The sequence below is a fragment of the Natator depressus genome, chromosome 9, assembly GCF_965152275.1.
Source record: "Natator depressus isolate rNatDep1 chromosome 9, rNatDep2.hap1, whole genome shotgun sequence".
NCBI classification, from domain to species: domain Eukaryota; kingdom Metazoa; phylum Chordata; order Testudines; family Cheloniidae; genus Natator; species Natator depressus.
The window spans coordinates 25,239,100-25,306,075 of record NC_134242.1 but is presented as its reverse complement, the minus strand read 5'-3'; the positions used below and the strand labels follow the sequence as shown (position 1 = coordinate 25,306,075).

At 40.2% G+C, this 66,976-nt stretch overlaps 2 protein-coding genes across 2 annotated transcripts; both read right to left on the bottom strand.

Annotated features, from left to right (window-relative positions):
• Positions 1-13,602: 13,602 nt before the first annotated feature.
• LOC141993403 (disintegrin and metalloproteinase domain-containing protein 21-like) lies at positions 13,603-15,858 on the bottom strand. The gene has a single exon (XM_074962942.1). The coding sequence runs from the start codon at positions 15,856-15,858 to the stop codon at positions 13,603-13,605; it is 2,256 nt and encodes a 751-aa protein (XP_074819043.1).
• Positions 15,859-24,586: 8,728 nt separating this feature from the next.
• DHX36 (DEAH-box helicase 36) lies at positions 24,587-66,624 on the bottom strand. The gene is made up of 25 exons (XM_074963745.1): positions 66,333-66,624; positions 58,673-58,794; positions 55,992-56,184; positions 52,919-52,957; positions 51,317-51,487; positions 50,110-50,189; positions 48,776-48,850; positions 48,419-48,585; positions 47,653-47,734; positions 46,844-46,984; positions 44,799-44,901; positions 42,308-42,395; positions 39,239-39,294; positions 38,540-38,604; positions 37,089-37,232; positions 36,173-36,290; positions 35,197-35,295; positions 33,674-33,847; positions 33,264-33,350; positions 32,294-32,377; positions 32,079-32,178; positions 31,903-31,993; positions 30,249-30,369; positions 28,685-28,837; positions 24,587-25,796 (listed from the first exon to the last, which is right to left on the bottom strand). The coding sequence occupies exons 1-25, from the start codon at positions 66,522-66,524 to the stop codon at positions 25,611-25,613; spliced, it is 2,931 nt and encodes a 976-aa protein (XP_074819846.1). The 5' UTR covers positions 66,525-66,624; the 3' UTR covers positions 24,587-25,610.
• Positions 66,625-66,976: the final 352 nt, after the last annotated feature.

Sequence of the window (66,976 nt, the reverse complement as noted above, 5' to 3'; positions counted from 1 at the left end):
TGGAGGGGCTGCATGTTGTAATATATACTGTAATATGTTGAAGATTTGTAAATGAATGTAATGTTCATAAGGTATCCCTGTAACAATTACACTTAAAAATATATTAGAAAAGCAATAGTTTTGTATAAAGTAATTTGAAGATTCACAGCCTTGGAAGTTTGACATGTGGTTATATATACCCTTGTGAATTAATTTATAAGTGGACTGATGAAACAGTAATGAGCATTTTGTAAATTGAACAGTCTTATTTAACATAGGTAAAAAAAATGCTAATTTTTTAACAAATAATTAAAAAAACCCTACTGTATACAGCCAGATGTTTAACACAGTAACTGAATGTATAAATCCAGATATTTTATTCAGGTTTTTTAATACATTGTATATATTTTTCACACCTAGTTTTTTCCAAATGTTTTTATAAATGTTTCCATTTCTCCTTTTATCAGATACAATTCTGCAGGAATTAGACATCAGTGACCTTATAGGACAACAATCAATAAAATGTTTTTAAAAACTTTACTTAAAAAAAAAAAGCTTTGACTTTTACTAGGAAAATACCAAACATCACATAAAAATCCCTGCTGTCATCCTTTTTGTTGGAATTAGTTTGGATCTTTTTAACCTTTGTCTTTCTTGTTTAAGACAAAACCATAATTCAATTGGACCTTATGCACCTCGCTGCTAACATGGATGAAAGTCCAGGAGCCATAAATAGGGGAGAGCAATAGCTCTGTGGTATACTTCTGCCTCCACCCCAGATCCATGGGATTTGGACTCCCTGAACTTGAGGGAATGGCCAGGGCTGGCTCTACAGTTTTGCTGCCCCAAGCAGTGAAAAAAACTGCTGTCAGGGACAGCAAAAGGAAGAAGCTGCTGCCGATGTGCCGCCGCGGCGGGCGGAACAGAGAAGCTGCCGCCAAATAGCCGCCGTGGCCGGAGGAACTGCTACCCCTTTCTAACTGCTGCCCCAAGTACCTGCTTGGAACACTGGTGCCCGGAGCCGGCCCTGGGAATGGCATGTCATGGTGGGAGGGCCAGGGTCAAGGGGATAACTACTCTCTATAGGATCATGCTCCTACAACCCCACAGCAATGTGTCTGCAGGTGGTTGCACTGGATTGCATTGAAAGAGGCTTGGTACTGTTCAGCGGTACCTTTCCCTGCTTGGATGTCCCAAGAACCATCAAATTTCCCTGTGGCTCTTGGGACATCTGTAGATTTGATGAGTCTTGCACATACCTGTATTTAGAAGGTTAATTGTGGCATGGTGAGCCTCCTCCATGTTCTTTCTAATGCTTTGAAGCTGTAAAGCACGATAACTACGCTAATTATTTTTAAATGTCTCATGGGATTTTTTTTTTAATGGTTGTGAGAGTTATAGAACTGGAAAGTCTCTTGGTATGTCAATGGAAGTCCTGATACTTCTCTCTTCCAGTGCTAATATGCCAGATGCACAAACTGTATGATAAATGAAAGGCCTGATCAATGCATTTCTCTCCCTTACCCCCTTTTTTGGTGTTCAAGCAAGAGCAGAATAAAGCCCTTAACTTTTCTCAATTTAGGAGATATAGATTTTACTTAACTTAAAATTTTACAGATAATTTTCTTAAAAGAAGAACTGATTAAAATTTTTCCAAAAATAGATATTTAAAGCTTCCCTGTGAAATGAAAATTTATGGAAGCCAAGATATGGGAAATTCAGGAGACCAGTGTCTAAGATCCCTAATAAGTAGAACTGGGGAGTAACTTAATGAATGAGTTGGCACATTTGCATACATTCAGCTTTTGGAATGTTATTTCAAGAGATAGGGACTTGCTGTAGGTGTCATTTGTAAATGCAATGAGAGCATTCCTGCAGCAGTTTGTTGGGGTAGGATGTCATCAGTTATGCAGTCACATAATACAGATTCTTAGGCCTCAAATAGTATTCATGTGGATCCTAGAGTAGGATGAGGACCTCACATTTTAACAATCTTCTGAATGTGCACAGTACTCGTTTGCTGCCGGTGAAAAATATAGCACAGACTCTATACAATAACTGCCAGAAAACAAGAAACTTGCAGATAACCTTCCACTGTTGTTGCCTATACCTTGACCTAGGGCCAAGTTAGTCTCATAATAGATATTCTGAGCAGGGGAGAATAATTTCAAATTATGCCAGTTAGATGTTGCCTTGGAGATTTTGGTCAGATGCTGAAAATATCATTGTCCTGAAGGTTCACAGATTGTAAAATCAGATACCCCTTCTGAGAAGTAAACCTAGATACTTCCCTGAATTCCAGAAAGAAGTAGCAACCAAAATTTGAAATGTGCTGCTGCAAAGAAATGAGGAGCCAGTTCTGAGAAGACTCAAGATGGTGACCAATAAGCCAAACCAGGGGAGCTAGAGCTAATGACCCAAGAAGTACCAGACCTCAGCATTGGTGTGAATGCTGCGGTGAGGTGTACAATATTAAATACCAACAATTGTGGATTGCATAACAAATTTAATGTCCTACAGCCCTCTATAAACAGCCTTTCTTCCCATATAGACAACTTCAGTGAACAAATCTTCACAGCAGAGTACCACCTCTCTGTAAGAGAAGGAGGGCAAATCCCCAAACAATAAGGTAGTGCAACAGAAGGGGAAAAATAAAAGGTAGTAAAAAGTGTGACCAATTAATTTGTTTCTTAGCCTTTCCTAAGCAAAACTACAACCCTTGACTTGCTGCAGCTGTTAGCCTCTTTCCTATCAATCTCCAATTTAAGAGAAACTAAGCCAAAATTGTTACGGATAGCCAGGCAAAATACCTTTAAGAGGACAGCAAGAAAGCTGGATAATTACAGTAACCATGAGACAATCCTCACCCACCAACTATGACAGGAGAATGGGAGAAGTAGTGTTTCTTCAGGATGTCTTGACTCCATCTACACACTGACCAAAGCTCGTGAATGCTTCAGCCTACTTCTTGGTGCCTAAAGAGCATGGCATATATTTATTTCCCTTCATTTTCAGTCTCATTGATGGATGCATGACCCCACTATCTAGAAATATTCCCTTATTGATGTCTTGGTGACCCCATCTGCCTCCAAACTGATCATCTGTGACTTCTGCATGACCCTGACTTCCCCCAGTGTAGCTCCCACATGTGACCCCACAAACTGGATAATCTGCCTCATTGGCCCACTACCTGCAGACACTCTTTTCTGGACCCCTCCAAGACCCTGACTACTTCCAAAATTAGCAGTGGTTACCTCCTACTACAGTGGTTCTCAAATTAGGGGTGCCACTTGTTCAGTGAAAGCCCGTGGTGGGCCGGGCCAGTTTGTTTAGCTGCCGAGTCCGCCGGTTCGGCCAATCACGGCTCCCACTGGCCCTGGTTCACCACTCCATGCTAATGGGGGCTGTGGGAAGCGGGGCGGGCTGAGGGATGTGCTGGCTGCCCTTCCCGCAGCCCCCATTGGCCTGCAGTGGCGAACCGCAACCAGTGGGAGCCGCGATTGGCTGTACCTGGGGACGCGGCAGGTAAACAAACTAGTCCATCAGGGGCTTTCTGTGAACAAGCGGTGTCCCTAGTTTGAGAACCACTGTCCTACTATTATCCAGGCTTGCTCTCCATTACTCTCTGTGGCTTGATACTCATGACCCCCGACTCCACTACCTCCATACATTCACTTATTAACCCCTCCTCATCTGCTGCCAAAATACTCATCAGTAAGTGTTCATTTGTGACCCCACTGCCCTGATATGCAGCATCCTTGACCCCCCCACACACACTTCCTCCATTCACTCCTGTCTTGACACCCCATCAGTGACCCCATTTTGAACCTCACTATCTGCAATGCTGCTCCTCATGACCCCACTGCCTTGCTACTCTGCCTCATTGACCCCTGCATGATTCTCCCCCCCCCACCCAGACATTGCCTCATTGATCCATCTGTGACACCAGCTGCCTCCAAACTTATCAATGACCCCTTCATGAACCGCACTGTTCCCATTGTTGCTCCCTGGGACCGCCACAGACACTCCTCACTTAAAGTTGTCCCGGTTAATGTTGTTTTGTTATTACATTGCTGATCAGTTAGGGAACATGCTCGTTTAAAGTTGCACAATGTTCCCTTATAATGTTGTTTGGAAGCCACCTGCTTTGTCCACTGCTTGCAGGAGGAGCAGCCCGTTGCAGCTAGCTGGTAGGAGCTTGAAACCAGGGTGGACTGGCAGCCCCTCCCCCTGCAATCAGCTCCCCACTCCCCTAAGTAAGTTCCCTGTGCAGCAGCCATCCAGCAGGCTATCAATTACAGGCAGTTCAGCTGTCCCTCCCCTGACTGCCATGTGCTGCTCCTGCGCTCTGCCTTGGAGCTGCTCCCAGAGCCCCCTGCTTGCTGTGGGCGGGGGGTGGGGGGGCATCTAATGTCAGGGTGTCCTCCGCCCCTTTGCTCCTGCACCCTGCTTACCCCATCTCCATAGAGCAGGGGGACACATGACAGGGCTCAGGATGGAGGGAGCTTCCTGGCAGCAGCTGTGGTCTCAGCTTGCTGATTAACTTAACAAGGCAGTGTACTTAACAGTGGGTAAGCATACTTAAAGGGGAAATGCACATCTCTCTCTCTCTCACACACATAGTCTGCCGTGCTGTCTCCCCTCCCTCCATTCCTCCTGTCTTGTAGCGTGTGAGGCTACATGAACAATGAGTTAACTCTTGAGGGCTCAGCCAATTGCTAGTTCATCATTTAGCAGTAAGGCATTCCCTGGGAAATATCCCACCCTTTGACTCCTCCACCTCACTCAAGCTTCACAAGCATCATTGCTGTGTACAGTATTAAATTGTTTGTTTAAAACCTATAGAGAGAGAGAGAGTGTGTGTGTGAAATATAGTCTTTTGTCTGGCAAAAAAAAAAATTTCCCTGGAACCTACACCCACCCCGCATTTACATTAATTCTGATGGGGAAATTGGATTCGCTTATCATTTCGCTTAAAGTCACATTTTACAGGAACATAACTACGTTAAGTGAGGAGTTACTATATTACTCAACCTTAGTGACCCTCCCCCAAGACCCCACTACCACCAGATACTGATTTATTGAGCTCCTGACTATCTCCAAAATTATCATCAATCCACCTCCCCCCCACCCCGATGCACCAGGTTTGCGCTCCAAGGCTGTGTGACTCTACAAATTTGATACTCATTGACCCCCCCCACACACACACACACACGTAACCCACGTCTGTCATACATTCACTTATTCACACACACCCTCAGCTGATGCCAAGTCATCAGTGACAGCTTGACCCTTGAGCCACACTGCCTTGACACTCAGCCACCTTGTCCCCGCCATTATAACCAGACACTGACACCCCCTCCCCCCCCCGTGACCACGTCTGCTGCTAAAAGCATCATCAGTGACCGCCCCCCCCCAGCAAGTGTGCATGCCTGTGACCCCCCCCCCCCTCCACTACCACTAGCCCCTCAATCTTGAGTCCACTGAGATGCCAACTACCTCCAAAATTGTCATCAATGACCCTGCCCTGTCCCTTACGGCTTGCCTTCCAGGGCCTTGTGTGCCCCCCCCCCCCCCGCCTGACTTAATACTCCACCTCTATGACCCCATTTCCACCAGACATTGGCTTCATGACCCTGTTTCCAAACTTGACCTCAGCGTAACGCCTTATGCCCCCTCAGCATTGCTCCATGTGCCTGCGTCTGACCCCCCCACTCCACATTGCCTTGCTACTGGCCTCATGAACCCCACTTCCTCCTGGCAGGTCCTTATGGTCCCCTCTCCCCACCCACCTGCCCCCCAAACACCATCTGTGACCCCCCCTTAGTACTCTCAGTGTTGCGCTCCTGACTTTGTTACCTCATTGCCTTGATACTCAGCCTCATTGACCCCCTCCCCCCCCCGCCCCGCCTGAGCCCCATTACCTTTAGCCTTGCTCGCAATGACCTCCCCCCCCCCGACATGATACGCAGCATTGGTGATGCAACTGCCTCCAGACTTACCTTCATTGATCCTTCCCCATACAATCTTCCATGTGGCCCACTGCCTCATCCTCCCCTGCCTGACACTTACTGCCACCTGCTACCTCTCGTGGGCGAGCATTTGCGCTAATTGTCCTGCTGTGTGACAGGCCCTGATCCATTCATGTCATGCCACAGGCTGCATAGTTCCAATGGGAGCCTGGTGCGCCTTCCAAAATGGGTCGCAGGCGGTGTGGGAGGGCTGGCCAAACATACTCAGAACATCAAGGGCATTTGCTCCATATGCTGGCCATTCTGTAGCTAACCAGAGGGTGGGTATGCTCTTTTGTCTGCCTGCTACAGGAAGGGCAAGCTGGCTGGCTGATCAGCCAACAAGGACCAGAGACGTACCTGGAGACCAAGGAGCGAAATCCTATTACCTCGCCCCTGTAAAGCAAGTGCACTACCACGTGAGCTAATTCCCACTCCCAAGGTAGGGACAGAGGAACTAAAAATCCCATTAATCATCATTGCATTGTAGGCTCTTATGTGCCTAAATCCCTTTTGGAAATGAGATTTAGGCCCCCTAAATTAGTTCGGTGTTGCAATGCTGAGTGTAGCACTGCCTCAACACCTTTAAAAAATTGCTTCAGATTACAGCCTTTAACGATGCAGACTCGCCATTGACTTTGAAAGCTCGGGTGGGCATGTCCAAGCCATTAATCGTTAGCAATAAACTGAAGGATGAGAGCGCCCATAAAAAAACACACCAGCATAATGAGCACTGCTTTGAAGACTAGCCATTTTATTCATGTAGCACAAGTATCCCCTCTTTTTATTCCCTACCCACGGCAATTAGCATAATATCAGTAACAGAGTTTTTGAAAAAAAAATTCTCTTAATTCAGGCTAAATTTAGCAACATAAATGTTGCCATAGCAGAAGAAATCAGTGGCCAATCTAGTCTAGTATCTGGTCCCTGACAGTAGCCAGTAGCAGCTGCTTCATAGACAGAAACCCCACACCAGATAGTTATGGAATAATCGGCCCATTAGGGAAAAATTTTTCCTGCTCCCAGACCATTAGTGTTTGTTTTACATGCTGACGGTTTATTACATTATTACATAATTGTGGATATAATTATCAATAGAAATGCCTCATCATTTTAGAATCCCACCAAACACTTGAACTTTTAGCTTGTGGCAATGAGTTCCATATTTACAGCATGTGTTGTGACAAAACAGACAGCGAGAGAGTGAGGTGGAGTGATTTTCCCGCAGTTCATTTTAAAAAGTGGATACCTCTCACTTTTATTAAATGTTACCTTGGTCTTGTTCTATGAGAGTGTAAATAAGAGTCCCTGACTTTAATTATTTGCCTCCATCATATCCCTTTGTATATGTCTTCTAGCTAAGCTAAACAGTTCTATCCTTTTCAGTCGCTCCTGATAATAAATTTACCCAGACTACTAATCATTTTTGTTGCTCATTTCTGGACCCTTCTGTTTCTGCTCTTTATTTTTTTTAAGATGGGAATTTGAACATGTCTATCCCGGGAATCTAGCTTTTCAAATCTCCTGCTTTGACCTCTAATCCTTCTATTGAGCTAAATTAGACAAGCATTATTAATGAAGAATAAACAGGCTTTATTTTTGTGAAAATAGAATGGAGACCTACATGGAAATGATCCACATATAGTTGAATAAGAGCACCCATGAGACACAGCAATATTATTCTGAACATATTATTAAAAATTTACGATTGAGACATTATACTTTGATCTTCAGGAGGGATGAGATTTTTCACCCCTGCTCCAGCTCCTGTATGCTGAGTAAAAGGGCTGGAGCAGCATGAAACCTGAATCCAGTTGAGAAAAGATTCCACTGATGCCGGCACTGCAAACGACAGCCATAAGACTGTCCTCTGATGACCTTCTTGCAAATCCTAGTCTACAAGGATGTGCCATGAGCAGGGCTATGGCACTATGAAGGCTGTTGGACTGGTTGCAGTAACTTAGACTGACCTACAGAGCTAGGAGCAGCCCAACATTGGAAGGCTTAAAGATAGATTTAAGTCACCTTAGGCACCCAGCCCTCTACACTTGTGAATTCTGTGCTTCACTTCTAAGGCCAAGTCAACAGAGCTAGGTTGCTTAGGGGGTATGAAAAATCCACACTCCTGAGCGACGTAGTTACTCTGATCTATCCCCCAGTGTAGACAGTGCTAGGTTATTCCAGCAACCTAGCTGCCACCTCTTGGGAAAATGGATTAACTACAGTGACAGGAGAACTCCTCCCATTGCTGCAGCAAATGGCTATGCTGACGTGCTTAAGTGTAGACATAAGAGGCAGAAGCACACAATTTCACCTCTGGCCTTTATAATGAGATAGGCTCTCATTTTTCAATGCACAGACTGCAACCTCACACAACAGACAGAGCTAGGTGAAGCCTGTGCTTGTTAGCCAGATTGTGGCAGTTAGTCAAACAGCGATACGCACTGGTCAAAGTGTGATCGTGTGCTACATCCATTGTGAAACATGGCAAGATGCAGGAGCCATTCCTATTGCTCACGCACAGCTATTTAGCAGCTGTGGAAGTATAGCATTGTATAAGTATAACGTTGTATAAGGGGACATGCTGGATACATTGTATATGAGAGGGCATGCCAAAACATGTTACAGAGTATCTGAGGGAGCACACGTAGGGACAGTTAGCTTTTGAATGGAGAAGCAATTAAGATAGAGCCAGCACGTCTAAGAAGCAGACATCAGAATGGAAGGTGTGAAGGGCAATTAGTTAAGTTAACTGGAAGCTGTTAAAGGAGATTGTTAAGGGTGGCAGGTAATTGAAGATACCTGACTGGTCTCAGGGATCTCAAAGGGTGGTGACTAAAAATCTTTTTCTTCTTTTGTCTGTAACTTCTCTGTAACTTGTTCTCCAAAAAACTGTATAAATTAAGAGACACAAGCCCCACTCGGGGGGCTCACTTCTAAATGTATTAGCAGAGCAGCTTTGCTAATAAAACAGAGTGGTCTGATAAATTGTGAGTCTGAGTCAAACTTTGACACAGCACTCCAAATATTTTCCATAGAGTTAATACTGTGCCTTTAAACAAGATCTACAGCACTTTAAGATACTTATATGTGCAGTGTTCAATAGTTACATCCAGATTTACTTCTAAGTTCCTTGTACAGCTCTAGTCCTTGGAAAGTTTGAGTTAGATGAAGAAGAAGAAGAAGAAGAAGAAACTAGAAGAACTGCATACGTACAGCATGGCTAAATGACAACTCAGGGTGCCATCATAACCATCTACAAGTATTTAAAGGCTGTAAACACCACGGAGGAATTGTTAGGGCACTAGTTCCCAAGCAGACTGGGCACATTTTCTAGAGAATAAGAGGTAGAAGACATTTTTGAGTAAACAAGTAGGTAAACACGTTATCTTTCATAATTACAATGGTCTGAATCTGAAAAAAATACCTACCAAGCTGAATTTTGGATATTTGACTTTTAAATTGGTGTTCAACCTTTAAGTTAAATTTGAAAAACTATTAAATTTCCAGTTTTTATTCACTACAAGCAGTTACTATATATCCTGCACACTGTTTAGACAAGCATAATTGAACAGTTCCTACAAGTGCCAACGCACCCCATGTATTTACAGGCCACAGTGCATGCAAATGTGGCATTTCTGCAGCTACAGTGTTGTTATATGCACCCTTTGACACATCCACAGGTAACAATTTTTGCACAACTGTCAGAGATTGGCTTCACTGACAACAGCTTGGATCCAGTTCTCCATTGTGTTTGGTCCAAACCATATTCTCTAGTGTTGGATTGTTGCAATTTGCCTGCCTCCACAGTGCCTGAAGATGTTTTCAGAGAACTATCCACAATGACTCCAAGATCTCTTTCTTGAGTGGTAACAGGTAATATAGACCCCATCATTTTATATGTACAGTTGGGATTATGTTTTCCAATGTGCATTACTTTGCATTTATCAACATTGTATTTCATCTGCCATTTTGTTGCCCAGTCACCCAGTTTTGTGAGAGCCCTTTGTAACTCTTCCTAATCTGTTTTGGACTTTATCTGGAGCAGTTTTGTATCATCTGCAAATTTTGCCACCTCACTGTTTCTCTCTCTCTCTCTTTTTTTCTATTACTGTACAAATAAAAACAACAGCTAATAACAATGCTTTTTGTATTTTTATGCTATCAGGACAAAAAGCACAAACAAGTGTGCTGACATTTTTAAAGTAATGATTAGAATGCAATATTGGGGGCCTTCACTCTCATTTCCATGATTTAATCCCCACTGTATGTGGTTGACTTGCTGAAAGATCACAAAACATGCCTTTGCAGAAAAGTCTTTCAAATTTGCTTCCAGATAAGATCATGAACAGTACAGTGTTGAACATTTCCCTTAGTTGATATCTTTATAGTCCATCATGAGGACTGCATAGTCTTCTGAAATGCATACTCTCCCAGTACTGTATTTTATTTATATGTACACACAAAAAATAGGTATACACTGTATCTCACACTCACCACATAAACCTTTACATTGTTGATCCTAATTTTAAAGTAAATTACTAGAACAGTTTGTGATGTTAAGACCGTGTCTTTAGTGTGATGTTTTGCAAACGCCAGTGGTAATTTTGCTTTATAATGGAAGCTCATGTGAAATACACCTCTATTTGCCTTTAAAAATTCAGCTGAGTTAAAAGCTTTCTGTTGCATTTTAAATTTGCTTTTGTTTAAATAATAAGTAAAGATCTATTTTATGAGATGCAATAGAGGATAACTGTACTCTGCCTTTTAAAAACTGTCCCCTAAAAGAAGCAGTGTTTTTTAAAATGTGTCAGGAAATTTACTTCATGGAAGAAACAAAGAACAGAGATGCAATTTCTTAACTGTATGAGTCTCAGTTTTTTAAAAACTATCAGAACTTTTAAGAATTATTTCATTCTAAAACTTTTTTCTCTGCATTGTAACAGAACTTTGTATTATATGTATATTAGGGCTGTCAAGTGATTAAAAATATTAATCGCAACTAATCACATGATTAAAAAATTAATCATGATTAATCATGTTATTAATTGCACTGCTAAACAATAGAATACCATTTATTTAAATATTTTTGGATGTTTTCTACATTTTCAAATACACTGATTTCAGTTACAACGCAGAATAAAAAGTGTACAGCACACACTTTATATTTAGTTTTAATACAAATATTTGCACTGTAAAAAACAAAAGAAATAGTATATTTCAATTCACCTAATACAAGTACTGTAGTGCAATCTCTACAATCTCTATCATGAAAGTTGAATTTACAAATGTAGACTTTCGTACAAAAAAATAAACTGCATTCAAAAATAAAACAATGTAAAACTTTAGAGCCTACAAGTCCACCCAGTCCTACTTCAGCCAGACGAACAAGTTTGGTTACATTTGCAGGAGATAATGGTGCCCGCTTTTTGTTTACAATGTCATCTGAAAGTCAGAACAGTCGTTCGTGTGGCACTGTTGTAACTGGCATCACAAGATATTTACATGCCAGATGTGCTAAAGATTCATATGTCCCTTCATGGTTCAACCACTATTCCAGAGGATGTTTGTCCATGCTGATGATGGGTTCTGCCAGATAACGATCCAAAGCAGAGCGGACCAACGCATGTTCATTTTCATCATCTGAGTCAGATGCCACTAGCAGAAAGTTGATTTTCTTTTTTGGTGGTTTGGATTCTGTAGTTTCCGCATCAGAGTGTTGCTCTTTTAAGACTTCTGAAAGCAAGCTCCGCACCTCGTTTCTCTCAGATTTTGGAAGGCACTTCAGATTCTTAAATGTTGGGTCGAGTGCTGTAGCTATTTTTAGAAATCTCACATTGATACCTTCTTTGCATTTTGTCAAATCTGCTGTGAAAGGATTCTTAAAATGTACATGTGCTGGGTTATCATCCGAGACTGCTATATCATGAAATATATGGCAGAATGTGGGCAAAACAGAACAGGAGACATACAATTCTCCCCCAAGGTGTTCAGTCACAAATTTAATTAATGAATTTTTTTTAGTGAGCGTCATCAGCATGGAAGCGTGTCTTCCAGGATGGTGGTTGAAGCATGAAGGGGCATATGAATGTTTAGCATGTCTAGCACATAAATACCTTGCAATGCCAGCTACAAAGTGCCAGGCGAATGCCTGTTCTCAATTTCAGGTCACATTGTAAAAAAGAAGCCGGCAGCATTATCTCCCCTAAATATAAACAAACTTTTTTGTCTTAGCAATTGTCTGAATAAGAAGTAGGACTGAGTGGACTTGTAGGCGCTAAAGTTTTACTTCGTTTTGTTTTTGCATGCAGTTACGTAACAAACAAACCAAAAATCTACATTTGTAAATTACACTTCCACAATAAAGGTTTCAGAGTAACAGCCGTGTTAGTCTGTATTCGCAAAAAGAAAAGGAGTACTTGTGGCACCTTAGAGACTAACTCATGAAAGCTTACTTCCACAATAAAGAGATTGCACTACAGTACTTGTATGAGGTGAACTGAAAAATACTATTTCTTATGTTTATCATTTTTACAGTGAAAATATTTGTCATAAAAATAATATAAAGTGAGCACTGTATACTTTGTATTCTGTGCTGTAGCATAAATCAATATATTTGAAAATGTAGAAAAACATCCACAAATATTTATTAAATTTAAATTGGTATTCTATTGTTTAACAAACAGCCCTAATGCTTATACAATTTTTTGAGTAATTTGTCATTTAAAATCTGGTTTTAATATGTCTATGCACCAATGTGGGTACAAGAAAAAGCTGATTTCAACTATTTATTGAAAATATTGTAATTTAAAATCATTCACAACAACTGGAAGTTACACATCACCAGCACAGAGGAAGGGTATGCTGCTAGTTTGGGGGCACATGTCATAGAGTGGCAGCAGGGTGGAAGAAGGCAGGCTTGGTTTTTCATAGGGGTGCTCTTCTTTCTTCATTGGCTGGTTTTCAGCAGCTCTATTCCCCCTTCTTAAAGGAATCCTGTTGTCTCTTTTAGGCCCCAGTACATTCTACAACTTTCCAAGGAGAATTAATGATTTACAATGGAGTCTAGGCCACTACAAAATCCCAGAGAGCCCCAAATTACATCAGTACCTCCAAGATGAAGGATGACTCAACCTCCACTAAGTGCACAATACAACTAGGAAGATGGCTGGAAGAGAAACTGCCCATTTTCTGTGTGCAGCTCTGATATGTCTGCAATATAGCTCTATAAAACACTACATTGTAGACTATTACTACAGAATCAACTTATACAATGACTAAATGGCTGGGCATTTGGGGAAATATCATCACTCACAAGATCTCTTTCCGAGGAATGCGAAATGTTTTCCATTACTTTCCTATTTTAAAAAAATAAAAACCAATTTTTTATTTACTTTTTTTCTTTAAAAAAAAAGGGAGACTCTCTCTCACACCCAAAATGCTACATTTAACTATAATACGTTGTTACATTATATTCGGGATCAGGCAGTGCCAAGCCATCACTACCTCAGCATAGACTCAGATGCAGATTCTTTCAATAACTGCTTTGATAAACTCTGATCCTTTGACCTGCAAAACATCTGTTGCCTTTCTAGAAAAAATGTTGGTTCTTTTACTTTTCTGAACTAATACTGCCGTTCTTATGGAGGCTCTGTCTATCACCAGCAGAAGCAGCAGCAGTTTGTTTTCTCTGTGTGGCATCTAGCCTTCCAAACACTTTTATCCATCCAGTTTTTGTAAGTATCCTAAAAATTTGAGAAACAAGGAGAACAATACTGATGCCAATTACTATCCAGATAACATTACCCAGACTGCTGCTCCATATACTTACCATAGGCTTAGACACTGGAACAGGTCCACTGTCAATGCTTCCTCCATATCCTGGGAATTTACAGTCTGGAGGGGCCCACCCATAGTTACAGTGGCAATTTTTAGTATTGGTGCATACTCCCCTACTGTTGCATTTTTTCTTAGCGTCACAATCGAAATTCAAATTTGGCACACTTGCACATGTCCTATTAAGGCAAATTTTTCCATTACCACAAAATGTGCCATCTTTCACTGCCCCTGTATCAATTACATCAGTCCCAGCATGATGGTCTGTACCCCAACACCAGATATGACCTATGGGAGTTTGTACGACAGTACTATGTTCCTTCAAAGGAGGTATTTTTTCTACATTTTTACACTGAATCCTTCCACACAAGACATCACTGATTTTACATTTTTTGTAATTTGCTCCAGTTTCACCACCACCACAGTTGCCAAACCGGTCACCTCGAATGTTCAGGTTACTGAAGCAACTTAGAGGAGCTTTTTGTGCACCCCTTCCAAAGATATCTGCACACTGTTTCTTGTGGTTATGGCAGCTTCCCCGATAACAGTAGCCCATGTCACTGCATGGAGTTCCATCTTGTACATACACATTATCTTGGCACCACTTTGAAGTCCCATTGCAATACTCAGGAAGGTCACACTCATCAACAGCTGCTCTGCATAGTTTTCCTTCAGCAAGAATTTGACACTTTTTACAGCACTTTCCAAAAGCACAAGCCATACCTGGTTTCAATTTGCACGTGGACTGACAACACAAGTCTTTTTTGCATTCCAGTTCTGAGCCACAGTCACATTCCTCTTCCCCTTCCACCACCTTGTTACCACAGCGCTTCATCCTAAATATTTTGCTGGGTGCTGGGATGTTATATAGGCAGAATCCAGCGCCTTCACGGAGGAGATTAAAATATACTTCACGACTGCAGTCACTGAACTGATCAGTAGTTACATGCACAGCAGCCATGATGCAGCCAACAGTTCTGTTACAAAGACATTTATCATAGTCATGATACATGCCAAGATTATGACCCAACTCATGTGCAACAGTGACTGAAAAAAATGGCACAGAAGCAAAACGCCATGTGACAATGGATGCTGCATCCGTCACAAGGCAGATGCCTCCTACATATGCCCGCCCAGCACGCCCTCTGTATATTTTAGCCATAAATAGCTGTCCAGCATCATGCTGCAGGCGACGATAGAGCACATCATTCCTCCAGCGGTTAAATTCAGGAAGGGCATTGCCTATAGTATCGGGTAATGTGATGAGGTTGTTTTCTGTCCAGATCTCTAGTCCAACCAAGATGACATGAGCCCCCAAAGCACGATAAAACGAGTCCACCATATTGATCACTTCGAGGACCTGGCTGGTCAGGAGGCTTTCATTCCTTCTAAAAAGGATGAACTGCTCTTTCTCCACCACCACACAGAACTCAATATATGTGGCATGTGTCCATCTGTGACGTCCGGCAGCCACAGCGGGCCCGGTGACGTGGATCTTGGTTCCTTGGTGTTGCAGCTCCTCAGTGGTCACCCCACATGAGGCAGGTGTGCCCTTCACGTCCCCCATCCGATAGAGGAGGTGCTGGCAGGTGGAGGAGGCCTTGATGGGCTCGATCCCGTAGCTCGTCCCCTCGATGTGCAGCAGTCCCCGCAGTCCCCCAGAGCAGGTGCTCAGCACCACCAGTGACTCTGGGGCACCCTCCACGTAGCCCTCGTAGTAGCAGTGGCTTGGGATGAAGGGCTGGCTCCTCACCAGCTCACCCTGCTCGTAGGTGAACACAGGGAGGTGGCCGGCCAGGAACAGGCCCTTCTGCTGCAGGTGAGCAACCAGAAGTCTCCCACCCACCTGCAGCTGGTAGGACACCCGCCCCTCGGCCTCCCGGCCCCCAGGAGGCGCCAGCCGCCGAGGCACCGTCACCTGGTAGCGGGGAAGCCCCGCAGTCCCATCACGGCCCGCGCTGGGCAGGAGGCACCCCAGCAGCAGCAGCAGCAGCGTGGAACAGCCCGCCCGCAACGGCCCTGCCGCCGCCATGACCCCGCCCCCCGCGGGGAAAGAGGTGGGAAAGACGCGAGGGCCGTTCAGGAGGCGCCTTCAACCGCTTCCTCCCCAACGGCTCCTGGTAGCACGGGCGGCGACGGCTGGTTCCCAACACCGGGGCGCAGGGCATCGCTACACCCGCCCCTCCAGCCCGGCCCCTCTCACGGCAGCCAGCCCGCGCCCCGCTCAGGCCAGGTTAAAGAGGGCCAGGGCGCAGATGCTAAAGCAACTCATCCCGCGCCCTCTGGAGCTGCCTTCCTAGTGTTCTAGGCTGGATTGGTTTTTTTTGTTGTTTATTTATTTATTTTTTTTAATACACTGACCCTCTTCCAGCCTCTCCCTTGCGCCAGTCCCTCAGCGGATTGAGTCCTTTAAGCCCAGTTGCAGGAGATGGAGGATCCTGAACTGAATCCTAGTGTGCTGACAGACCGTCCCGCCTTCATGCAGCGCAGTCAATGGGAGGTTGTCAACTGCGAGGTACACCTTGTTTCCTAGAACCAAGCCTCTTTCACATGTTATAGCCTCTAGGAGCCTTTCCTGCTAGGTGCTGTACAAACACCTGGTGTTGAAGCTTACAAATCATAGACGATACTACAGGGGTGGTAGTATTGGAATGGGGAAGTTTGACATACACACTGGAGGTGAGCATGTCTCTTCCATCCCATTACACAAGACATTTTCACAATCACAGGAGTTTTGTGATTTCCGCAGTGGTATTGCAAGTTGCTATAAAATTGCACATACATTACTTATCATGGTTTATCACTCACATTCATGGATAAATTTATCACTTTCATGCTCATAGAAAAATCTGTCATATGTTCACCTTGCATAGGATGTGGGTTAGTTACCAAGTGATTTAGGGGTCCATAGCACTTTGAAAAACACCTAAAAACCTCAGACTGTAAACTCTGTAGGGGTTCAGAACAGGACCAGGGATGACAACACAAGGATTATATAAATAAAAAGTGTTTTAAGGAAGGATTTGAAGGAGGAATGTTGGCAGATAGGAAATGAGAATCTGTTCCAAGAACATAGGGCATCATCAAGGAAAACACATTGCTGAGAATGGGAGAAAGTAAAACCCCCAAAAAACCAAACCCACAGAAGTAGCAAGGATAAAGTGGAGTGAGAAAGCACTAAGCAGAATTGTAGGTTGAGCACAATGGTAAAGAACTGAAGAGCACTGCATAAAGGAAAAGTCTGCATCATTTCCCTTCGCCACTAGTGTCTGTTATCTTCAGAAGCATGGGATTAGTCACCTACGTATTTAAAAAAATACCATCACAAACCATTTTAAAACTGATTCAGGAGCACAAATTGTGTACTCTCATTGATTAGAGAGTCTAGCAGTTTATAACAATTATAATGCCTCACTCTTATACAGTACTTTTTGCTTAGGTTACTTTCCATGTTCTTACATTGTACTCATATTGTATAATGAGCCTCCTACTGAATGAAACCATGAATCTAGCAAATAAAAACAGACTTAGCTACAGAGATATTCAGAAAATGTTTCAAATGCTTTAAAGTGGAACTACTCTGATAAGCGATGGTGAAAATTGCACCTTTTTACTCAGTAGATCTGTAGTGTGGCCTTTAGATTTTAAGGAGTGATGTTACCATGTGTGAGCTAATACATAGTAATGAATATATTTAAGTTATAGAAACTCAACAAGGTAGCCATTCCATCAAACAGCATGCAAAAATAATGAAGTCCTTCTCGGCAGGATTGACAAGCCTTAGTGAAAAAGTCATCAGGAAGTCCAGGTTAAGAAGTTCATTAGTAAAGGTAAAAATCTATGGAAGTAGGTTTCTGGACTATTAGAATAATGGCTATCAACAAAAGACGAGCAGCAGAAGAAAGAAATAAGACATATATAATCTTAAAATCCTGTGAGCAAGTGAATGTCAATGGCCAAGACCTGAGAAAAAGCAATTCAAAAATAAAAATAAAGCCATAATATATTTGGGGAGGCAAAATGATTATCACTCAAAGGGAGTAGCACTAAATGACTTCCAAAGCAGAGAAATTGCTTATAGACTCAGAGCCAACTGCTCCAAGCTAGGTTTCAAACAAAATGACAATTCTATATTACAGTCCAATGATGAGATCAACGTTGAGATCCATTCTGCAGTTGCCTATGAATTCTGACAATATTCTCAATCATGACATCTGCTTAGTATTGGGGAACTTCAGTGCCAAGGTTGGGGATAACAGAGAAAAAGGAATGGGCAAGACTGGCCTTGGTTCCCAAAATAGGAAAAGTTAAAGACTGGTGTCAAGGCTGATTCCTTACTCTGGCACTTTGAGTGCAAAAAGTTGGGGCCCGCAAGGATTCTAAAAAATTAATACTGGCTACTCCAGGCTGGTATTAAACTCACAAGGTTACAGCTTTTCTCTGACCTTGGATGGGTAGATGCTGCCACCACCCAAGTGCAAAAAAACCCCTTTTTGGGACCCAGGAAGGTGCACTTGGGAATTCCTCTGTCTGGGGTACCCTCAAGCCCTTTCACTGCCCCGCCCCCCGGGAAGAGCTGAGAAAGAAAAACAAAGGAAATCAGCTGTTGCCACCAGCTAATTCAACAACTTGTGCACAAACCTCTTAGGACACACACAAAAAACCCAATCTTGTTCTTAAAAAAGGTAAATTTTATTAAAAACAAAAAAAAATACATCTGGAACTTAGGCTATTGCTAGATTTAAAAAGAGCAAATACAATAAATGGTTTTCTTGAGGTCCAGCTTAATGGTTACAAGCAAAACAAAAGCATTTGGGGTTTAGCACAGAGGAGTCCACAAGCCTTACAGAAATAAGAGAGATAAACCTAATCGCGTCTTCCTAGACATTTTCTGATCTGCTTACATATTTGGGGTTTCAAATGAGTAGTTTCTAGGTATGATTGGATGATTTTTCATACCTGGAGCAAGTTCTTACAGCATAGTTTCAGCCCCTGTCCCTGCTCTCTGGGAGAACAACCCAGACAGATAAAAGGGGAGTCTTGTTTCAATTTTAAAAAGTTCTAGCCCTTCCCTTGGCTCTTTTGGTCAGGTGCCCACTCCCTTCCTTTTACCTATGGACTTTTTAACCCTTTACAGGTAAAGCAAGTAGAGAACTACTAAAAGGGATTTTATAGCTAACTGGCTGGGTGGGTGTCCATAAAAGGGAGCTACCTCCCCCCACCCCTTTTTGTTTATTACAACTGGTATAACTGTGCCTGCTATCAGGCCTCATAATTGGTGGAAAACTATTTTCACACAAAGATACCTATTAAGTAACTTGGAATTCCCCAGATGAAGTCACTAGAATCAGGCTAGCCATGGTATTGGAAGGAAATTTAGATCAACTCTCCAGAAGGTCAGAGCATATATCTGAAGGCACCACAGTTTGCGTGTGGAAAGACTGAAGATCAAACTTGAGAAAAAACAAACCAACCCAAAAAGCACCAAGAAAATTGTCAGCAAATGAAAAACAAACTAGACATTAGAGCAGCAATTTCAAACTGAATTGAAGAACAGATTTCAGGTGATACAAGATTTAGGGCAGGTCTACATTATGGGGCTAAGTTGACTTAAGTTATGCAATTCCTTAGGTCGACTTATTGCGGTGTCTACACCATGCTGGGTCAACGGGAGAAAACTTTCCCATCAACTTACCTTATGCTTTTCATTCTGGTGGAGTACCAGAGTCAACAGGAGAACGTTCGGTGGTCGATTTAGCAAGTCTTCACTAGACCTGCTAAATCAACCCCTGGTGGATCGAACGCCGTGCATCGATCCCCTGGTAAGTGGATACAGGCCCTTAGATCTACTATAAGAAGTCAACATTGATATGTCATGGTCCTTTCTGTTTGACACTATCATAGATACCACCACAACTGTAGTTAGTTTCCAGAGAAGCAAACCTGTAGTCTGGATAAGTGAGGACACATGAAACTACGTGTAAGAAAGGAAAAATGCCAAAGCAAATATCAACTCAAAAAATCAGAAAAAGTTGTATAAAAACCAAGGACAAAAGACGTGTGAGAAGAGATAAAAAGGAAGTATGTGGATAATATTGCCAAAGAAGCTGAAGCAGTTGCTGAATAAGGTGGCAGAAGAACAGTTTATCAGCCAATAAGTTTCTATCTGGCAAGTTTATACCAGCTGGAGGACCTGGTTAGGGATAAACAAGGAAAGACCTGAACAAAAAAAGAACAAAGAACGATGGGCAGTGCACTTTTCAGAGGTGCTGGGCAGTGCACTTTTCAAAGGTGCTAAACAGAACACTGTAAGAAATTGTTGACTGACAAAGAATTTGAACACCTAGTACCAGATACTGTACATCACAAACAAATGGAAGATGCAATAAAAGTTAAAACCTGGGACAAGAGCTGCAGGTGAAGACCAAGTCACCAAGGAAGTGAAAGCTTGTGATGAGACCACTGATAAAAATCACTGAACTTTTCACAGTATACAACTGGAAAAAGCTTCCAGAACAATTGAAAAATAGCTTTATAGTCAAAACAACAAAGAAAGGTGACCTAAGTGACTGCAGTAACTGGTGAGGTATTACATTCCTTTTTAGTGATCAGTTTTCTGCAGTATCATCTTAAACAGGATAAAGAAAGAAGTTGAGGGATAGCTAAGGGAAGAGCAAGCTAGATTTTGACGGGAAGGTCATGGGCTGACCAGATTTTCATTTTAGGAATAATCACTGAAGAGCACATCAAGTGGCAAAACCCATTCATCATACAGTTTAAGAAAACATTTTACAGCCTCCATTGTGATTCATTTTGCAACATTTTGAAGTGTTATGGTATGCCAATAAAAAAAAAATCATTAAGGCTTTTTAAAAAAAATCCAGACGCAGCTTGCAGTTAAAGCAAATGCAGACTTGAGCAAATGGTTTAACATACACACCGGTATCAAATGAGGATGCACCTCTCTTGTTTGGTATTACCGTTGACTTTATTATCAGAAATAGAAGAGACAGATACAACATAGGCATCACATAACAGTACACTAGGAGATTTCGATTTTGCTGACAACATAGCTCTAAGTGACAGCTCAACCGACAGACAAGTAAATATCAAAAAACTCTCCAGTATTGTGAAATAAATATGAAATTATTAAAAAGCAAATTAATGAGAATTTCAGTAACTGCCAACTCAAACAGTATGTTAGAAGGCAAAGGAAAGCAATTCATATACCTTGGCAGTAACATGCAAGTCCAGAAGGAAAGAATGTCACAACTTGGCAAGATGGCAGCTGAATTCACAAGATTAAACAAGATTTGGTCATCAAAAATCTGCAATTTAAAGACAAAACTACAAATCAACTCAAATTTTATTTCTATTTTAACATATGGGTGTGAAAACTGGAAATACACCAAAGGCATGGACGGATGTCTAATTCCTTGAGGAAGATAGTAGATATGAAAAGGAATGAATTTATAACAAATGCTGAGATTCACCAGAAAGTTCAACAACTTATCTCCATAGTTATCTAGAAAAGATAGAAATATCTAGGACGTGTTAAGAATAAAACCAGAGGGTCTGCCACAAGCAGGCATGCCATTGGGTAGCTGGTGGAACATGTAAATGGGTCCAGTTGAAAGAATCCCTCCACTGAACAGTACTTCAAGGGAAACCATTTGGGATTTAACAATATAGAGGACATGCAAAGTGTAGAGCTGGTTGGAAATTTTGACCAAAAAAAATGCCAAAAAATGCTGATTAGTCAAAACAGAAATTTTGTGGAAAAGTGTCGGTTTTGGAAGAACTTGCATCAGGGAAAATTCTCAGGTTCAGGGTGGAAATTATGGTGAAAACCAGAGAGAGAGAGGCTGCAGAATAGCCCATAGCTGAGTGGTTAGGGTACTCATGTGGGATGTGAAACACCCAGCTTCAAGTCCCTCGTCTGAGTTAGGCAGAACAGAGATTTGAACCTATGTCTCTCATATCCTAGGTGAGTGCCATAGTTACTGGGGTCTCTTGTGATTTTTCACAACAAAATTAAAAAGTTCTCCTTTTTGTTCCAAGAGAAAAGTTTTCAACAAACCTTGAATTTTTTTGTGAAACAGAATTTTCGTTTTCCGGCTAGCCCTAGCAAAATGCAACCCAGAATAGGCAGGGATGGCTGAGATTTATTCATGCCCCCAACAACATGGGAAAGAGTTAGATTCAGAAATTCATCAAGCAGTTTAAGATTTTAAAGTGTTTGTGGTATATATTAGTGTGTACTGTCTCAGTGAATAGCTGATTCACTGTACAATACATTAAAATGTACACATAACCAAGTAAAATTAAAAGGCAATTTTAACGTAAATCAAATTGAATGGGAAAACAGTAATTCAGATATAAAACTAGTGCTACATGTAAGTCTAAAAAAAAAAAAAAAAAAGCCCTTGCTTTAAACAAAACAAAACTCAGACCTGAGTTTTGAAACAGCTTCATCTTACGTTCTTAGCTATACTAGTGGACCAGCCTAGGAGTACTTCCAGAATGTTACATTCAGTAAGTGACAATGGATGCAACTTGAGTAGAATATAGAGAAAGTAGTTAATGGGGGAAAAAATAGATTTTGTGTATTTGTTCCTAAACACTGAATTTACACATTGTACAATTCATGTGGCTGGAGACTGATGTTCTTCTTCTAGGTATAGTCCAGGAATACAATCAGAAGAATACCATGCTGTTCTTAAAAATCTTGCAGTGAATGCACTAGCTTTCAAACAAGTTTCCAGGTGGCCCAGAACTAAAGAATTTTTTTCTAAACGTAAGGACCTGGAAACCACATGCCACTGTGCATGTGGGATGAAACAAAACCAGTAGCCAGAAGAATCCACTCATGTATTACATGCGTTTCCCAAAGCAGAGCAGCTCTGGATACCCACTAAATCCTACTTTTAAGAGCATCTGGGCTGGAAACATGTATACTTGCTTTATCTGGATCTGTAACTTATTTTCATAGTGTTGCATTTTTCTAATGGCTCACTGAGTAGAGAACTTCAAACTGCCACACCTCTCCTTAAAATTTTAATCCCCTGCACAAGCCTGCAGAGAGAGGCACTTGAGGTGGAGCACCAGTGATATGAGAGGAGGGAAGCTGGCAGGGGCATTCTCTTCAGTTCCCTCCTTCCACTGGTCTGTAGGCCCAGTGTGACATTGCACCCCTTAATGCTTTATAGAAATATGCTTATAAATGTAAATATGACATAACTGGAATATGTTTTATGCTACATATGCCATGTAATGTATCTTTGAAAAGGTTATGTTCTACTGAATGTATTCATCCTATTCGTATGCATGCATAATTTTTATATCTGAAGTTATGAGCGTTGGCTCTATGTTTGTATTTAAAAGTGTTTGCTGTAGGAAGCACATAAGACAGATTTGGTCAACATAGCGTGAAGGGGTTATTCAAGTAATTGGGAGTACTTAATTAACAATGAACACTGAAAGACGCCAGTCCACATCTGAGCTTTCCTGGGAACGTTCAAACTAACACGTGGGCAATGGCGTTGGCCTGTAGAGAACTGAGTCATGCATGGACAAATGACTTGCCCATGTGACTCCAAAATTCCATCTTGTTACTATGATTCTACACAGGGGGAGAGAGGGGTTTCCACTCACAAGAGAGAGACTATATAAGCCCCTGAAAACCCCTCCGTTTTGTCTTCAGCTGGCTCAAGAGATAGCCTCTCCACCCCAAAGAGATGCCTGAAAGAAACTGGAACAAAGGACAGTAACTATAGGGGTGTGAGTGATTGTTGGACCAGACTAGGAGGAAGCCTAGTCTGTAAAAGCAGCTTATTGGAACATCTCTGAGGGTGAGATTTACCTGCATTTAGTTTCTTACTGTATTAGGCTTAGACTTGCATGTGTTATTTTATTTTGCTTGGTAATTTACTTTGTTCTGTCTGTCTATTACTTGGAACCACTTAAAATCCTACTTTTTATACTTAATAAAATCACTTTTTGCTTATTAATTGACCCAGAGCAAGTAATTAATACCTGGGGGAGCAAACAGCTGTGCATACCTCTCTATTAGTGTTATAGACTGCGAACAATTCATGAGTTTACCCTGTACAAGCTTTATACAGAGTAAAACGTATTTATTTGGGGTTTGGATCCCATTGGGAACTAGGTATCTGGGTGTTGGAGACAGGAGCTCTTCTTAAGCGGTTTTCAGTTAATCCTGCAGCTTCTGGGGGATGTGGTTCAGACCTCGGTCTGTGTTTGTAGCAGGCTAGCGTGTCTGGCACAACCAGGCAAGGTACTGAAGTCCCAAGCTGCCAGGGAAAACGGGCTCAGAGGTAGTCCCAGCACATTAGGTGGCAGTCCCAAGGGGGTTTCTGTGACCCAACCTGTCACACCCAGTTTATCAACCTTCAGGGTGTACTCCAACCAGCAGAGGGGTGATATGTGAGGTTGAATAGTGAGGGCGGACACTCTTGCCTCCCCCTACACTTTTTTTTTTTCTTTTTAAAGTCTTCCTTATCTTGTGTATCTATTGTAGCGAGCTAATTGTTGTGATGCATATTTTTAAATGGATGACAGGGCACCCAAAACTTAATATGAGCACTTTTTGGATATAGTGTAAATGGAAAGAGTAAGGTTTCCAAGAAGTTAGATTTGTTTCGTGATGGCAACCATAGAAAAAGCTTTCCATGTTTATCGGTCATGTTAGAGTTAATGCAAATCCTTACATCCCACTAGGTAAGGATATGTTGTGTAGGATTTGCATTTAAAAAAAAAAAAAAAAAAAATAATATGAACTGAGACCGAAGACTGATACCTTGAAGAAAATTGACCTAAAACAGTGTAAGGCTAGGAATTCCCTAATCCAACATGTGAGGAGGATGTGCCAAATCCTAAAGAAGGCAAATGTGTCATCACTTAAGATGTACATGTATATTCAGAGAGGATTCACAAAAGGAATTCCAAATACCATATTGCAATCAAACATGAAACAGAACTAGTGATATAACAAGTGTAGCTTTAACAAAAAACATTTAATGCAACATTATGTACGCCTTACATTTACTCCATTTTCTAAAGGAAAATTTAGACAATAACTAATCCTGCACAGCGTATTCCTGCCATGATTTTTATCTACCATAAGTCACTGCCTTATTCTGAAATTTCAGTCAATACTGTTCACTGGGTACAAAAGGAAAAGCAAGAGTGATGGAATAATTGGGATGAAAGAGGGAGAATTTGATTCTTACCACTGTACACTTTAACAGCTGCTTTGTCTAGAAGTTGGCTGTAGTTTACATTTAAATATGAATATAGTTACTTTCAGTTGAAAATTCTAAAAGAAAGATGCTGCTTGGTTTGAACCCCTTTTGACTACTAGACCTGATTACTTTTCCCCAAAAAAACCTTAATGTGACATTTTCCATGGACAGCAGGAACATCTAACGAATTAGGTAGTACAATATAACACAATATTTTGAATTTTACACACCTTTTCCTTGAAAGAGTTACAGTTATAAAGAAGCCAAGTATAGACAGGACAAAATAAACCACATACACTAATGGATGCTGACATCATTGCACTGTCATATTTAAAAAGCTACATTAAACACTGGATGTCATGCACCTACAGCCATTATAAACTACTGAAATTAACTGCTCTTCAATATGAGTGGAATTACTGAGTTGCCCTAAAAAGTCTTTCATCTAGCTAGACAAAAAGCTATAAAATAAAAGGAAACTAGTGAAAGTGTCATCTTCTCAAACACCAACATAATAGTGTCAACTGTAACGTTCATTCTGAAATCGAGGGGCATAGTTTCTGGGACTTTCATTCTCCTGTGTTGTGATTAGGTCTATAATGGCTGTCAGCACTGCAGTGTCCCTGGATTTAGTGTCATTCCAGTCCACAGGGTGTGGGTTTTCAATTTTTTCTTGTAGAAGGTCATCCAGTTCTCTTCTTAAATCCTATAATAAGAAAGTTTGTTGGAATAAAAATAGATACAATCTAGAAAGTTATTAAAAATCATATGGACCCTCAGTTGTACAAGTATCTTTTATCCTGCTATAAATTACCATCATACCCCTCATGACAACCATAACATCCAACTAATTTCAACATTGTCACTTAAAAGATCAAAATCTGCTTTTAAAGTAAGCAAAGAGACAAAGTGGGTGAGGTAATATCTTTTACTGGATCAACTTCTGTAGGTGACAGAGACGCAAGCTTTTGAGCTTGAACCTGAATAAGAGCTCTGTGTAAGCTCAAAAGCTTGTGTCTTTGTCACCTACAGAAGCTGATCCAATGAAAAAATATTACCTTACCCACCTTCTCTCTCTCCCTAATATCCTGGGACCCACATGGCTACAACAAAACTGCACAGAACAATTTTAAGTAATTAGCAGGTTTTTTTCTTAATAATGGACTCCAGGGTGATGTTTCTGAGCTACGTCCTCTTTAGAGAAGTATAAATATATGTGGATCTCTGAATATCTTGTTCTACTGGCCATTAAAAGGGCAGCATTTCCATTAATTGCCACTATTTTAAGGTTAAGAATTCAATCAACTTAGAAAAATCACAATTTATTTTTTATATAGTTACAAGTAATCTCCAACATTAGGACTGAACTACTGAGTAAAAAAAATTCACCCCCCACTCACTTTACTTTGTGCATTTGATGGCATTTTGTATCTAATTAGTTTCAGAGTTCTCCTCTTTAGACAACTTCACCCTATTTGCGTGGGGTTCCCCCACCCTGACCAAGGGTGAGAAACTTAAAAAAAAAAACCACAGGAAAAAGTGATTGGAAAAACTAAAGTGACAGAAAAACTCAAGGGCAGACATGATAAATTAAAAAAACCAAATTAGAGTTCAAGTTAATGCTGTTTTGGAAGTCTGACAAAAAATGCTAGAAACTAGGTCAGTATTTTTCTACATAAAAACTGATTTGTCCATTTAAGTTATTAAAGTGCAAAATATTTTCTCTTTTCATACTTCTGTACTCTTGGCACTCACAACTACTTCAATTTTTAAAATACTTGGAAATGGGATTAAGAGATGGTTCAAGGACCAGACCTTACTCTTTCCAGCAGAGGATCAATGCCAAAATTCACTGTTAGCCAAGGGACCAGAAATAATTTTAAAAGGTCCATATCTTTAACCATTAGGGTTAGAAATTAATACCTTTTACCATCGGAAACCAGATTAATAGATTTTAAGGCCAGATGTGATCATTTTGATCATATAGTTTGACCTCCTGCATAACACAGATCATAAGACTTCCCTGAGATAATTCCTGTTTGAATTATAGCTTTTCTTTTAGAAAGATATCTAATCTTGATTTTAAAGTTTCCAGTGATGGAGGATCCATCACAACCCTTGTTAAATTGTTACAATGGTTAATTACTCTCACTGTTAAAAAACTGCACTTGAATTCTAGGCTGATTTGTCTATCCTTCACTTTCCGGCCACTGGATCATGTTATATCACTGCCTGCTAGACTGAAGAGTGCTCTTATAAATTTCTGTTCCCCATGTAGGTATTTATAGACTAACCTTTTTTTTCATAAGCTAAATAGATTGAGCTCCTTAAGTCTCACAATAAGGCTTTTTAAACTCCTTTAGTCATTCTTGTGGCTCTTCTCTGAACCCTCTCCAATTTCTCAATATTGTAGGGTCCACAAGTCAAGAAGAAGTGGACACAGTATTCCACTAGCAGTTGCAGGAGTGTCAAATATAGAGGGCAATATAATATTTTTAACTCTTACTTGAGATCCCCCTATTTATATATCCCGGGATCTCATTAGTCCTTCTAGCCACAGCATTGCAGTTGGAGCTCACATTCAGCTCATTATCCAACATGACTCCCAAGTCTTTTTCAGAGTCACTGATTCCCAGGATAGAGTCCCCCATCTTGTAAGTATGGCCTACCATTCTTTGTTCCTAGATGTATGACATCACATTTTGCTATACTAAAACACATTACTTGAGTTCATCTTATCAAGGTGATCCCAATCTCTCTGTATCAATAACCTATCCTCTTCATTAGTTACTACTCCCCCAGTCTTTATTTATGTCATCTACAAGCTCTCTTGGTAATGATTTTATGTCCCCACCTCCCTCCTGACCACTGATAAAATTAAATAGTGTAGAGCAGAGAACTGATCCCTGTCAGATCCCACCAGAAACATAGCTGCTCTATGTTGAAACTAGGATTCTCGCTTTTCATTATATATTAGCCCTGCAGGTCATAGTTATGACATTTAAAATCACGAGAAACACAAGGTAGGTGAGAATATCTTTTATTGGACCAACTTCCATTGGTGGAAGAGGCAGAGACAAGCTTTCATCTCTGCCTCTTCCACCAACAGAAGTTGATCCAATAAAAGGATATTCTCACCTACCTTGTCTCTCATATCCTGGGACCAACACGGCTACAACAACAGTGCAAAAAAACATAATCATATCATTTTGATTGCCATCGACATGCATCTTACTCTCTGAGTCACACATGATTTTGAGAGAGAGAGAGAGAGAATAAGGTAATATCTTTCAGTTGGTGGACAGGATAGTCACTATCGAGAACCACTAGAACAAGACAGTTCTTTATGGTTCTAAGAACCTCCTGTGTAAATATGCATTTAAAGAATTAACACAAAGCCTTGTTTTTTTAAAACAGGAAGTCAAATTAAAAAGGACTAGTTAGATGGAAGTTTAAAAACCTGAAACTCCATATACTCTTTTGTAAATAGGTATACTGTGATCTGTTTTTTGAAGGGCCCTTCCATCTAAGCAAGTTATTATTTTTGATATTTCTATGAAAAGCTGCATAAAACAAAGGCAAATGGACTATCACCTTAACTAGATTTCCTATCCTAGCTGGAGACTCAAAGACAATCCATTCATCCACTGCAATAGTATCCTGATCTTTATCCTTCTGGATGGAAATATCTCCGCCGAAGAACAAAAGACAGTATGGAGAGACCTCTGTACAATCATACAGGTAAATCTGTAACAAGTCAAAAGTATTCAGTAACACTAGAAAGCATATTAATACATCCAAAATGACATTACTATGTTACTTAATAAAAAATAAAAAACATTACCTAAGATGATTTGTTTAAAGTCATTTCTGAATCAATAAATCAACTTAATTTCAATCCTGCAGCGAATCACTCAGTTCTAACACTATTATATAAGCATATTTTTTGATTAACGTGAAGACTGAAAGTGTTCATGAATGCTGACAATTTCCCTTAGCACAAAGCTTTGGTGAAGTCAAACAATTACTTATCCTCCTAGTTAAGGTAGTTGCATGGGAGTCCCAGTTAGAGCAAAAAAAAAAACCCTTTCCTTTCCAGATGCACTTAATGGTATCAAGTGAAGGAACAATCTTATTAGAAGCAGTTGTTTTACCATTAGACTTATCCAAAGGTATCAGTACACAATGCACTACATTATAGATGCAGTGTGCTGAACCCAGGTCTCTACCCCAGGGAACTGACAATCTGCAGGCATGTAAGTTCAAAAGAGTACAAAAAAAACCCAACAGTGGGCATATTATATGCAGAATTCTACATGACAAAGGCAGGCCCTTCGAAATTTCCCTCAATCCTCAAGAAGCAAACAGAGGGAGATTGACAAACATTAAGTCGAAGACTGTTCCAGAAGAATGGGACGGCATCTGAGGCAGAAATTCTAATGTGGGCAAAGAGAGCCAAGGGGGCTGTCAAAACCAGAAATATGGTTAGAAGGAGTGCAGAAGGAGATGTGGGAAAAGGTAAAGTAGGGGTTGGAAAGTTAGAAATTGGAGAGAAGCTAAAGAGAGCAGCAGCTGATTTGTCACACCAGCAGGAAAAGGCATCTCAGCAGCTGAGTTCTGGAGGGATTGAGAGGAGACAGATGGGCACAGAGGAAAGTACTAATGGCAGAGATGGTCAGCAGTGTGGGGTTTGCAGCAGCCATGCCAACCACCACCTACGGATTCACATTAGCTATCAAGCTTCCTGAAGATTCAGGGTGTTTACCTTGTGCAAGTTCGTGACAGGTGGTAATTGCAGCTAATATAGCTGTCTGGAGTGCAGATTAAAATATGTAAGATACTTAGTGTTTCAATATGAAAAGATTTAACAGTTGGCATCACGCCAGATGGCAACCCACTTCTTGAAAACATCCTATTTTTTAAGACAATGTTTTCGTAGTCAAGATACTAAGTAGGTGCAATTAATGAGCTAGTTATATACATTTATAAAATGCAATATTGTCTTGATTTTAACAGAAGTTACCTGTCCACTTTATTATGTCAAATATTAAGTTGTACCAAACGCAAAATGCGGCTTTATGTTTTAAAAAGTTTACTTATTTAGTTTCAAAAATACATTACCATACAGATTCAGAAAGTAGTAAAAGTGTTCACTTACACTGCTAGTTCTCATCTTTAAGTGATACACAAGCCAGTTATAATGGAATTCTGTCTCTTCCACGTTAACAGATTTAGGATGAATGTTAACTGTTCCATCTGTCTTGGTGCAAACTTTTACCCTTTATAAAAAAAAGATTTTTCACCAGTTAGAGGTAAATAGATATTCACAGATTCTGAAAAGGTACATCCGTATTTTATCCAAAAATTGATAGCCTTTTCATCAAATTCTGCACTGCATTGTTCTAAATTTCTGAAAATAAGTGACATTCAAAAACAGTTTTTACCTCTTCCCATAAAGCTGTACCTGGTTAAGAATGCATATTAGAGGTTAAGCTGTCCCTTGTTAGTGAAGCCAGATATCGCACCCAGTTTTTAGGCATTTATATCTAACCTCTATTTCTTTCAAACAGGGAAACATTCATGACATTTTCACCCTTTCTCAAAAGGGAGCACTTATGAGTTTACTTAGAAAGGTTGGCATACAATGCAAATTGCCAAAAAATTCTTGGAAAACACCTGCAAATCACCTGCATATGCGAGCTCTCTCTATAACAGGTACTTGAGATTCAGAGAGTGTAGGAAAATAGAACAAAATATTATTTACAGCAATAATTAGCCCAGTAATCAAGTAAAAGGGTACTGCATGGATAACCTATAGGAATCCTCACTAAATCAAATCCCCTTTCTGAGTCCCCAAGGGAACAAGAGGAGGAGAAACCAACTGCAAGATGCACGTTGCACAGTTATTGTCATTATCGTAGAGTTCCAGAATTGAGTACACTTACTTCAGGGCAGTGATTTTCCAAAAGTGGTTCATAAAGCCTTGCTTACTACTTGCCCACAGAAGGGAGTATTTTACAAAGTGGGCACTGGGGTGTTGGAAAGAGAGGCAGTCAATAGGAGAACCTCTTGCAAAGTGGTCTGTAGAACAAAACAATTGTTTTAGGCAGCAGTAGAATCCTGCAACTGGGCCAGTGCTGCTCATTTACATTCACCTCACTTAACCTGGTGGCAGAAATGCAGTATTGCCCCATCCTACTGAGTTGAATGAGGAAGCTACAGAAAACGCTCTTAGGATTGGTTTAACTTTAGTTTTGACTTTGAAAAATGGTAAGGTTGGGGACTCAGTCACTAATGATCTCCAACACCTAATCAAGCAGACTAGGTTCAGTTCAGGCTGAATGTCAACAAGAACTGGGTCTTCATCAAAGTGGAATGTTGATCAAAGGTGCACTACTCGTGCTATTAATATGAGAAACATGTAGATCATAGGAAGTGGTAAGCAAGTGGACTAGTGCTGCTGGGGTCTCTTTCTTTCCAGCCACCGAAGGGGATGGGAGAGGATGTAATGTCTCAAGTGTAATTGCAGAGAAAAACTGATAGTGTGATTCTCTGACAGTCATGCTGTTTCCATATTTGTGATATTACACGTTTATGCAACATTGTCAGGTCATCATTTTAAGGATGTATTTGCAGGTCTCCAACTGTAAGTATTGCTGATTTAATTAACTGCATAGCTCACATAAATTAACCCACATCTATGATTAGTTACACAGAAGATTGCATCTAAGTACTTCAAAGTTACCGGTTAACACCTAAAAACTACCTATGCAGCAAAGAATTTGAATACAAACATGAGATTAAAGCCTTACATTTTTCTCTTTTTGCTAAAGCTTTTACGGATCTTTGCAACTTTTGGATATAAACCAGCACAGATGACTGCTTTGAGTAACTTCTCATTATCTGTAGAAGACAACAAAGTAAATAATGCATTCTACAAACCATGAATTAGATTATCAAATATCCTCTGTCTTTTTCCACTGTTTACCTGAGTTGGTATTAGATTTGGGATCTCGGGGGTTTTTACTACTCACAAACCCAGCCGCAAGGAGATGTTCAGCAAACTGTCCTTTCATATTAAGCAGCATCTAGGGTACAATATCAGGGTAGAACATAACTCTTCTTGGAGAATGATGCTCTGTCAAACATTTTTTTCCCCACAAGTAAACACTTCCTGTCACACCACACTACTAAGATGACTACCTGAAGTGTATTTGAAGAGAGAAAATATTCCCAGCAATAATCCTTTTCACTTCTGAAGCCACGTCGCCGGACCTCTTCCCAGCCCTGAAAATACAAAATACTTCCAACTACAGTTCAAAAGGGCATATATTTACTAACATCTATATGTAAAAAACAGAAAAGGGCAAAAAGTATAGCTATACTTTTCCCCAAGAGATCAGAAGTGCACCCTTTTATGTTTGATTTTCATGTAATGCAAATAATCTGCCAGGTGAAGGTAATAGATAGTATATAGAAAAAGTAAAATGACATTTTGATTCATTTTTTGTTTAATCAGTCTAGTTGTGCATTGGATATTTATTTGTTAAAAATTAGGTTTGAGCTCTAATCTTTGCTATTATAACTCCATTCACTGCTAACAACAGTTCTTGATGACAATAGCAGGAGCCTGGAGCTAATAGTGCAGCAGGACTTTTAGGCCAAGTATTTTCTTAGTTCTCATTGAAACGTGGGAAAAGCTAAAGAAAGAGTCTCCCCAAGACTGGTGCAGTCAGTACCAGCCTCCTATAGAGTCCGAGAGAAAAATTATGGACTTTGTTGATTTTTAAGGGAGGATGAGTGGAAGTGACTAAAACTAAAAAGAAAAGGTTTGATATCCATATATTCAATACAAAGCATTTTATATTTAATAGCTATTTAGACATCTGCAACATATCTATGAAGTTACCCTTTCTCCCCACCTCTCCCTAATGCTACCAACAGGGAATTAGGTTATTACTACTACTATCATGTCAGAAACAAGGTTCTGAAACACTAGCAGGGCAGACACGGTTTTGTGCTGTGTGAAGAGGCCATACACAAATGCTTTGTGAGTGTATGGGAATGAGATCTGATTTTGAATCAAGTATTTTGTTTCAAGAGTTCTTCAGTTAAACTGAAAGCACAACTTCAAAGGCTAAGCCAACTGAACATTTAATTAAAACAGACTTACCGCAAAAGCATTCACAACAGTTAGATGGTCACTTTTAGTATTCTTTGATAATTCTTTTCTTCTTGCATCTGCTACTTTCTCTTTGCCCTTTAAAGAAAAAATAAAATTAGAATATACCACACGTCCATGACTCTGGCAAGCTATTTTTCTCCCAATTTTTTTTTTTTTTTTTTTTTATAGTAAGGATAAACGTAGCAGTACTCTATGCATGCAAATTAAAGCTACCTCCAATAGGTAACAACAACACTCTATTGTGACAGATTGGTGGGCCACACTTATGGAAAACTTAAATTTTAGATTGACGTTTTTAAGCTGAAGTATTTATACTGCCTCTTACTAATATCCTGCCAAGTTTTAAAATGTAAAGAATTTGTTCATTATATTTGCAATTCTCTTTTTAGATACTTTACCAGTGGAATCACAAAGGGGTCCTTGAAGCTGAGGCTGGCTGCAATTGTGAGTACTGGATCTAAGCAACAGAATAAAGCTCCAAAGAGGATCATTTTTCCAATATGTGGCTCAACTGGCAATCGTGCCAAGTGGACACCTAATGGAGTCAGTTCTTCTTGTCTATCCAAAGCATTCTGTTAGAAAAAGAAACACACTTCTTGAATATGGGGGTAGGAGAAGAATTTTTTGGAAACAGGAAAACACGACAGCTGAAGAATCAAGAATCAAACTTGAATTTTTTTTGAGTTTAATTTATGTATTATGCAATACAGAACATGGAGCGCTAGAATGTCTTCAAGAAGGCTACTTTAACAACAATCATCCTTTTATTTAGGCTTTAAAAAGCTTACTGGTGTTAGTAAAAGTTTATTGGACAAAGTACTTCTTGAGTATGTTGAAGGCACTACCCTAGATGGAAAAAAGAGACAACAATAGATTTGAAGACACTATAAAGTGCTCTTTTTTCCTCAGTGCTCTTGTGGTTTTTTTTACTCCATTTGTTACCATTCCTACATCTTTTCCCCTTTCTGTTCAGGACTCTGTTTACCCCTCCTTTTGCTACTAATGTTCTCTTCCCACGCCCCTACCAACTATGCCACCGAGTTTTTCCTTCTGCTTAAACTTGTTCACAATCCCTCCAACCTGTGAATAAGGTTGTGGATCCTTCCAAATGCTGCACTGCAACTAAACAGACTGCTTCAATTGATATGCGTAGGTAACAAAAAATACCAACTGAAAAATCATCAGCACAAGTGTGTCACTAAACCCCATCATCTGAAAACCAAAGCTACACTTGACAACTAATTGACACTTCAAAGTGACTTTTCTGTCTTACTTTGTTTATTGGCCTCAGTCCCCACTTATGCCTGTGATCCTATTGCCATTCAAGTGGCTGTTCACAATTAGATTATTCCTCCCAATTACTTTTATTTTCCATGGAAAAATCTCAAAACACTTCACCGATCTGGCTATTTTGGGATGTCTTGGGTAGACACAGTCATAAGCAGATGGCACAGTTTTCAAGCAGCAGAGACAGGGGAATTAAAGCTCCGCTGGGAAACCTCAAGAAAAGGTTGCATAAATGTGAATAATTTAGAAAGTCAAGTTCCTGGAGAGTTACTTTAATCTGGCACAGTAAACATTTTCAATATTTAAATTAAAATTATTTCCCCTTTGTACCTCAGTCACACAGGACCCTGGAAGGCAGGTCACTGGTTAGTACCAGTCACTGCATGCCTCTTAAGGCATGAGAGAAAGTGTAGTGCCTCCAGTGAGTAAAGTACAGCCTGGATGCATATAGAGCCACTAGAAGCTGACTGGCTCCAATAACCAAAATGCATATAATCAGCAAGGTCTGAATTATCTTATAATAAGGTAACTCAACAATATTACTCAGTACTGATCTTAGAGTGACTTCTGTAGTTCGATATGTCAACACAATGAACCATAACGTGCTCTAGCATATGTTTAAGTATTAGTTTACCAGTTCCATTAGATGATTTATGGACAACATCACAGCTTCACGAGATGGTGGATCCATTAGCCTACTCAGAAAATAAGCAATTCCACCAAGCCTTAGAATCTGAAATAAAAGAGATGCAAGTTCTGACAGATATGATTCTGAGTGCACATTATGTGTTACCACTAATTCAGTGTACATTTGCAGACCTCTGAGCTGCTACTCCCTAATTTGCAAAGTTACTAATACATCAGAACTTTTAAGTTTGAATTTCACTAGGTTAGTAAACTCAGATTTATCAAGTGTTCCTTTATTTTCCTACAATCAGTTAAATTCCGAAAAAAATGAAAAGGTATTAGTGCAGTCACAAGTTTTGTTTAGGGCTCCACTCCTCATCTGAGGTACACGTCCAGCACTTGTGTCAACAATTGTTACAAGTCATGAACTTCATCGTTTTTGTTGAAATTATCTCCATGACTTTATATTTCAGGATGTGAGAGTGACAGCAAATAGTTCAGCCAATTTCCCTGAAAATTGCCATGTCAAAACTACTAAAGAAACAAACTCAATAAAAGTAATGACACAAAATGGCAAGCCAGTGAACTCAGTCAGCTTTAATCGTTTTTAGTAAATTATGTGACACCCATCTCTGAGGTGCCATGTCTTATGACCTGCTAATGAACAGGAAGAAAAAAATTCTCTGGCTTGTGGGAATATGAATTCATGGAAACAGCATAATTCAGATTTACTTTAATAGAGTTCGTCTTTTATTTAATATTAAACCAGGTATTTAGGAGACTATTACAAATTACTTAAAAGTATGGTCTGTCAAATAGTCTGTCGAAACAGTTGTAATCCGTTACATCAAGTTATGCTTAGGAACAACCTCACGCTCAGAGTAAGTTTTTGAGCACAGTACCTAATGCCAAACCCTTCACTCTCTTATCAGCATGCAAAGTTTCTAATATATTAGAACAACTAACCCATATCAGATAATTACCTTGATTTGTAAACAAAGTTCTTCCAAAGGTGTCCTTAGGATTTCCGGTAATTGATAATCATCCAGTAGGCTGGCACGTAGACCATTGTATAGATGATAACAGTGACCCGGCTGGACTCTAATATTCAAAATGTGTAAGAAATATTTTGTCTTTCAACAATACTTACAACTACATTGACAGCTTCTCCCAAACACTCAAAAATTAATAGTATATTCCCCCAAAATCTCCAAAATTCATAGTATATCCCAAAACACTTAAAGGCATTAAAATAAAGGTATACAAGTTAAAAGGTGTATTCAAATGGGGTGAAAAAAGAAATGTCAGAGTTTTGAAATACAATGAAGAGCCAGTAAGGCAGAAGGATACAGGAGGAGTGTTTCAGACAGCAGAAGCACTAGAGAACAACAAACCAATGGTGGCAAAATGTAATGAAGGAGCAGTGAAATGGTTGGAGGGGGAGCACAGACAAGGTCTTATGAGCTAGACAACAAGGGGTCCATGTAGTGTTTGACTAGTAAAGTAGTTTTTAAGTTTACAGACAAATGTTTGCTTCAATATACTTCATTCTCTCAAGGTGTGAAGATGAAGAGGTAACATTAGACCACTAACACCATGGAGTTTAAAAAATTCAGTACTACTACTAGAAATATTCAAAAGCCAATCAAGTTAAATAAGAACTCATACCCAGAACTATGCCAAAGTCATTCCACAGGAAAAGAATGAGACAGTCATACTGGTTTATGCTTTATAATGGAAAGTGAAAAACAGAATAGAAAGCACTTGAAAGTGTCTTAAGGTACACTACTGTAATTGATTGAAAGTTGAAAACTTTAATGTCTAATGTGATCACATTTGTTTCCATTTTAGAGTTTATTGCCACAGAAATTTTCTGATATCGATAGTCATTTCTCTTACCTTCCTGCTCGACCTTTCCTTTGTTTGGCATTAGCTTTACTAACCCACTCTGCTGCCATTGTGCTAATGTTGTTCTGTGTATCAAAGTGAGTTTCTTTTATTTTTCCTCCATCTATGACATACACCACATCATCAATGGTAATGCTGTCAAAAATAAGTGGTTTTCGTATCTTTACAGTATGCATAGAAAAGTTATTCTACAGAGTGCAGGATATACTTTATCTACTTGCTGTACTAATTGATGAATTATATTTACAAACTTCATTGGTGTCATTTTAAGAGCTCTGCAAATACAACAAATGAAACTTATTTGCTGCACGTCAAGAGAATAGAGGGACAATCCTGCACACATTTTAAAAACATTCATTTCACATTTCTCTGAAGTAAGGCTAAGCAGCTCCTGCTCTGCTGAAGCACAACAGCAAGTATAATGTAGTGATAATAATATTTGGTATCACTCACTAGTAGATGCCATATTACCACAGAATCATTCTAAAAGGGGCAAATAAGTGGAAGATTTGTGTGTGTTTTTAAAAACGCATTTCATATACCAAAAACAGAAAGATTAATTCTCCAAAGCCATGCCATATGCTAAAAGAATTTCTAAAGCTTTGCCATGAACTGAAATCGACACTTACATGAGCCCCTGCAGATGATCTCCATGCTTCAGCAGGACTCATAGCTGAAGCTATCTGGCATAGTTTACATTACATGTTATAAGAAAGTATGGAAGATTTACAGAAGGGTGCTCTAGTTTTAAATAACTATAGAAAGTAATGGACAGAACTTAAGAAAACATAAGCATGGTAAAAAGGGGCTAATGTACATTAGCTTAATTTATATGAAAAGTCTGACCAATACTTAAAAAGCTTCAAGCATCTAAAGACGGCACTATGGAAGCTCATGTTTATTGTCTTAACTTCTATATTTTCTCAGTTTACAAGTGAAAAGGTGGTTTAACTGTCAGCTCTGCAAATTCAGCATGGGATCTTACAGTCAATTTGTATATTTTCTTAAGCATGAACTGTCAGTATTCTACAGTGGAATGTAGTCAACAGTCATGTTGATGAGCAATGCAAAAAAGAGACAACCAGGCCCTGCAGTGGTAACAGGATTTAAATAAAGGGGTAAAAAGCTTGTCAGGAGTAGTAAGTAGCTCAGATTAATACTACTACAGATCTGTTCACTGAGTCACTTTATGACCATTCCACAGAGCAATCAGCTTCCAATAAAAAGGTTTGAAGATTTAATCAATCTAGTCTAGCATATTTATAAAGAAAAATCCCTAATTCACTGTACCACCTATTTATGAATAACCAAATGCATGTTTTCAGAAATATTTAACAGATTTACATTTTTGCTTTAATGTTATGATTTAGCATTTATTTTGCAAGAATTGTGTTATTTGATTAAAACGTGGCTACCTACGTAGAAACAAAAATATGTTTTACCTAGTCTCTGCAATGTTGGTAGCAATTACAATTTTCCGTACTCCAGGAGGGGTCTTTTTAAAAACCTGAAAAGATATATAATTAACAGAAGTAAAACAGACTATTTATCAAAACCAAACAAAGCACAAAGTCATTCTGAGTGTTTTGCAGGTCTGAACAGTTACACTTGCCCTCCTATCTGTTTTCCAGCAACTGCTTTCATGCAGTTAACGGACTTGGAAATTGTTTGTGAAAGTATCCCCGTCATAAATATTTATAGGGATGCTACTCTGAGAACGTCAATAATTCACGTGTATTCCCTAAATATAGTTAAACATAAGTATATTATGGTGATGAATATCTTCTTTAATAAGAGTATTTTATACACATACACGTGTGCGCTAAACAATGCCATAATCAACACCATGTTCAAAGGTACCTGCAGCAGTGCTATCTGGATAGATAAGCACTATAAAAATGCAAATGGACTATTTCCTACAAGCCAAAGAGAAATTTAACATTCACTTAGCTTTATTTCAAATTATGCATAGGCTATATTTGGGGGGGGCGAGGGGGGGAGAACCTATAGCAAAACATTTTTATCCTCAAAATCTATGTGTTTAGAAGATTTCACTTAAAAAGACATTTATTATAATTTAAAAATGTTTACTATAGTTTAACACAATAAAAGTTAAGAATATTGTAAGTAATGAAACATACCTGTGTCTGATTAACAGTAGGCATCAGTGAATGCAGAGGAATAATAATGAATCTATCTGAAAGTTAAAACATAATGGTATGTCATGGAAAATTCAATGCTGTACTGCAAAACTAAATCATCTGGACACAAAGGATAACAAAGGAGAAGCTGTAAATCTACTGTTTCTCATTCCTAGTCACCTTTCTTCAAACAGGTATAAATGTACTTTCCAGTACTTTGGTAATACATCATTATACCTAAGTTAACGCTTCTTTTGACCACACCATATCCAGCTAACCTGCATTACTCTAAATTTTCATTGGAGAAAGGGGATGAAAAACTTACTAAATACAGAATTATGTCCCAGTCTGAACAGGTCATATCTCTGTTAGGTTGTTTAGGATATGAGCATCTACAATTAAAGTTAAAAAAACCTACACACATTCCTGTGCCAAACAAACATATTAAAATAATGTTTAGCTATAACTATGCTGAGGTTTTTGACAAGCATAGCTACATGGCAATCACCCAGTTTCTCCGGATAAAGAATTCATTTCTCTCTATGAACAGTTTTCCATTTTGGATCTAGCACAACAAGTCAGATTCATATACCATCAATTCAAGAAACAACACGTTGATTCAAATGACCACTCAGTTATTTTGAATGGACTCTGTGATTCTGAAATATGTTCCATTTCTAAAATTAGTGAAGTTTCACTAATAAGAAGGACATCTAATTCAAAACACTCCAAAATAGGAGGGTTACGCCTGTTCTATATGCACTACATTAAGGGCAGCAGCCTTAAAAATTCTGCTCAAGTGTTAACCTTGAACAAAGGATCAAGGGCAAAAAGTGTGTTCTCACCCAATATGGTGAAACTTAAATAGAAACAAACATACAGAGCATTCTGTTGAGATACAGATGTAACACTTTCATTTTAAAGTCTTTTTCTTAAGTTCTGGCAAGCTTTTGCAATTGTGACAAAATTGTACTTTTGTGTTCGGCCATTTGATTTTGGGATTAAAAAAGTTATATGAAATAATGCAGTTTAATTTAACTGATACATTATGGAAAAATTACCAGTTTCCATGGAGTTTTTAAAGGTTAAACACATTTCTAATGAGTTAATTTGTGATCAGTTGCATCTTCAATCCATATTCTATCAGATGCTTTGTTCAGGTTCCACACTAACATATAAGCAATACTACAGAGAACATAGGTGGCTTCTGCTGGCAATGCAGTACTGGCTGGTTAATGACAGATGAAGTGCTTAGCAACAAGCTGACTGTCAGCATTGAAAATACGAGCTGATGGCCTTCTAGTTGGTCAACAGCAAAGTCGTCAGCAAAAAGAAGAGAAAGGCGGCAGTCAGCCATAGGAAAATATTTTAAACCATTGTCCTTGGTTTAATTCTAAAAATCATAGCATCCATTTATTGTGGCCCTCTAAGCATATCTGTGCTGTAACATCTGTATCTTTAGGGTAATTTTAAGATTTTGAAAAAAAAGGAAACTGGTAAGATCTGTGGAACAGAACTTGCTGTACTGTATTTGGGACTAGTTAGCACAACTTGAGAGCTTCTAAATATGCAAAAACCGAAAAATCATTTAGTATCAATTCTGCAGATACTTGATTGAAAGCATTTGCAATATACCAAGAGTGGTGTTTAAGAGATCACCTATCTTTACTGTTTTATCTATACCTAGTATCAAATGTGGCAACAATTTGTTGCTGTGGAAATTACCATCTTTGGTATTATCACTGGAGGTAGGAATATACTCCATGTTTGTGTTTTTATACAATGGTACTTTGTACACCTGTATTCTTGTGATGAAAACCAGTTTTTAAACTTACAAGTCCAGAAGTGAACGCTTTATATATAGGCTTGGCTAAATTCAATTTTAATTTTTTTTAAATAAATTCAATGGATAATATCAATGTTTGTTTTAAAGTATATTTTCAATTTCTAGAAATTAAAATTTTTCATAGATGCAGGAATTATTGGGAGGGGTGTCAAACAATTATTTAATGAGTAGACGATTAAAAGAAGTTAAAGCTTTATAACTATTAAAAATCAAATTGTCAACATCATATCAAAAATATACAAATTAAATATCCTTAAATCAAACTCTAATAAGTCCTCAAGCAGCATTTTTCTGACTCTGCCTGTGTGTAAATTTCATTGGTCATCGATGAAAATATTTTTTGGTTGGTTTGTGGGTGTAGTATGAAATCAATGTTTATAGATAAAAATCTAATCCTTCTAAGCCTATTAATATACCTGTGCACTTCAATACTTAGGCTATGTCTACACTGCAATTAGAAAACCATGGCTGGCCCATGCTGGCTGACTTGGCTAAGGGGCTGTTTAACTGCAGTATAGACGTTCCGGCTTGGGCTGGAGTCTGTGCTCTGGAACACTCATCTCACAGGGTCTTAGAGCTTGGACCCTGTGAGATGGGAAGGTCCCACAGCCCAGGCTCCAGTCTGAACATCTGTACCACAATTAAACAGCCCCTTAGCTCGAATCAGCTGACAAGCCAGCCACGGGTTTTCAACTGCAATATAAACATACTGTTAGTTCCCTTCAACAATTGCTATTTGAAGAAGCAACACTTCCCCAAACCACTGGTATCTAAAGCACAGGGCAAACAGTTCAGTGGCAAGAGGGAATAAAAGCATCACTGGACAGAATTATAACAAAGCTTCGTAGAAGAAATAAGTTTTAAAGGAGTTGTCAACAGCAAAGAGGAAGGAAAAAAGGAAAGTTCATATTTGGATAGAGATGGACCATCCAGGAGAGTTCTGTATATGAGAACGGACAGAAGGAGGGAGATGTGGCTTTGAGAGTCATCAACGTGGAGATGGAAACTCAACCATGGGAATAAATGTCACCGGCAAGATCTTTGGATGAAAGACAATACATAAGTGCAAAGATATCGTATATATAATGGAGCACAGAGAGGAGGGAGCTAGGAAAAGAATAGAGGGATGCCAACAAAGATGGAGAAGCGGATGAACCAGAAAAGTTGCTGAAGAAATGGTCACTAAGAAAGAACAAAATGCTATTCTTATAATTATTTTTTACCTGACTTAAACATGACTTGTGACATCAAGAGGTCATGTAAAGTGCTAATATTGTCCCAGCCTGGGAGAAACACCAGTATTGCACCATCCTATACATGAATGGAAAAAGAGATTAAATTACATACTAAATACTCAAACATTTGTACATTCGTGTAAATATCTTGGATAGATGACATTTAACTTGAGGCACTACTGAATCAAATATTCCACAAAATTTTATGAGCTTTTCTTTTTTTTTTTTTTTTTAAAACAGGAATGACTGCATACATTTTATCTGGATTTTAAAAAAATTCCAATGGAAATTTGATTTTAAAAGGTTCTATAGTGTTTGCAATCCACAATATTGTAGCTCTGCACTAGTTTGAGAAACTGATAGTGCAACTAAATAAGAGAACTATGAACAAGTCTATTTTAATTTTCCAAACAAAGGAATGCAAAGTAAGCAGCACAAACAGCAAAAAAAGTTATTTTTCTCAGGTTTTAATTATCTAACGAGTTATTTGTAACACAGAAAATCTGATATTTATAAATATGGTTTTTTTGATACCCGACTATCCCTTTAAAATAAGGTAACAGTCAACAGATGCGTTGCTTGTCCAAAGAAGGCAGAATTATTCCATGGTCCACTTATTTCTTCCTATAATTAACTCATATTGTAGTGCTTGATATCCATTATACTGTCTCAAGTGTAGAACCTTTTTGACAATGTATATAAGTAACTGAAATATCTTTTTCTCAGAATTTCATTAGGGATTTTAATCACTAATGTATGCCTGCATATTCCGTGACATACTTTCTCAAATAAAAACCAGCAGAATGAAACTTGAATTCTAAATAAGCTTAACTTAAAGAGAAAACAATTACCACACTGGATCAGACCCAATGGCAATCTAGTCTGGTATCCTGCTTCTAGCACCAGCAAAAGCACGATGCTGCAGAAGTAAGCAATAGTAAGAATTCAAGTCCATTAATTTTTAAGCAAACAAAACATAACTGATTGGGTTAGATGTGTAATTAGGCACATACAGAGGTGTAATGGGGTAATGTAATTCCAGGGCTAACTAAAAAAAAAATACAAAAGCTGTATTAAATATTAATACTAAGTTTATAGTTTACAAGTTAACAGCCTTAAAACAAGCCAGGACAAGAGCCTCCTAGTTGCGTGTTTAGTAAACGTCTAAACTAATATGACATCATTAAATTATAATAATTCACAGGCTTCACTGCATTTACTCAGCTGAAATAATTTAAACTATTTGCCCAATATATGATACCTTAAAGGAATAAATTACAACTCAAAACACTACAGTTAATTTTTCTACCCATTTGTCAACAAAGAGCAAGAAGGTGGAAGGCTGGTGATTTACTTTTATGTTCATGAAGTTTCCAGGCAGTGTTTTTAATGTGATTTTGCACAATTAAATTCTTCACTACATTCTTTGATTACTACACTACTGATACTGCTTTTGACATACACATTGAGTACAACAATGAATTTAAAGATGTCAACTAGCAATAAATTAATTTAAATTTTATGCTACCTTCCATCAAAGGACTGCAAAACACTTCACAATTTATTAAGCCTTAATATCCAATTAAACTATTACTCCCACTTAACAGATGGGAAAAAACAAGGTGTGTCAATGTCAGAACTAGTAGGAGATTCTCAGACATCTAGCTCTGTGCTTTATTCACTAAACAATGCTCCCTGTCTAGGTAATAAGGGCTATGTAATATGGTTCAGTATCACTAAGAGAAGCATGAATTTTTTAGGGTGAGATTTTCAAAGCTGCTACGAAGATTTAGATGCAAACTCTTGTCAAAGGCCCCTATTCAGGAAGGCACTTATGTACTTCCTTACTTTAAGCACATGCTTAAATCTTGTTGACTTCAACAAGGCATGTGCTTAAGTGCATTCCTGAATCAGGGCCTTAAATGAAAATTACGCACTAAAGCCTACAGGTGGTTTTGAAAATCTCAGTCTCAATGTAGTGATGTAACCCAAAATAATTTCCATCTACGTTTTGACCTTTTTAGTGACTGCTGATCACAGTGCAGAATTTCCTGAAGTGTGGTGTCATGTTCTAACGTTGTATCCTTTTCCCATGGCTGTTAAAATAGATCACACCTAATATTTTTATTGTAACACCACTGCAAGCAGAGAAGAATCTTAACTTAAATATTTTATTTGGAGTTAGTGATTTTGTAAAAAATATAAATCCAATGGGAACATGCACAAGCCCATATAAGGCTTTTGTTCCTTTAGATATGTAGCTCCTAGTGGGAGGAAAAACAGTTTGCTAAGCAGTATGACTTGAGAACATTTATAGGATTGATTGTTAGTGGCAGATTTTTGGTTTCAGCATAATAATTCAAATCTATAATTAAAATCGAGCTTTCTGAAAACTATTAGACACCATGAGTCAAGTGATCTTAGCAAGAAAGAAAATTAACTTATTAAAATAAGTTACGCAAATCATAGAGAAACTCACCTCTTCCTCTAGGACAATGTGTCTGATAAGTGCAGCTATAAGGTCAAGATCAATCTTGTCATCATCCATCATTTCCAATGCATCTATAGTACTTGCTGAATACCTATAGTGTGTACATAATGACAGGTTTTTAAGAAAAAAAACCTCACTCATTTCAAGTATTTCTATTACAAGGCAATTGCAATTTGACAGCAAAGAAAATGCAGTATTCTTGTATGATATAGTTCTCTTTTGTTTATACACTAGACTTGCATAGATCTATACCACATTTGCCCTAGATTTAGAGTCTGGAATAATGTGAGAGCTTTAAGACAATGATACTTTGCTCTAAATAATTTGAGACAATTAGGTCACACTATGACAGACATAAAATTAGTACAAAGTGAGACTGCATAATATTTAGCCCATGTACTTAACATATACAAAATGTTTTGAGTTCCATTGATAAGTAAAGTGAAGTGTCAAGTTTCTGAATATAACATGTCCAAATTAAGCTAAATTATTTGGTTTAACAAAGTTGCTGCAGCCAAATATTTCATGCTTCACCATTCAAACTAATTAAGTGCCTCAGGGACTTAACTCTTCAAGCCAGCAGTTATCCAATCAGTGAAGACCTTGGAATGCATTATAAATGAGTCATTAAAAATCATTGAAGTTCCAGCAAAAAGGGGAAGGAAGAGAAGTCTGAGAGGAGAAAGTGGTGAACTTTGAAAAAGACAGGGATGACAAGTGAAGCAACATGTCCCTGTGGTGGGGAACACGTTGCACAACTTTTTTTTTTTAAATCATTTATCCCTTGCTTGAATGTTGTAGTGTAAAGCTCTGAAAAGTGGGGCAAAAAAGGTGTTTACTGGGTTCCTGAAAAGGAGATCTTCCTTCCTTATCCCTGTCATGACCCTATTGAAGGAAAAACAGGTGAGACATGACGGGGTTAAAATAACTTTTGCTCCCCAGTCACCCTATTTCCCTTCCCCCTCCTGCAGGAAACTACTCCTCAAAAGCCAGTGGGCAAGGAAGGCTTAACTGCCTGGGATATTAATGCTGCTACAATTTGTTTTTCTTACCGTAACTGACCAATACATTTTGCTCAAACAAAATCTCCCATAGAGGGACATGTTTTCGAAAAGAGGTCCACTTGCAAAACTTGTAAATTGACATTTAGGCTTCCAACTGGTCATTTATGGGTAGAATCTTTGTAATTGTGTGTTCAAGTGTAGGCAAACAATTGAGCCACACATATATAATCCAGTTTTGGAGTATGGCCTCAGAATAGACAAAATGGTTAGTACGGTAGGGAAGTGAGCAGGATGTAATTTGTGCAGTCCTGGGAGAAGGATTGGCTGGGTTGTCCATTCACAAAAAAAGGATTTCTAGGATGGATTATATCATGCTTCTTGAAATAACCAGTGTAATGTCCATGAGAGCAAAGCAGTGTAAGCAACCAAAGGGAAAGGACTGAAAAAAATCAAAGAATATCAGTTAAAATGGTAAGTATAACAAAGGTTTGGTTTATGTTATTTTTAATCCGTTTGTTTAGAGGGTTATGAAGGAATAGTCTGAAGAAAAGGATGTCAAAAATATTTTTAAAACATTGTGGAGTGTTTACTGTTCTGTTTTGTTGATTATGAGGCCAGACTACTAGCAATATCTACTACAAAGGGAAAGAGAGCAAGTAGGGAAGCCATCAGGGAAATAGTTAGGGATCAGAGTATAAGCAGCCTGACAGTTTGATGAATAGAAAGAATTGTGGACTATACATGCGCATGCCAATAGTAAACGGCGGATTGCGACTTCTTCCCCTACATCAGACTTGGAGTCTGCAACTTTTAATTTAACCAAGCGTGTGTGATACTATGCTAGTATGTTGACTCATGTAGGACACACTTACACTTAGCATTGAACTGCACTACTCACAATGTTATAGCCATCTTTACATAACTGGCAATCATGTTATAAAAACTAATTAATTGCATGTTTCTCAGCTGTAGAAGTACATAGATAATTGGTAATACCTGACAGCATAGAAATGAACAAATAAGACCTACCTTCCTCGCAGCTGCCTTAGATAATCTGGCCATCGTTCTCTATAGATTTCTTCTTTCTCTTCCTTTTCTGGTCTGCTTATGTGTCCTTGCATAAAGCCCTTCTTCAACCGTGGTCTGCAATCTGTATCTTTTGGAGTATATCTAAAGTACACATTTATTATGGTAATTTAATATTTTATTTTAATTTAAAAATTAAAAAAAACACTTCTTAAAGACTAACAAATACATTGGTGATTCAGCCCACTGATAATATCGTGCAAGATTTTAGTTGTACCTTGTAATATTATGCTTTAAAGAAAAAACAGCTGAAGAAGCCTTATCTACAAAGTGGACTCCATTTCTACAAAGCATAAAAATAGGCAGAAAAAGAATTATTGAAGTTTCTCTAGCTACCTGAAAATGCAAAGATGATCAAGCATTTTAACATGAATAATTGACCTAGTTTGGGAGGGGGAAAAAAATAAAAAACCAAGGACTTCAAGTTGAGATTTTTTTTTTTAATTTGATTTTGACTACTGACAGCATCTTGCTAAAGATATGATGCCATTTGTGAAAACAAAGAAAAAACTACTCAATTTTCCATGGTCAAAAATGCTTTTTTAAAAACAAGATGTTAGCCATCAGTTCAGAAATATCAGTTGTCATTTGAAACAAGACCGAAATACACATCAGTTTATTCATGGTGCGATGCGACTTGCAACTGTGGAAAATCCAAACTGCTAGGCTGAGTAAAAGTGAACATCATTCTATGTACGTGCCTAGTAGTATCCAACAGTTATGTGGATCTTTACTTTCAGAAATAAACTGACCTTAACTTTTCAATTGTGTCTTCCAAAAGATATTCCACAACAGGGAAGGTGAATCCAGGTATATGGATCATGGGACAATTGTCTATTGAGGAAGAGTGCAACTTCTTAATTCTTAGAAAACTAATAAAATATACTTAATACTGTAACAATATTCTATATCAAAAATAGTTAGAAAAAAATGTCAAAGCAGTTCCTTTCTACTTAACTGCATATCTATTAAGTTTGATTTTCATGTACACTTAATGCTTGTGAAAAGTATCAAGTTAACACCCCCAGAAAGTCACTAAATAGACCACCACAGGCAACAGCAGTGCATACTTCCCTACGTTCTAACCAATGTGACTGAAACCCAAGGCAGATGAACCACTTGTAGACTGGCTGGAATACCACAGGAAGATTTGCACTGCCTATCACTCACTCATGCCCTCTACGGGTGCTAAATGAGAGTTTTAAAAATTAAAGATAATGCCAACCTCTGTTTGGCAACTTATAGTGTTCAGAACAGTAGAGTTAATGCAAGGCATCTCATGGAGGAAAACAAAAGCAGCAATATAGAACCATGATGGGATAAATCAAGGAATCTCTAAGATTGCACCCTACTTTGAGGCCTCTTAACATTGATATAATCATTGTTTTTGATTTAAGTCAAACCCACACTTTTCTTTTTTTAAAACTGCATTATTAAAAAGTACAAGTCCAAAATATATAGCAAATATTAAGGATGTTACATATCTTATCAATATTACAATTCAAGCATATCACCCACCAAAATATTCTGAAAATTTCTCAGCATTCAAAGTAGCACTCATCAGTATTACTTTCAGGTCTGGTCGAACATTTAGAAGATCTTTAATAACAGTCATTAAGACATCTGATTGAAGATTTCTTTCATGGATTTCATCAAGAATAACATGACTAACACTGGACAACTGCCTAAAATAAAAGAACGCAAAGTTGATAACATTTATGTTTAGCAGAAGCAAGGCATTTAAAAAAAAAAAAAAAAAGAGAGAGAGAGAGAAGTGCTAAAGAATGGAAACAACACACATAAGCATTAAAAAGCCAGCTCACTAAAACACTGATAGTTGTATTCATTAGTTTCTTTTTAAATATAAATACTTACTTGTCTGATTGGAGCCACTGAAGGACGATTCCTGTTGTACAGTACAAAATGGAACCTTGTTTCCTTGGTAACCGACTGAAAAGAGATGCATTAAGAATTCTTGAATTCTCTTTTCTAATATTTTACAAAGTACTTTGAAAGCTCCAAAGCAGAATGCACTTTAAAGTGTCTATAATGACAGTCTACATCATTCAACTTATTCTCTAGGCCTGCTCATTTAGAACTAAATTAGTGCAAAACGGGATTAAGTCAGGGCTAGACCACAGTATGCCTATGATGAGGAATGGATCATTTGCAATCTAACAGTACCAGGCTTTACAGCCATTATTTGTCAGGATTAGCTTTTCCCTACTCATCCCAAATTGTTGTTAGACTAAAGACAAGGCAAAATATTGTTCTCTGTTAAACAGCGTTTATACATGAGAATATAATTTAACTCCATGAATAATTATACATCCTGAATAAAAACCATCTGTGCACAAAAACAACACTGGAAGATCAAATTACAACATATTTTCTATTTTTAGCTTTCCAGCTTAGTTTTTCATTTAAGGATTATTCCAGATACATCAGCACCTACACTAGGGCCCTACGCCTGCAAACACTGACGCAACATGCTTAACCTTACATGATTTGAATCAGACTACACATGGTAGTCAAATTAAACATATGCATAAATGTTCACAGGATCAGGGCCTAAAACGGTTGACATTTTTAACTTTAACACTCCCTTCTATATGTCTGTTGTAATAAGATTGTTTCCAGATTGCACAAGCTGTGATTTTCAACTTGACCAGTCAAATGGTTTCCAGTGTAACCAGAATTAGTACACAAGATATTTTTAAGTCTTTGAACCATAACATTGTTTTGTTCCTTCTCTGCCTCAACCACATCTCTTATCTCACTCACCTTTTAACAGTTTAAGATGTGCATATTGATAGCCTGTTTACCCTGTGCTATTTGTAATCCTTCCACCATATGGTGTTCATTTTGTTCATCTATAAAGGATTAAAATCCCCTTTAAATTAACAGAATTACAGATTTAAAATTGCTCCCCCGTGACAGGAAAGTAGATTATACTACAAAAATTGGCTTCTCACCAATTTAAGTGGCATCAAAAGTTCAACCATTGTAGTCAAGCTTTCAAGTAAGTACTTATTTTTCCTCCCAACCATTTACAGGAAAATTGCTCAGGAATCCCCTCTGGGTGAAAGCAGTAAAGTATGTTCTGTCTCTGCTTAAAATAGTATTTCAAATTTTCCTGTTTGATTTATACTGGATTTGTCAGTTTACATTCAAGTCAGCATACAAACACCAAGAAAACTATCATTTACCTCTGGAGACGAATTTGGTATCCTGTACTCTTCCCATTACCACACACTTCTGCCCTTTCAGCTGCAACTCTCTCTGCCACCTTAAAATCAAACCAAATAGCATCATGTTAAAAAAAATAAAAATAAATAAGGCTTATCTGAACTTACAGGTATTCTTCAGTAGGAACTATCTACCAAAAAGAAGTTACATGTCAGTTTATAATAATGCTAAAACTACTTTTAATACCCTCCTCTGATGGATACAGCACTCCTTCGCCACAATCCAGGAACTGGTGTATAACCCAAAATATATTTCAAAAGACAGTAGAGCTGTTTTATAAAGGATGGAACTAAAGGTATTTCAATCCTTCCCCTTATAACTTAACAGCATGACATGCAACTCTTTACAGTAGTGGAACTCCTCTTTACAACCCAGCACCTCATATTTGTACTTAATGGAAACTATGCATTTTGTACATTCTAGTAGTCAAACTTCACGAGATCAACCAAGCTGAGAAATGCTCACCTCTAGTTTTCTTTATCAATAGTTTGAGATCGAATTGTTTAGCAATGGTTAGCTGTACTATTCTGTGACCATCACACAGGATTGAGAAATGAGGCTGTAAGCATAGAAGACACTAATTTTTGAAGCTGTGCTGCTTCGTCCAGGAAAGTGATAGGAAAACACTTTCTGGGCAGCTCAAGAACAGCAAGACATAAGGTATCCAAAAAGCAAGAGTCTAAGTACAGACCCTTTCACATTTTCCTTTACCCTTAACTATGCCCATACTAGGTAAGAGTGCTGAGCAGGAAACCCAACTAATAAGATCCACAAAAGTCTATAGGTAAGCTCTGGGTGAACTTCCACTACCCTTGCAGGTTGCACAGACCTGCCACAGAGTTCAGCTTCAATGCTGCTTACTTCAGAAGAGCAACACTGAACTCCAATCCTGCACATACATACTTGATAGACGCTTCAACATGACTCAAATACATTAATTATGGGTGCAACTATTCGCAGAATTGGGAATTTAAAATTGTAAACTCTTTGAGGGAATGACACATCCTATATGCTTGTACAGTGCCTAGCAAAACAAGGCCTGGTTCTGATTAGGAACTTTGGGCAGTACTGCAATACAAGTAGTAAATAATTTGTCCCACAATTTCTCTATTGCAAAAGGAAATTAACATTCAAAGAAACAATTCAATTCTTCAGCACTGCACTTACTGAGATAGCACTGATCCTCCTAGGTTGGGTACACACAATCCTGCAAGCAGATCCTTTCCCTCTCTCTATACAGTCATCCAGAATGAACTGAGTAACTTGTGTCGTCTTTCCACAACCAGTCTCACCACTTATCACAGTCACCTGATTATTATTGATCATAGTTATCAGTTCCTATTTTAAAAGGAAAAGAAAATATAATGTTATGTTGACAAATAGTCTTTTTAAACTGTATAATTCCCTATTCTTTTGAATTCAATTTAAAAGAACAAGCCACAGTACTTTAAAGGGACACATTTAGACACACATTTTATTAACAGTTTAGGGCCAGAGGTTCAAAGTGTGCCATGCACTTTAAATATATGACTAAGGCAATGCACGATTTACTTGTGTATACAGAATGAATACTATCATTTATGAAAATAGGGTTGCACAATGAACAGTCCCGCACAAACACTTTGGTTTATGAACAAACAGGGTTTGAGACCCCTTTGAAAATATAGCTAGCCCTAGATAATTGAAAATGAAAGCTTAACTTCTCACTTTTCCTGTTTGTTTGACTTTTGTATTTCGTTCAGCTCAGTCACTGAAAAGAGACTGGTCTGTTTCTCCATTGTATTCAGCAGCACTTTCCATCTCACATATTTCAGCACAACGTTTCAGTGTTTGTGCTGCAATCACAGCAAGGGAATGTTTAAAACCCCACAAAAAGGTTACTGGAATCAGAAGAGCAATGGAACTATTTGTTTCTTAGATTTTGTCCTTTTTTGAAAGAGAACTAAAATCAGGGGCCAAAATGGACCTGAAAGTGTCCATTTACAGTACAAGTTATACTGTCCATTAAAGGTCTAACAAACCTACAAAAGAAAGCATATGGAGTACTTTCGCCTTGATATGTAACATACAAATTATTTAACCTAAGATGAAAATAACCCCCTTTGGCTAAAATGGTCCATAATTCACTCATTGCACATAGGTAGCATAAAACAGCATGCAGCCACAATTGTGTGATCTAGAGACTAAAATGGAACAAAGACAAATTTTAATCAATGTTCAATCATAAGTCTCACATACATACCATGACCAGCAATAAAAATAGCCACACCTGGCAATTTTAGATATAATACAGTAAATAAAATGTTTATTAAAATTACAAGAAAGTACGGTAATTAGTCACCTTAGTTTCAAACAGCATGTAACATTTTAAAAGTTAAATCTGCAAAGTGAAGGATGAAAAAGCTATATAGTATTTTAAATATACTTGGTGCTCATTCCTGGTTTCCATGGAGACTGCTGCCTAGCTGTAAAACTGTATGGTTCAACATAAGCAGAGTGAGCTTCCCTACATTGCACGTCAATGTGCTCGAAATCTTTTCTGGAAAGAAATTAGCTGTAATTATGAAGCCTCACGTGTTCTGATGTCTTTAGAAGGTGGTAAGATTCTTTACATTTCCTCTAAAAAAATATTTCAAACCAGAGCCTTCTGTTAAAAATCTGGGTCCAGTAATCATATTTTTCGTCTGAATTACAAACCCTTATTTTTCTATATTTATAACAAAATAGCAGAGGTGCACTGGATTTCAAAGTAAAAATAAACACATTTACCCTTCTTATCCCATATGAAGGAAGTTTCTCTCGGAATCTCTGGGGAAAAAAACAAAGTTATATTCATTTTTGAAATACACTTATGCTTTGGAGGTAAAAAATACAGTCAGTTTTGTTTATGATCAACAAACATTTAATCTGAAAAAAGATAACTTACTTGTATAACAAGCTGTACACGCTTAGTCCTAGGTCCTGCAAACACTTATGTGTATGCTTAACTCTAAGTTTGTATGTAGTCCCATTGAAGTCAGCGAGACTATTCACATACTTAGGTATGTGTGTAAGCATTTGCAAGATTGTGGCCTTAGAGCAGGAGTGGGCAAACTACGGCCTGCGAGCTGTTTTAAGCTGGCCCACGGGCTCCTGCTGAGGAACGGGGTCTGGGTTTTGCCCCGCTCCAGCCAGGGCGCTGGGTCCGGGGCTGCACCACGCGGCTCAGCCACACTCCGGCGCTCCAGCACGTGGCTCAGGCCCACTCCAGCGCTCCAGCCGGGGCGCTGGGTCAGGGTCTGCACCAAGTGGCTCCTGCCACAGCATGGCCCCGCTCCAGCTTCTACGTGCTCCAATGGCCCCCTCCAGCTCTCCAATGGGAGCTTCAGGGGCAGCGCCTGCAGATTGGGCAGTGTGCAGAGCCACCTGGTCATGCCTCTGAGTAGGAGCCGGAGAAGGAACATGCCACTGCTTCTGGGAGCCGCTTGAGATAAGCGCTGCTCGGAGCCTGCACCCCTGAGCCTCTCCTCATGCCCCAACCCCCTGCCCTGATTCCCCTCCCGCTCTCCAAACCTCTCATCCCCAGCCCCACCCCAGAGCCCGGACCCCCAACCGGAGCCCTCACCCCTCCCGTACCCCAACCCCAGTTTTGTGAGCATTCATGGCCTACCTTACAATTTCTATTTCAGTAAGGTGTTTGATACCGTGCCACATGGGGAATTATTAGTTAAATTGGAAAAGATGGGGATCAATATGAACACTGAAAGGTGGATAAGGAATTGGTTAAAGGGGAGACTACAACGGGTCCTACTGAAAGGTGAACTGTCAGGCTGGAGGGAGGTTACCAGTGGAGTTCCTCAAGGATCAGTTTTGGGACCAATCTTTTTATTACTGACCTCGGCACAAAAAGTGGGAGTGTGTTAATAAAGTTTGCAGATGATACAAAGCTGGGAGGTACTGCCAATTTAGAGAAGGACCGGGATATCATATGGGAGGATCTGGATGACCTTGTAAACTGGAGTAATAGTAATAGGATGAAATTTAATAGTGAGAATTGTAAGGTCATGCATTTAGGGATTAATAACAAGAATTTTAGTTATAAGCTGGGGACGCATCAATTAGAAGTAATGGAGGAGGAGAAGGACCTTGGAGTATTGGTTGATCATAGGATGACTATGAGCTGCCAATGTAATATGGCTGTGAAAAAAGCTAATGCGGTCTTGGGATGCATCAGGAGAGGTATTTCCAGTAGGGATAAGGAGGTTTTAGTACTGTTATACAAGGCACTGGTGAGACCTCACCTGGAATACTGTGTGCAGTTTTGGTCTCCCATGTTTAAGAAGGATGAATTCAAACTGGAACAGGTACAGAGAAGGGCTACTAGGATGATCCGAGGAATGGAAAACCTGTCTTATGAAAGGAGACTCAAGGAGCTTGGCTTATTTACTCTAACTAAAAGAAGGTTGAGGGGAGATATGATTGCTCTCTATAAATATATCAGAGGGATAAATACCAGAGAGGGAGAGGAATTATTTAAGCTCAGTACCAGTGTGGACACAAGAACAAATGGATATAAACTGGCCACCAGGAAGTTTAGACTTGAAATTAGACAAAGGTTTCTAACCATCAGAGGAGTGAAGTTTTGGAATAGCCTTCCAAGGGAAGCAGTGGGGGCAAAAGATCTATCTGGCTTTAAGATTAAACTTGATAAGTTTATGGAGGAGATGGTATGATGGGATAACATGATTTTGGTAATTAACTGATCTTTAAATATTCATGGTAAATAGGCCTAATGGCCTGTGATGGGATGTTAGATGGGGTGGGATCTGAGTTACCCAGGGAAGAACTTTCTGTAGTATCTGGCTGGTGAATCTTGCCCACATGCTCAGGGTTTAGCTGATCGCCATATTTGGGGTCAGGAAGGAATTTTCCTCCAGGGCAGATTGGAAGAGGCCCTGGAGGTTTTTCGCCTTCCTCTGTAGCACTTGCTGGAGGATTCTCTGTATTTGAAGTCTTTAAACCACGATTTGAGGACTTCAATAGCTCAGACATAGGTGAGGTTTTTCAGGAGTGGGTGGGTGAGATTCTGTGGCCTGCGTTGTGCAGACGGTCAGACTAGATGATCATAATAGTCCCTTCTGACCTTAGTATCTATGAATCTATATTCCCCGATGTGGCCCTCAGGCCAAAAAGTTTGCCCACCCCTGCCTTAGAGTCATATTATGACCTTCTGGATTTGGCCAGAAAGGAATAATTGAAATTAGTTGATATGAGTCCATCCTCCTACATAAGATCTTGAAGGCAGATCAGCATCACCTTATGATAAACTGTGTCAAAAGCAACTGATATGTCCACATCAACATTGTTGGTTCTTTCACCACCACCAGAGCAACCAGAATGATTTTTAGGCCAAAAACTGGTCTAAAGGTGGATTATTGGTATTATGGATCAATTATCTAATTCATTCACTTAAAAATAAATCATATCATGCTGTCCACTGCCTTGCACTTAGATTTTAGCATTTTAGGATGAAATTCATATGAAAAATATTATACAAAATAAATTTTTATGTTCAGAAGTAGTCACAGGAGTGTTAATATTTTCCAAATGTTATACTATTGGTAATTTCCATGTACGAGTGTTTATTGAAGTGGTGGACAGCTGATAAATTGCATAAAGGAACATTATGACAGTATCAAAAAGAGTATTTTCACGTAAGTGACACTAAACAGATTTTCATAATGACACTTTTCCATTAACAAGGGTATAAAAGGTAACTAGTTTTTGCTTATAAAAATAAAAAACTATTATAAATAAAAACATTAGCATAAGTTGTGGCTTCTAGTTAACCGTTATCTAGTACCTGCATTTCAATGTATCTAGGATCAAATTTCTTCTTTCTTAACTCTTCTCTAAATTTCTCATTCAAATCAATATCTGGCTCATTTTCTTGAAAGAGATATTCTGAATCTCGATCTAGGAATGTTTTCTCCAAAATTGGTCTCTGCTTTACAGAAGTCTTCGCCAAGGTTGGTTTCTCTAGAGGTACCTCTGGACTATATCAGAAACAAAGATTTGATTATAATGCAATTTCCACATATCAACTCAGGCATAGCTTGAAAAAGTCCACTCAGCAGAGGTTAGTACAAAAGTTTCCCTGGTGAGCATGGGGACGTTATCAATTTCTGCAAAATTTAAGATACATACAAATTTAAATTGTCCTAGAATATAATTTGGTAAAGTTGTTTTTACATATACCAATAGACATACAGTATTACCATAATTAAAATTATATATTTTTTCAAACAGTTTAACAAACTATTCCACTGCAGCATTTGAAACCCAATCACTGCCATACAAGCCATCTGCAAGTGAAACTGACTAAACACAAATAAAGGCTTTGAGTTTCGTTATGCAAGCTGAGAGAAATGCAAAAAGGTATAAGAGTATAGTGACAAGTAAATAGGATTTTTAAAGCTCTCAATTTTAATAATCTTTGGTATTAAAAATACTGCCAATTTGAGATATAGTCAATTTTCTGAAGTTAGTTAAAATTTATTTCAGGTACTATGCTTGCCAGCACTCTGACAATTTTTGTGGCTCTACAATTCACTTTTTCCTCCTTTAAAATTTTTTTTTATCCCCATTACAATGCAAAAGATCCATACAAGCTGTGGAAAACTAGATACAAATTGCTGTCAAATGCATAAAATTTATCACAGTAGCAAGTAAAAAAATTCAGATAGAAGAGTGACTGCTAAGTAGATGGTGTCTCTTTTATTACAACATAGGATTGTTACATTGTGTCCCTTTAAGTCTGTATCTAAAATAGGTTTCTCCTACTTATGTAGCAGAGAATACCGACTGTAAACCAATGTAATGGTGTCTGAGTCTGCAGACAGAACTACTGCCTTAACTATTCTCATTGCCCCATCTCATAATTGGATATGACTGGAAGAACAGGACCATAACTTTTTTCTTGTGGCAGAGTGAAATTAACAAGATTCTGGTGGTTTGTTTCATTATGGCTATTGAGAATCCTGTCTGTAGAAATGAAATTGTCAAGAAGTGTGCCTATTTCTCTTCAGCTTGGAAAACATTAACTGAGGCTGAATCTATTCACGAGGAGGCCTGGGAAGAACAGAGTAAGATAGTACTCTGGCATTTGGGGTGCAGAGACAGTTTCAGAACCACACCCATTCCCCAACAATCTTTGGGGTGGGAAAGAGAGCACTCTTCCCTTCCAACAGCAAGAGGAGCCTCAACATTTATCACATACTTACTAGCCAGAGTCTGATACTCAAGATTAACTTTGATGTTTTAAGAGTATGCCAGGCCAAAAGGTATTTAGACACCTAACTCTCATTGATTTCAAAGGTAGTTTTGGCACCAAAACACACTTAAAAATCTGGCTTTAGGGACTTAATGCATGCTTAAAATATCCAAGCTGCAGTGTAAAGAGAGTCAGGAATTCTTATTACATCTAAACTGAGTAGGAATAAATACCACAGTGGCAAAGAAGAGTCTTCTCTACACTACAGCTTCTACAGTTGTTGCCACTAATGGTGAATTACAGCTATAAAGTTTGCTAGCATAAGACCAGAGAGAAACTGTATCAAAAAATGGAGTTCACAAGCATCCTTGGAAGTCCAGCATCCTGCCCCCTCCCTCCCAGCAGTTGGGTATGAAAAAGAGATAAAAATCTGTGGAACTCGCTGGGTGAAGATACCCCCTCTTCCTCCACCTTCTACCCCCAATATTTCCTATTAGTATGGCCCTTTGATATTTTTTGCCCAAATTTTCCCACATTTTACAAGAATTATTATTAATTTTTTTACTGATTTTCACCCAAATTCACAAGTACATGAAAATACCAGTTACATTAAGAAAATCCAATCCATTACATTAGGTAGATGTGTTTATGTTATATTAAATTAAATTAGTCCACGTGTAAATGCAAGACTAAGTAAGGCCATGTGGCGGAAGATACACACAGACACATAGGTGTGCATATGTGTACATCCTGTTGATATTCAGTTCATTAAATAAACCACAGCATTACACTGCTTTTACTTTCAATATTCTTATCTTTTCCACTATTTGTTGCTTCTTCCTGTCCCCCCCAACACTAAGCCCGATATTTATCCAGAAAACTGAAGTTAATTTTTTGCACCAATTTTCAACCATTTAATTTTTGTAACAAACACTTATAAATGCCCAGGTAAACAAAATAAAAACGAAAAATTAAGGTTCTTGCCTATTGGCTTATTTATGGTTAGTACATTTAGTCTTCTGTTGTGGGTAAAAATTTCAAACCCAGAACTCAAGCATAACCTAGAAAATTGTTTGAAAACAATTTTAATTCAAATTAATTATTTCCTTCATATGTTACTACTTAAAAAAAAAATCAGCATTTATAAAATTTTATTTATTTAATCTAACCCACATGACGACACCACCTTTAACTTTAGCAGTTACTACCGAAATCTTTTGCCACCATTTTCTAAAAAAGAAACCCATAGCATAAGCGATTGATTTTTTTACCCTTCTTCCTCACCGGACCACCATGACACAGATTCTTGTTCTTTTTCATTTCTAGTCTGGACAGTATTCAGCAACTGAACAATCTGTTCTTCCCTGCGTTCATCCATACGCACCACAGCTCTCTAATTTGAGGAAAGAAAAACAGCTTTTCCACCAGTGTTTAAGAGCATATAATCATGTTCAAAATTTATTTGCAGGCTTGGTTTAACCACAAAAATGTTTTTCCATTTTCCTGCAATTGTAACAGTAGTATAATTTATGGGACTACAAAATTAAACTTGTTTATCCACAATGTAGGAGGTGAGTGGATCTTTTCCATCATGCCCTACAAGACATTTTAGCAACCACACAGATCTATATACTTGCAGTCAGTCATGCACAAATTATTATTTGTAAGGAGGATTTTTTAAGTGGTATTCTTTGCATTACAGATGTAAGGAGAACCAAGTTTAAGAAACTGAGACATCACATTCTCACTCCTAGAATGCTAATCTTTTTAGTCACCTCGACATACCAAAACCCCCTACTTACAGTGAATCCTGTTAATAGCCACCAAGGAGACTTTTTTCTGACCATTTTAACAGGTTAAGACAAGCTTTGACGTATTTAGGACTTTTCGATGTTTAGCTATTAATTACAAAACCAAAATAATAAATTTTTCGTTGCTTTTTAAAAAGAATCTCTCTCTCTCTTCCCTACATTCCGTGCCTCCTATCTTCTCTGCACCTGTGGAGGTGTACAGATACTACAGAGAAATGCTATTAGAAATACCTGTACTGTTGCATACAATACTTCCCATAGCGGAAAAAGCACAACCCCTGAGAATCCTCACTTTTCCCACTACAGCTCTTTATGTCACTGCTAGAGAAGCAAAAAGTGGTCCCCCTTTTCTGCAGGGGAGTTTTAAAAACAGGGATGAGGAATAGCACAAACATGAACAGCGTTCTCCCAGGCTACCTGCTTTTAACCATTTAGCTTTTCAGACACAGGGATACTTCCTTTACCATTTTCTGCAGCTTGCAGGATAGCTGAAAGAGGGATAAGACACAGCGTGAGGCCTAGGCAACTCTCTGACACCACATTCTACAGGGCATTACCCTCTGATCCCACTGAGGGGTACCAAAAGAAACTGCACCATCTGCTCAAGAAACTCCTTGAAGAAGCACAGGAACAAATCTACACAGATACACCTCTAGAATACCCCTGTTCAGGGCTCTATCTGCCACCCAAGATCCATAAACCTGGGAATCCTGGACTCCTCATCATCTCAGCCACTGGCATCCTGACTGCACGATTGTCTGGCTATGTAGACTCTCTCCTCAGGCCCTATGCTACAGCACTCCCAGCTATCTTCGAGACACCACTGACTTCCTGAGGAAATTACAATCCATTGGTGATCTTCCAGAAACACCTGGATAGGTGAAATGTAGACTTTTACATCCATAGTCTACACTATGGATATAGAAGCTCTCTACACCAACATTCCACACAGAGATGGACAACAAGCCGTCAGAAACAGTATCCCCGATAACGTCACGGCGGACCTGGTGGGTGAGCTTTGTGACTTTGTCCTCACCCACAACTATTTCAGATTTGGGGACGATTTATACCTTCAAGTCAGCGGCACTGCTATGGGTACCCTCATGGCCCCACAGTATACCAACATTTTTATGGCTGACTTAGAACAACGCTTCCTTAGCTCTTGTCCCCTAGCGCCCCTATTCTATTTGCACTACATTGATGACATCTTCATCTGGACCCATGGGAGGGAGGCCCTTGAGGAATTCCACCAGGACCTCAACAATTTCCATCCCACCATCAACCTCAGCCTGGACCAGTCCACACAAGAGATGCACTTCCTGGACACTACTGTGCAAATAAGTGATGGTCACATAAACACCACTCTATACCAGAAACCTACTGACCGCTATACTTACCTATATGCCTCCAGCTTTCATTCAGACAACATCACATGATACATTGTCTACAGCCAAGCCCTAAGAGACAACCGCATTTGCTCCAATCCCTCACACAAACACCTACAGGATATCTATCAAGCGTTCTTAAAACTACAGTACCCCCCTGGAAAAATGAAGAAACAGATTGACAGAGCCAGAAGGGTACGCAGAAGTCACCTACTCCAGGACAGGCCCAACAAAGAAAGTAACAGAACGCTATTAACCATCACCTTCAGCCCCCAACTAAAACCTCTCCAGCACATCATCAAGGATCTACAATCTATCCTGAAGGACGATCCCTCACTCTCACAGACCCTGGGAAACAGGCCAGGCCCTCAACCTGAAGCAAACAGACAGACAGCAACTACACATCAGACAGCCCCTTAACCTGAAGCAAACTCACCAGCAACTACACATCACACAACAGAAACACTAACCCAGGAACCAATCCCTGCAACAAACTCCATTGCCAACTCAGTCCGCATATCTATCCAAGGGACACCATCATAGGACCTAACCACATCAGCCACACCATCAGGGGCTCGTTCACCTGCACATCTACCAATGTGATATATGCCAGCAATGTACCAGCAATGCCCCTCTGCCACGTACATTGACCAAACCGGACAGTCTCTACGCAAAAGAATAAAAGGACACAAATCAGACATCAAGAATTGTAACATTCAAAAACCAGCAGGAGAGCACTTCAATCTCCCCAGATACTCAATAATAGACTTAAAAGTGGCCATTCTTCAGCCAAAAAACTTCAAAAACAGATTTCAATGAGAAAGTGCAGAACTGGAATTAATTTGCAAACTTGACACCATCAAATTAGGCTTGAATAAAGACTGGGAGTGGCTAGGTCACTACAAAAAAAATAATTTTCCCTCTGTTGATACTCACACCTTCTCGTCAACTGCTGGGAATGGGCCACATATACCCTAATTGAATTGGCCTTGTTAGCACTGACCCCCACTTGGTAAGGCAACTCCCATCTTTTCACGTGGTATATATTTATACCTGCCTACTGTATTTTCCACTCTATGCATCTGATGAAGGTTATAGCCCATGAAAGCTTATACCCAAATAAATTTAATCTCTAAGGTGCCACAAGGACTCCTTGTTGTTTTTGCTGATACAGACTTGGCTGCACTTGCAACTTATAGCGCAATAAAGGAGCCCCGGGCACACTAGCTCACTACCCATTCACACTGGCAAGGCATGTAGAGCGCTCTGACTCTGGCTACAGCACTGCTGGTACTCCACCTTGGCGAGTGGAATAACGTTTGCTGCGCCCCCGCTGGAGTGCCGCGGCGCCAGTGTGAACGTCCTGGTCCTATAGTGCGCTCTGATCAGCCTCCAGAAGTGTCCCACAATGCCTGCGCTAGCCACTCTGGTCATCACTTTGAACTCTACTGCTCTGCCCTCAGCTGACCAACCGTCAGACCCACCCTTTAAATTCTCTGGGAATTTTGAAAAATCTCTTCTTGTTTGCTCAGCCAGGCGTGGAGTGCTCTCAGCGAACCTTTTCAGGTGACCATGCCTCCACGCACCAGGCGAGCCCCAGTATGGAGCAATGGCAAGTTGCTAGATCTCATCAGTGTTTCAGGGGAGGAAGCTGTCCAGTCCCAGCTGCACTCCACCTGTAGGAATTACTATACCTTCAGGCAGATATCAAGGGACATGATGGAAAGGGGCAATGACCGGGATGCACTGCAGTGCAGGATTAAAGCGAAGGAGCTGTGGAATGCATACCACAGACCCCGCAAGGCAAACCGCTGCTCCAGTGCTGCCCCCGCAACCTGCCGTTTCTACAAAGAGCTGGACGCAATACTTGGGGTCGACCCCACCTCCACTCCGAGGACCACGATGGACACTTCAGAGCCCAGTGCAACAAGGCAGGAGGAGGAGGAGCAGCAGCAAAGCGGGAGCGAGGGTGCTGAGACGGAGGAAGATGCCCCAGAATCCCGAGATGCATGCAGTCAGGAGCTGTTCTCAAGCCAGGAGGAAGGTAGCCAGTCGCAGCGGCTGGTGCGTGGTAAAGGACAAACACCAGAGGAGGTTCCTGGTAAGCGGCTTTTATTTTGGGAAGGAAGTTATTCGTGCGGGCTCTTGGGGCGAGGAGGGTTTGGGCTGCATGCATGCCTAGATGCGGAATAGGGCGATGATGTGCTCTCTCACATCGTAGTAATCGGCCTCAGTGATCTCTTCAAAGGCCTCATCCAGAAATTGGGCAATGTGCTTGCGCAGGTTTCTCGAGAGAGCCACTGTGGTTCTTGTCCCAGTCAGGCTAACTTGTTCGTGCCACTGTGCCGTGAGCGGCGGGGGAACCATTGCTGCATACAGGCAAGCTGCGTATGGGCCAGGGCGGAAGCCGCATTGCAGTAGAAGACCCTCCCTTGCTTCCCAGGTCACCTTCAGCAGTGAGCTATCTTCCAGGACGAACTTCTGTGGAAAATGTGGGGACGGTGTTCAGTAAAGGGGGCCCCTGCCGCGGTTGGCTCTCCCCAAGGCACAGAAACCCAGAGGAAAGTACAGCCGTGAAACAATCAGTCACGCTTGACCCTGTGCTTACTCACCATTTTGGGGCTCCTGTGGGTCATGTGCGCTCGCTTTGGGACGGGCAAATTATGCTATTGTGTAGACTGTGCTTGCCCTTAAGTACGGGGGAATCATTGCTCTGTCTGGTATGAACAATGCTGCCTTTGTTAAGTGTTGCATTTTGCCTTTATAGATGCAACCTTGAATCAGAAAGAGGCCACTTAGAAGCAAGGAAGACATGTTGCATGAAGTAATGCAGCATTCAAGTAATGAAAATCAAAAAGTGCAGGAGAGTGAAAGGAGGGTCAGCCAGCAGAATGTGGATCACCGGCACCAAAGCACGGAGCGGCTGCTAAGCATCATGGAGCACCAAGTGGACTCGACACAGGCGCTCGTAGCAATGCAGGCGGAGCACTACAGCCCCCCCCCACCCCCACCCGCCGCAGCCCTTATCCCAAAATTCTTTCCTTTATGCCCCTATGTCACCTCCAACCCACTTTCCCCAACATCTGGGTTCTTACTGCCACCAACACCTGCCTCCAACACCTGCAGCTTCACCACCCAGCCCTGAAAACTATGACCCTTACCCACTGCGCTCAACCCCCATCACCATGCAGTATAGCCATCCTGAAGTGCAGCACTCCAGACAGGACATACGCAAATCAGTGATTGTACCATTCCACACCCCCTTGCCCTTTTTGTTTCCCAAGCAGTTGTGTCTCTTTTCAATAAAATAATTTTCTTTTCAATAAATGGATTTTTTGGCTTTGAAAACATTCTTTATTAATGCATAAAGTAAAAGATACCTTAGCCGAGGAAAGAAACAGACACTGCAAGTCAGTATAGCAAACACAGATTCCTACTAACATTGGAACCACTGCACTTCACTCCCGTGCAGGGCATCAGACATTACTGGTGGCTTTCAGCCTCAAATTGCTCCCTCAAGGCATCCCTAATCCTCGCAGCCCCACACTGGGCCCCTCTAATAGCCATGCTCTCTGGCTGTTCAAATTCAGCCTCCAGGTGTTGAACCTCCAAGTTCCATGCCTGAGTGAATCTTCCACCCTTCCCGTCACAAACGTTATGGAGAGTACACCATGCGGATATAACCGCAGGGATGCTGTCATCGGCCAGGTCCTGCTTCCCATACAGAGAGCACCAGCGGCCCTTTAGATGGCCAAAAGCACACAGTCATTCTGCACCGGCTCAGCCTGTTGTTGAACCACTCCTTGCTGCTGTCAAGGCTCCCTGTGTAGGGTTTCATGAGCCACAGGAGTAAAGGGTAAGCGGGGTCTCCAAGGATCACAATGGGCATTTTGACTTCCCTACGGTGATCTTCTGGTCTGGGAAAAAAGTCCTGGCTTGCAGCTTCCTGAACAGGCCAGCGTTCCGAAAGATGTGTGCGTCATGCACCTTTCCGGGCCAGCCTGTGTTAATGTCAATGAAACGCCCACGGTGATCCACAAGCACCTGGAGAACCATTGAGAAATACCCCTTCCGATTAACATACTTGGAGGCTACGTGAGCTGGTGCCAGAATTGGAATATGCGTCCCACCTATTGCCCCTCCACAATTACAGAAACCCATTTGTGCAAAGCCAGCCACAATGTCATGCACATTACCCAGAGTCACGGTTCTTCTGAGCAGGATGCAATTAATGGCCCTGTAAACTTGCATCAACACGATTCCAACGGTCGACTTCCCCGCTCCAAACTGGTTAGGGACCGATTGGTAGCTGTCTGGAGTTGCCAGCTTCTCCACCATCAGGGCAGCTCTCAATCTTGTGTCCTTGTGCCGCAGGGTGGGGGTGAGCTTTTCTCATCCGAAAGTTCTGCAGCCACTGCTCGTCATCCCAGACTTGCATGACGATGTGATCCCACCACTCAGTGCTTGTTTCCCGAGCCCAAAAACGGCGTTTCAAGGTGGTGAGCATGTCCGTGAATGCCACAAGCAAACTCGCATCACATGCGCTACTCGAGTTGATATCATCGTCTGAGCTCTCACTGTCACTTTGGATCATAAGGAATAACTCGACTGCCAAAGTGATGTGCTGGCGAGACTCGTCAGCATAGTCCTCAGCAGTTCGGGCTCCATTCCCGCAGACCGAAAGGGAAGACAGAGTGCGCAGCACAAAAAACGTTGAAAGATGGTGCCAAATGTGCATGGAAGCACAAGGATTGCTGGGATGTGAACCGATGCATCACGGGGCGTTGGGAGAGGACCCAGAATGCCCTGAACTCCCTGCCCCCTTCCCACAAGCCACAGCACCAGAATGGGAAGAGGTGCTCTGTGGGATACCTCCCCATAATGCACCACTCCCAATGCCGCTGCAAGTGCCGCAAATGTGGCCATGCCAGCGCGCTTGCAGCTGTCAGTGTCAACAGACTGCAGTACTTTCCCTACTGCGCTCTACGAACGCGGATTTAACTCACAGCGCTCTACATCTGCAAATGTAGTCATACCCTAACACAGCTACCCCTCTAAAACCTGTCAATACAGCATGTCATCTTTAAGCTGGGTTGTGTTCTCTACAGATTACTGTAGTAGGGCAGGTTGGGTGGGGTTCTTTTGTTGTTTGTTGTTTTTTGAGCAAAACCTTAAAAACTAACATCCTGTCTACTCTGCGTGCCCAAACATTTCATAGCACTTGTCTTCAGAGCAAAGTTTTGTTTCTCACAATCTTGGCTAAAATTCCCATGCCTGACCACAGCCCAAGCGGCACAGCCTACTAGCAGTCTCCTGTCCTGCACCCTAGGTAGCTTTCTTTATGCACGCAGTCTGGTACCGGGGCGGATTTGACTGCAGTATTTATGCGGCTCCGTGGCTGAGACCATCATGCGCCCCTCCCCTCCGGGGGGGACAAAGAAGTTGGGGGTGTGCACGTGCATGGAGAGAGCGACAGACCACACAACAGTAGCCGACAATGGGCCCAGGGTCCAGCGCAGCAGAACCCGGGCTTTGCACCCACCCGCTGCCAGGGAAACGTCCCAGGGCCGGGGGACCGTGCCAGGGGCTGGCGGCCCGTCCAGCGGGGAAGGGCGAGGGGCAGAGGGAGAAGAGGGGGAGCCGGGGGGGGGCAGCGGGGGCTGAGCCCCGGGCCCAGGAGGCGGACAGGAGTCAGGGGCGGACAAGAGGCGCCCGATACGCGCCGCGGCCGTTACCTGCTGCCTGTCGGGCTCTTTGCTTTTCTGGCCCTGCTTCCGCGCGTACCACAGCCCGATGTCGCGGCCCTTGAGGTGACTGGGATGCCGGCCCCGGCCCCCGCGGCCTTCGGGTCCCCCCGCGGAGGAGGAGGAAGGCCGGGGACCCCCTCCTCCTCCGCGGCTCCAGTCCCTGCGGTGCTCGAAGCTCATCCTCCTCCGCTCAGGTCGCCGCACGGGGTAGGATACAGGGAGCGGAGCACCCTCAAGAAGCCGGCGGCAGCGCCTGGCGGAACCGGAAGTCGACCGTCTCTTTCCCTTTCCTCACTTCCGTTCCACCTTCCAGCGCCTCCGAGGGCGCTGGCGTGTCGCTGTGGCAGACATCAGCACGTTCCCCGGCGCGCGGGAGGGCGGCGCGCGCGCGCTGCTTGTGCAAACCTAGCGGGGAGCGCTGTGCGGGATGTGTTGGGAAATTCGGGGAGAGGGGAACAGGCTCTCGAGCTGTGCCAGCGTGTCGCAGTGGTTAGAGTGGCCGCCTGGTACCCTCGTAGACCGGGGTTCTAATCCCGACCGCCCGCATGGGGGTGGGGGCTTTGCTCAGTCACACTTTCCCTCCCTTCTCCGCAGTCCGTGAAGTGTCCTGGCTGTGCTTCACTATGAGCTCA

What these genes read in the sequence shown, in the direction of transcription:
- LOC141993403 (XM_074962942.1), bottom strand. Translation starts at nt 15,858, where the DNA reads ATGGCGGCGGCAGGGCCGTTGCGGGCGGGCTGTTCCACGCTGCTGCTG.
- DHX36 (XM_074963745.1), bottom strand. Translation starts at nt 66,524, where the DNA reads ATGAGCTTCGAGCACCGCAGGGACTGGAGCCGCGGAGGAGGAGGGGGT. An exon ending in CTAGATACATTGAAATGCAG is followed by an intron (nt 52,958 to 55,991) that starts GTACTAGATAAC and finishes TTTTTTCCCCAG; the next exon opens with AGATTCCGAGAGAAACTTCC. An exon ending in GAAATTTTCAGAATATTTTG is followed by an intron (nt 47,735 to 48,418) that starts GTGGGTGATATG and finishes CTTCCTCAATAG; the next exon opens with ACAATTGTCCCATGATCCAT.